Source organism: Bubalus kerabau, chromosome 4 (assembly GCF_029407905.1).
Source record: "Bubalus kerabau isolate K-KA32 ecotype Philippines breed swamp buffalo chromosome 4, PCC_UOA_SB_1v2, whole genome shotgun sequence".
NCBI lineage: Eukaryota > Metazoa > Chordata > Mammalia > Artiodactyla > Bovidae > Bubalus > Bubalus kerabau.
In genome coordinates, this window is record NC_073627.1 from 155,185,567 (window position 1) to 155,257,655 (window position 72,089).

Below are 72,089 nucleotides of genomic sequence, written 5' to 3' on the forward strand. Positions count from 1 at the left end.
AAGCAGAGCCAAGGAGTTGATGCCTTTCTGATCAGCCCTCAGCAATGTAATGGATGTTGGAGAATAAATATTATCTTTTCTACATCTGGAGTAGATCACTTTAAGCTTGTTCCATATTATCTCCCTGAAGTCTTCAACAAAACCGAGTCCTGGCCTCCTGCTTTTCTCCCATCCTTGTCTCATTTCCACTCTCCTACCAGGCCTAACTGGGATCAGCTTCCAAATAAACCACTTGCCCTGGAGTTCTTCTCTCCAAGTCTGTGTTGGAACCCAACTCAAAAAGCCAACTTTACCTAAAGATGGTAACCAACTTCTTATATGGCAGCATTAAATATCTTAAATTGCCGTGAATCATTTGATATTGATATCATACATGCATGTGTCCATGCTAAGTTGCTCCAGTGTGTCTGACTCTTTGTGACCCTTTGAACCATAGCCCACCAGACTCCTCTGTCTGTGGGATTCTCTGGGAATGAATACTGGAGTGGGTTGCCATTTCCTCCTCCAGGGGATCTTCCACACCAAGCAATTGAACCTGCCCCTCTTACGTCTCCTGCACTGGCAGGTAAGTTCTTTACCACTAGTGCCACCCAGGAAGCACTTAATGATATCAGGAACCACATTATTCATTATGCATTGAAGGGATCAATAATTAATGAAATTATCTCCCTTCTTTCCTAAAATATTCCTCCAGAAGTTTGCCAAATATCTAAAATTTATACTACTAAAATGTATTATTTTGGCATTAAAGAAATAGTTTTCAAATTACTGTAAGTAACACAGATCTTATAGAAGAAAGTAATACAACTTTGTAAAACAACTATACTCCAGTTTTTTTTTAAGTAACACTGATCTTATTTACTTAAGCAGAACCCCTATATATAATTAAGAGAAAAAATCAGGATTCTCTCCTGAAAAAGAATATGGCAGTTTCTGGATTTCATGCACTGGACTTTCATTCCCTTAATATCCTTCTAGAGAACCTGCAAACTCTAGTATATAAAGTCAGAAAGCTCTGAGTTTTGGAATTAAATACCCAAGAATTTTTTTTTCATGTCATGACATTTTTCATGTCACTTGTTAAACACAAAATTCCATAGAAAGAGAAGAGAACTTTGACTGCTGTGTTGATGGGATTTAACCAGGAGCTTTGTTCTTCCTCTGTAACAAATAATACTGCAGATTCATTAACCAGTTATAGATAAAAAAACAAACAACAAAAAAGTGACTCAGACTAGTAGTCTACTGCAATGCAGGAGAACCATGTTGGATCCCTAGGTCAAGAAGATTCCTTGGAAAAAGGAATGGCTACACAGTCCAGTATTCTTGCCTGGAGATTCCATGGACAGAGGAGCCTGGTGGGTTACAGTCCATGGGGTCGCAAAGAGTTGGACATGACTGGGTGACTAAGAGGCTTAGAAACATGCCCCAAATAACACAGGTGATAATGCAGGAGCTGAGATTTGTTTCTATTGTTTGTCATTTTGAAGTTCATATATTTATATAATTCACTACAAGAAAGCCAGCTATTAGTGAAACCATGGGAAAAACAAGCAGACTTACCTTTTTTATTAGAGTAATTGAGCAAATTACTCTATTCTGGAGAAATAACTCCAGAAAGAATAAAGGGATGGAACCAAAGCAAAAACAACACCTAGTTGAGGATGGGACAGGTGATAGAAGAAAGATTCAATGCTGTAAAGAGCTATATTGCATAGGAACCTGGAATGTTAGGTCCATCAATCAAGGCAAATTGGAAGTGGTCAAACAGGAGATGGCAAAAGGGAAGGTAGACACTCTAGGAATCAGCGAACTAAAATGGACTGGAATGGGTGAATTTAACTCAGATGACCATTATATCTACTACTGTGAGGATGAATCCCTTAGAAGAAATGGAGTAGCCATCATAGTCAACAAAAGAGTCCAAAATGCGGTACATGGATGCTATCTCAAAAACGAGAGAATGATATCTGTTTGTTTCCAAGGCAAACCATTCAATACCACAGTAATCCAAGTCTATGTCCCAACCAGTAATGCTGAAGTTGAACGGTTCTATGAAGACTAACAAGAACTGCTAGAACTAACACCCAAAAAAGATGTCCTTTTCATTATATGGGGACTAGAATGCAAAAGTAGGAAGTCAACAGACACCTGGGGTAACAGGCAAATTTGGCCTTGGAGTGCAGAATGAAGCAGGGCAAAGGCTAACAGAGTTCTTCCAAGAGAACGCACTGGTCATAGCAAACACCCTCTTCCAACAACACAAGAGAAGACTCTACACATGGACATCACCAGGTGGCCAACACGAAAATCAGATTGATTATATTCTTTGCAGCCAAAAATGGAGAAGCTCTATACAGTCAGCAAAAACAAGACTGGGAGTGGACTATGGCTCAGATCATGAACTTCTTATTGCCAAATTCAGACTTAAATTTAATAAAGTGGGGAAAACCACTAGCCCATTCAGTTCAGATGATCAGTCGTGCTACCCCATGAATTGCAGCACGCCAGGCCTCCCTGTCCATCACCAACTCCCAGAGTTCACCCAAACTCATGTCCATCGAGTCGGTGATGCCATCCAGCCATCTCATCCTCTGTCGTCCCCTTCTCCTCCTGCCACCAATCCCTCCCAGCATCAGAGTCTTTTCCAATGAGTCAACTGTTCCAATGAGTTGCCAACTGCATGAGGTGGCCAAAGTATTGGAGTTTCAGTTTTAGCATCTCTCCTTCCAAAGAACACCCAAGACTGATCTCCATTAGAATGGACTGGTTGGATCTCCTGGCAGTCCAGGGGACTCTCAAGAGTCTTCTCCAACACCACAGTTCAAAAGCATCAATTCTTCGGTGCTCGGCGTTCTTCACAGTCCAACTCTCACGTCCATACATGACTACTGGAAAAACCATAGCCTTGACTAGACGGACCTTTGTTGGCAAAGTAATGTCTTTGCTTCTGAATATGCTCTCTAGGTTGGTCATAACTTTCCTTCAAAGGAGTAAGTGTCCTTTAATTTCACGGCTACAATCACCATCTGCAGTGATTTTGGAGCCCAGAAAAATAAAGTCTGACACTGTTTCCATTGTTTCCCCATCTATTTCCCATGAAGTGATGGGACCAGATGCCATGATCTTTGTTTTCTGAATGTTGAGCTTTAAGCCATCTTTTACACTCTCCTCTTTCACTTTCATCAAGAGGCTTTTTAGTTCCTTTTCACTTTCTGCCATAAGGGTGGTGTCATCTGCATATCTGAGGTTATTGATATTTCTCCCGGCAATCTTGATTCCAGCTTGTGCTTCTTCCAGCCCAGCATTTCTCATGATGCCAGGCATCCCTGTCCATCACCAACTCCCAGAGTTCACTCAGACTCACGTCCATCGAGCCAGTGATGCCATCCAGCCATCTCATCCTCTGTCGTCCCCTTCTCCTCCTGCCCCCAATCCTTCCCAGCATCAGAGTCTTTTCCAATGAGTCAACTCTTCGCATGGGGTGGCCAAAGTACTGGAGTTTCAACTTTAGCATCATTCCTTCCAAAGAAATCCCAGGGCTGATCTCTTTCAGAATGGATTGATTGGATCTCCTTACAGTCCAAGGGACTCTCAAGAGTCTTCTCCAACACCACAGTTCAAAAGCATCAAATTCTTCGGCGCTCAGCCTTCTTCACAGTCCAACTCTCACATCCATACATGACCACAGGAAAAACCATAGCCTTGACTAGACAGACCTTTGTTGGCAAGGTAATGTCTCTGCTTTTGAATAGGCTATCTAGGTTGGTCATAACTTTCCTTCCAAGGAGTAAGCGTCTTTTAATTTCATGGCTGCTGCTTCTGTTAGGTCCTTACAATTTCTGTCCTTTATCGAGCCCATCTTTTCATGAAATGTTTCCTTGGTTGGTATCTCTAATTTTCTTGAAGAGATCTCTAGTCTTTTCCACAACTGGGTATTGTTTTTGCTTTGGCTCCATCCCTTCATTCTTTCTGGAGTTATTTCTCCACTGATCTCCAGTAGCATATTGAGCACCTACCGACCTGGGGAGTTCCTTTTTCAGTATCCTATCATTTTGCCTTTTCATACTGTTCATGGGGTTCTCAAGGCAAGGATACTGAAGTGGTTTGCCATTCCCTTCTCCAGTGGACCACATTCTGTCAGATCTCTCCACCATGACCCGCCGGTCTTGGGTGGGACCACACGGCATGGCTTAGTTTCATTGAGTTAGACAAGGCTGTGGTCCGTGTGATTAGATTCACTAGTTTTGTGTGATTATGGTTTGTGTGTCTGCCCTCTGATGCCTCTCACAACACATACCATCTTATTTGGGTCTCTTACCTTAGACGTGGGGTATCTCTTCACAGCTGCTCCAGCAAAGTGCAACCGCTGCTCCTTACCTTGGACAAGGGGTATCTCCTCAGGTATGATCTAAATAAAATCCCTTACCATTATACAGTGAAAGTGAGAAATAGATTTAAGGGATTAGATCTGATAGAGTGCCTGATGAACTATGGGTGGAGGGAGGTTTGTGACATTGTACAGGAGACAGGGATCAAGACCATCCCCAAGAAAAAGAAATGCAAAAATGCAAAATGGCTGTCTGAGGAGGCCTTACAAATAGCTGTGAAAAGAAGAGAAGGGAAAAGCAAAGGAGAAAAGGAAAGTTATACCCATTTGAATGCAAAGTCCCAAAGAATAGCAAGGAGAGATAAGAAAGCCTTCCTCAGAGATCAATGCAAAGAAATAGAGGAAAACAATAGAATGGGAATGACTAGAGATCTCTTCAAGAAAATTAGAGATATCAAGGGAACATTTCATGCAAAGATGGGCTCAACAAAGGACAGAAATGATATGGACCTAACAGAAGCAGAGGATATTAAGAAGAGGTGGCAAGTATACACAGAAGAACTGTACAAAAAGATCTTCATATCAAAGAAAATCATGAAGTTGTGATCACTCACACTCACCAAGAGCCAGACATCCTGGAATGTGAAGTCAGGTGGGCCTTAGGAAGCATCACTACGAACATAGCTAGTGGAGGCGATGGAATTCCAGTTGAGCTATTTCAAATCCTGAAAGATGATGCTGTGAAAGTGCTGCACTCAATATGCCAGTAAATTTGGAAAACTCAGCAGTGGCCACAGGACCGGAAAAGGTCAGTTTTCATTCCAATCTGAAGGAAGGGCAATGCCAAAGAATGCTCAAACTACCACTCAATTGCACTCATCTCACATGCTAGTAAAGTAATGCTCAAAATTCTCCAAGCCAGGCTTCAGCAATATGTAAACTGTAAACTTCCAGATGTTCAAGCTGGTTTTAGAAAAGGCAGAGGAACCAGAGATCAAATTGCCAACATCTGCTAGATGATCAAAAAAGCAAGAGAGTTCCAGAAAAAATCTACTTCTGCTTTATTGACTATGCCAAAGACTTTGCCTGTGTGGATCACAATAAACTGTGGAAAATTCTGAAAGAGATGGGAATACCAGACCACCTGACCTGCCTCTTGAGAAACCTGTATACAGGTCAGGAAGCAACAGTTAGAACTGGACATGGAACAACAGACTGGTTCCAAATAGGAAAAGGAGTATGTCAAGGCTGTATATTGTCACCTTGCTTATTTAAATTATATGCAGAGTACATTATGAGAAACGCTGGGCTGGAAGAAGCACAAGCTGGAATCAAGATTGCCGGGAGAAATATCAATAACCTCAGATATGCAGATGACAACACCCTTATGGCAGAAAGTGAAGAAGAACTAAAGAGCCTCTTGTTGAAAGTGAAAGTGGAGAGTGAAAAAGTTGGCTTAAAGCTCAACATTCAGAAAATGAAGAGCATGGCACTGGTCCCGTCACTTCATGGCAAATAGATGGGAAAATGATGGAAACAGTAGCTGACTGTTTTTCTGGGCTCCAAAATCACTGAAGATGGTGACTGCAGCCATGAAATTAAAGACACTTGCTCCTTGGAAGGAAAGTTATGACCAACCTAGACAGCATATTAAAAAACATAGGCATTACTTTGTCAACAAAGGTCCATCTAGTCAAGGCTATGGCTTTTCCAGTAGTCATGTATGGATGTGAGAGTTAAACTATAAAAAAAAAAGCTGAGCACAGAAGAATTGATGCTTTTGAACTGTGGTGTTGGAGAAGACTTCTGAGAGTCCCCTGGACTGCAAGGAGATCCAACCAGTCCATCCTAAAGGAGGTCAGTCCTGGGTGTTCATTGGAGGGACTGACATTGAATCTGAAACTCCAATACGTGGCCGCCCAATGTGGAGAGCTGACTCTTTTGAAAAGACCCTGATGCTGGGAAAGATTGAGGGCAGGAGGAGAAGGGAATGACAGAGGATGAAATGGTTGGATGGGCATCGCCAACACAATGGACATGGGTTTGGGTGGGCTCAGGGAATTGGTAATGGACAGGGAGGCCTCGTGTGCTGCAGTTCATGGGGTCGCAAAAAGTTGGACATGACTGAGTGACTGAACTGAACTGAACTGAACTGAGCAAAGATGGATCCAGAATGTTTCCACCAAGGATAATGCTCCATGAAGTGAGAGTATCCCTCCTTCTATTTCTACCTGTCTCATGCTAGAAAGATTTGAAAGGCAAGTAAGACAAATGAGAGCACAAAAAGTTACATTTTCATGTGTCTGCATTCACCTGGCCTATGTATACCCATTCTGTACACCTTATCTACACCAGTCACTTGATCCTTAACATACCTTTCCCTAGTTGCAGTGTTTTGAATGAAAAGGTAAGAAGCAACAGAAAAAGCAGAGAGAGAAGTGGAAACACTAATTGCTACAGTCCAAGAGGCACTGTTGGCTTGGATGTGAATGTGAAAATGGAGACAATGTGGAAGAATTGGGACATAATTTGGACAGAGAATTGAGAAGACATACTGATGAAATGGATGGTGATTGAGGCAAATGTAGAAAACACAGGTGATGTCAAGCTTCTGATTTAGTCCAGGAGGTGTATGATGATGTGGATGGGAAGGCCGAGATGAGAAGGTTGGGAAAAGAAAAGGTGAGAAGAGGTGAAAATCAGAGTTCTGTTTTTTTTTTTTTTTTTTTCCAGATGCCCCCAGCATGCAGGTCAAGACACCAGATAGTTGGCAGCAACTGCAGAGAAAGGAAGGTTAAGAGAGAGTTTGTTGTTAAGATGGATGATATCTCACCAGCAGAGGAAGGTAAATTGATAATGTGGGGGGGGTGGGGGGGAAGGAAGCAATTGCTTGAGAAAAGCCTCTCAGGAGAAGTTGAGGGTTAGAGCAGCCAAAAGACAAGTGAGTTGAGGGAGTTACTTGTAGGTAAAAAGGCAAGATCATGAGCCTAAAATGAGGAGGGGCAGGTGAAGGTGATGTCTGAGAACTCAGAAACCTAGAGGTATGGAAAGTCACTTCAAAAGCAGCAGAGCATTAACACTCAAGTAACTGGTTCTTCATCCTCTGGAATTTTAATGGTTGGATCTAACTTTAGAGTTGGGAAAAAAAACTGGATATGGGAATTTTGGAGAACTACAATTAGGGAAAAATTTGTATACAAATGAATATATGGCCATTAAATTGGAGCTCATATAATCCAGAGCATCACAGCTACATTTGACTGTATTCCAATTTCTACAAGCAGTTAGGATCTGGAGATGGTATACCTCAAGTTTATTATTTTGGCCCTTGTGGTAAATACAGCACTATGGTGATGGAACTGCTGGGACCTATTTTGCAAGATTTGTTTGATTTGTGTGACGGAACATTTTCTCTTAAAACGGTTCTCATGATAGCTATCTAACTGATTTCTCACATGCAATATGTCCATTCAAAGAACTTGATATACAGAGATGTAAAACCTTAGAACTGTTTAATAGGCTGTCTGGGAAACAAAACCCAGCAAGTTATTCATATTATAGATTTTGGTTTGGCAAAGGAATATATTGATCCAGAGACAAAGAAACACATACCATACAAAGAGCACAAGAGCCTTATAGGAACAACTAGATATATGAGCACAAACACACATTTAGGGAAAGAACAAAGTAGAAGAGATGACTTAGAAGCTTTAGGTCACATGTTCATGTATTTTCTGAGAGGCAGTCTTCCTTGGCAAGGTTTAAAAGCTGACATATTAAAAGAGAGATATCAGAAAATTGGAGATACAAAACGCGCCACACCAATAGAAGTGTAATGTGAAAATTTTCCAAAGAAATGGCAATGTATCTTTGTTATGTAAGAAGGCTAGATTTTTTTTGAAAAACCAGATTATGACTACCTAAGAAGCCTTTTCACTGACTTGTTTGATGAAAAAGGATATATGTTTGATTATGAATATGACTGGATTGGTAAATAGTTGCCTATTCTAGTGGGTCCATTCAGCAAGATCCTGCTCTGTATATCAATCAGAGGAGCACATCCACATGGAGATAAGATACAATCCAAAAATCAGGTTTGCTGTCCTCTTAGGTATGTAATGTCTTAATTTATTTCTGTATTATTTTTTCACTGCTTATAAATTTATTTTGTGTTTTATCATGCCCAGACAGTTTTATATGTGCATGCATTTGTGCACGTGTTTGCACACGTGTGTATACGTATACATATATATATATAGAATGATTGAAATACATATCCTTTTCTTCTATAAAAAAGACTGTATATAGACATATTAAGGATAAAAATGCACATATTTTCAATAGATAGGTTATTTTCCCTCATGTTCACATTAAATTTGTTTAATCTTAAATCCTGATTAGTGGTGTTAGTATAAGCTTTGAGAATATTGTTCTGTTAGAAGGGAAGTGTTTGGATACCCTGCTGGAATGAATTGTAATAGTAGTTGTCCTTTCTAACTGTAGTCTAGTTTAGTGTAATAAATTATTTACTGAGTTCTGTTATTTGAAAGCTACTGCTCTCCACATTGCAGAGATGCAGAAGTAAGGAAAAACATATAACCTGTGGGAAATGACTTTGTAATGAGTAGTTAAGAGCTTACTGAGCCTCTGGAATCAATCAGACCTGGATACGGCAGGTTACTCATTCATTCAAAACCTCAGTTCTCATCTATAAAATAGAAAGTAGTTAGTTCAGTTCAGTTCAGTCCCTCAGTCATGTCTGACTCTTTGCGACCCCATGAATCGCAGCACGCCAGGCCTGCCTGTCCATCACCAACTCCTGGAGTTCACTCAGACTTAAGTCCATCGAGTCAGTGATGCCCTCCAGCTATCTCATCCTCTATTGTCCCCTTCTCCTCCTGCCCCCAATTCCTCCCAGCATCAGAGTCTTTTCCAATGAGTCAACTCGTCACATGAGGTGGCCAAAGTACTGGAGTTTCAGCTTTAGCATCATTCCTTCCAAAGAAATCCCAGGGCTGATCTCCTTCAGAATGGACTGGGTGGATCTCCTTGCAGTCCAAGGGACTCTCAAGAGTCTTCTCCAACACCACAGTTCAAAAGCATCAGTTCTTCGGTGCTCAGCCTTCTTCACAGTCCAACTCTCACATCCATACATGACCACTGGAAAAACCATAGCCTTGACTAGACAAATCTTTGTTGGCAAAGTAATGTCTCTGCTTTTGAATAAGCTATCTACGTTGGTCATAACTTTCCTTTCAAGGAGTAAGTGTCTTTTCATTTCATGGCTGCAGTCACCATCTGCAGTGATTTTGGAGTCCAGAAAAATAAAGTCTAACACTGTTTCCACTGTTTCCCCATCTATTTCCCATGAAGTGATGTGATGGGACCGGATGCCATGATCTTCATTTTCTGAATGTTGAGCTTTAAGCCAACTTTTTCACTGTCCACTTTCACTTTCATCAAGAGGCTTTTGAGTTCCTCTTCACTTTCTGCCATAAGGGTGGTGTCATCTGCATATCTGAGGTTATTGATATTTCTCCCAGCAATCTTGATTCCAGCTTGTGCTTCTTCCAGCTCAGCATTTCTCATGATGTACTCTGCATATCAGTTAAATAAGCAGGGTGACAATACACAGCCTTGACGTACTCCTTTTCCTATTTGGAACCAGTCTGTTGTCCATGTCCAGTTCTAACTGTTGCTTACTGACCTGTATACAGATTTCTCAAGAGGCAGATCAGGAGGTCTGGTATTCCCATCTCTTTCAGAATTTTCCACAGTTTATTGTGATCCACACAGTCAAAGGCTTTGGCATAAGTCAATAAAGCAGAAATAGATGTTTTTATGAAGCTCTCTTGCTTTTTCGATGATCCAGTGGATGTTGGCAATTTGATCTCTGGTTCCTCTGCCTTTTCTAAAATGAGCTTGAACATCAGGAAGTTCATGGTTCAAGTATTGCTGAAGCCTGGCTTGGAGAATTTTGACAATAACTTTACTAGCATTAATTCCTAGCATATAGTAAGCTTTCATTAAGTCTCAACTCTTGTGGCTGGTGTTCCTGTTATCATTATTACAATAAATTCACAAGTAACTATATAACTGCAGAATAAACTCTACCATGGGAGATACATTAATAAAGTGCCATGAAGGATCATTGGAGTGTGTAGGATCTATAAAGATTTTATGCAAAGGTGGTTTTTGAGATGAGCATGAAGAAAGAATGGAATTTTTAAAGGCAGGCTAAAGAATAAGAGAATTTTGGAGGGAGTAAGCATTCAAAATATATAAAGCAAAAGTTTAAAAATGTAGAATATGTTTGAGGAGAAATAAGCAGTTGGTTTGGAGCAGAGAGCAGGTTCAAGATAAGATATAGAAGATTCATTGAAGAGTTTGTATTTCCTGGGTAAGATAAATTGGAAACTCTTGAATTTTTGAGTGACATTTTCACTCTCCTCTTTTTTGTATAAAGAAACCTTACTGAATCCATTTTTGAAACAGAATTTTTGCTGTCACCTTGAATTAAGCAGTATCTTTAGAGTTTTCGGTTATAACCCTTTTTGGAGAGGGGTAGTATGCTATCGTTTTTGTATCTCATCAGGGTTGAGGTGAGTGTTAAAAAAATAAAATCAAAGAAGAAACACAACTCACTAAAAATCATAGTCAAATAAAATGCTAAATTTATGAAGTATTTATAATACTATGCTTTAAAGTATAGATAATTTAAAAAAGATTAGTTTTATAATTTTGCCTTAGAAAAACTGGGCAGTAAAGGGTCTTATACACAAATTACTTCAAGTATAAATTAAAAGACATCGATAGCTTGAGTATTCTGATAAGATGCTGTATATTGAAAGAAATGGGAGAAGTGAAGACTTGAGGAATGTGTTTTATAAATCAGTTAATTTCTCAAATGTATGTGGAACAAGACCATGTTCTGTGAAGATCTCCATGTTCTGTGAAGATCTCCACTTGAGCTATTAGGTATTGTAATAAATGTAATAAATAAACTCTTCTTTTATTGTTGAATTAAGTTATTCTTAAAATAAATTTAAATATTTTAAAGTTTAAAAAATAAATAAATAAAAGCAGCAGAGCACATATACTAGGGTTTGCCAAAGAATGGCTCAGAGAACTCACTTGAAATTTGCAGTCAAGAATTTAAAAGTGGTTTGGTTTTTCTCACAAGCCCAGATTAATTGGATGAATGTCTGGAACAACTTGACCATCAACCAGTACACAGAAGAGTGGAGGAACTGAATTCAAGGTGTTATTCAGAAGTGATTGAAATGATGAATATTTTGGTAGGGTCTTGTGGATGATAAAGAAAGTGGAATTGAAACAAGAAGGAAGGGGGGCAGGACACAAGATTTAAAAGAATTACATACACATGTACCCCAGTGTTCATTGCAGCAGTATTTACAATAGCCAGGACATGGAAGCAACATTTTGTAGTTGTCTACCTACAAATGGGTTAATAAAGTACATATATACAGTGGAATATTACTCGGCCATAAAAAACAACGAACTTGAGTCAGCTGTAGTGAGATGGATGAAACTAGGTCCTGTTATACAGAGTGAAGTAAGTCAAAAAGAGAAAAACAAATATTGCATGTTAGCACATATATGTGGAATCTAGGAAAATGATATCAATGAACTTATTTTCAGGGGAGGAATGCAGGTGATGTAGTAGAGAATGGACTGTGGACACAGTTGGAGAAGGAGTTAGTGAGACAAACAGAGAAAATAGAATTGACATATATATACTACCACGTGTAAAATAAATAGCTGGTGAGAAATTGCTATATAACACAGGGAGCCAAGCCTGGCACTCTGTGATGACCTAGAAGGGTCGGATGAGGGGAGGAAGGAAGGCTCAAGAAGGAGGGGATATATGTATAGTTATGATTGATTCATGTTGCTGTACGGCATAAACCAACACAACATTGTAAAGTGATTTTCCCCGATTTAAAAAATAAAATAAAAAAGAATGACATAGCCTGAGGACACAACATAAACTGATTAGAACTAAATAGGTGCAAGATGGCAGACCAGCTGACTTCCACTAGACCTTTAGCCTTAGAATAAGCTCAACTTAGCACATCAACAAACTAAATGGCACACCCACCAGCGACATGACAGTTCTGAGGCCAAATATCAAGGATCAAAAAGTGGTCAGTGACCCAGTTCCTAGAAACTCCTACCTCTTCCCCCAAATTGCTGGAATAACCATTGTACTCATCAGTCTATGAATTTATCCAACTCATAAAAACTAACCACACCGTATTTTGAGGTTGCTCTCACCTTCTGAGATAGCCAACACTCTTACGTGTGGAGAGTGTTTCTCTCTAAATAAATCTGCTTACCTATCACTTTATCTCTCATTGAATTCTTTCTGCAATGGGACATCAAGAACCTGAGTTTCATTAAGTCCTGAAACCAAGTGTGTGATCTTAGTTAAAAGGCGATGGGTTCAAGTCCCAAACTGGGTTACATGGTTTCAGTAAGTCCATGCATCGCAAATCCAAATGAGACTTAAGAACTGCTAGTGGAGTTAATTAGGATGAGTGAGCTGGAAGACTAAGAATCAACAGAGTGAGAAGGGATTGCAGCTCTTCTCTAAGACATGGTGGCCTGATAGTGGGAGGTGTGATTCTGGGAAGGAGGTGGTGAGTGGGAGGAGAAGAGGCACTGTACCACTGCTGCATGAGCCAACAACCCGAGGCTGAGGCCACGAAGGATGGTGGCCAGGATATCATGAACAAAGAGGCACTGGGAGAGGGGCACTACTCCATCCATTCTTCTGGCCTTCCCATCCCACCTCCTCCTCCAGCCTTCTTATTACATGGTACTCAAAACTCTTTCCTTCTGAAACCATATCCTGATATCCTCATGAATGAAATCCTACCAAACCTTTGCCTCTCCCTGGATTTCCAGACTTTCTCATCAACTCCATCCCTCTGGATTTGCCATAAAATCACACATTCTCTCCTCCGGAAGTTCCCCAGTGACACTGACCTTCTCACTGCTCCCAAATGTGCCCTCTATTCTTCAACATTCTGAACTCAACCCATCTTTCTATTAGATGCAGAAGCCTAAAGAAGCATCTACTTCCACAGGCCTGCTTTTGAGATGAGTGGCCTCTGTGTTCTTTAATCTACGTTAGCAAAGTGCGCCTATTAGGTTGTGTATGAGCAAGATTACATAGATTTGCACACAGTTCACTTCTCCATGTTAGTTATGACCGCAGAAAGCACTCAGCACAGGTCCTATCTGATTTGTAGGTATAGATTTGAAAGATGTTAGCATTTCCAGACAATCAGTCCTGAAGAATTAACAAATCCAGGTACCCTGTGGCCTGGCATGGCCCCAGCTATATGAGAAGGCCGCACCAGTCAAGGGCCTTGATCATATGGGGGAGAGGGGTGCATCTCTTATATAGACCTCTAGAATTAAGTCAGAATGAGAGAACTAGGTCGTGAGTTGTTATATAATCACAAATAAAGAGAAATAGATGTCTAACCTGATGTAAATAGCAACTGATAACAAATATGTCAACTTTGATTTCCTGGGAAACGTTATACTTTTTGTATGCCATTTATTGTTTGCTCCAAAATGCACACTTAAAGACATTCTTAAAGGGAATTTTTTTGTGTAGTCTGAACAATGTAAAACTGAATATGTTCTATTTTTGAAGCCCTACACATAGCTGCAACAGGAAAAAGCTTTCAGATTAATCAGTAGGAGTCTTCCAGATTCGACAAGAAACTTGGTTGCTCTTTCTATGGACTGTTTTTTATAGTTCACAGCTTACTAGTTATGTGGGTTATAAGAATGGTGGTCCACACTCTGACAAACCACCACAATGCTGGCAGGAAGGATGCTCATGTCTCAAGTCCCTCTTCACCTATTGTAATGAGACAGTGATGGAGCTTTTCTCAGGGCATGGGGGCCAAACCCACTGAACTTGGTACATCCTCTTGTCCTTTCCTGCTCTGTGTCTGAGGTACTAGCTAGAATTATGCTGTTTATCAGAACTTAACCCTTGGTATTAACTTTGAGCACGCTCCATGAGATGGCCAGGGAAGCCTGGCCTGCTGGAGTTCATGGGGTCACAAAGAATCGGACATGACTTAGCGACTAAACAACAACCACCCTTGGTATCAACAACCCAAGGAATACTGAGAGCCCCCTCCTCACATTACTATGGAGTTCTCATTCATGTTGAACAGAGGAACCAATACCCCCTCCAAATGGCACAGTGTGATCAAACTCTGAACTTTATCTCTCTCCATCCAAGTAATGGGGAAAAAAAAAAAGGCAAAAGCAAGCATGCATAGCTTCATGGATCAGAAATGAGTCAGAAACACAGTCAGAAGTTTGGGGCCTGAGACTGAAAGCTGAGGTAGAAACAGACTGGTATTCTCTTGCACTCAGTACGTGTTGGAGGACTAGAGCCAGGCTTACTGCTTAACTCTGGGGCTGTGATGAGGGGCTGCTGAGGCTGGTGTAAAAGCCACACCTGGGTGAGTCAGCTACTTGGCAATCACATGCATCCTGCTGGGACCTGGACAAGCCAGGCTGCCTTAAGAATCTCATTTTATAAACTGATGATGTAACTCCAGGGAAGGAACCCCAAGCTATGCCTGTGGCAACTGTGGCCCATGTGAAGCCATGGACAGTGAAAGTAATAGCAAAACTGCTACAATAGCGATTTAACAGAAAAAACTAAGATTTGCTATTCAAGATGCATTTCCCAACTGAAGTTCCGAGCACAACAGAAATTAATACTAACAGAGGAAACAACTATTAGAGTGTTCACTCCTGACTAATGAAGTAGCACAAAATATTAAAATAGCTACTATGTTTATATCTTTGGAGAGCTAAAGTCAACACTTTAGTTTTTAGTCAACACTAAAAACCAAGTAATTAGAAGGAAAACACAGGAAACATGTGTACATTAAAAGAAACAAACAACAGTTTGAAATCTTAGAAATGACAGATGTGTTAGCTGCTCAATCATGTCCGACTCTTTGCAACCTCCTGGACTGTAGCCCGCCAGGCTCCTCTGTCCATGGAATTCTCCAGGCAAGAATGCTGGAGGGGTTGCCCTTTCCTTCTCCAGGGATCAAACCTGGGTCTCCTCCATTGCAGATGGCTTCTTTACTATCTGAGCCACCAAGGAAACCCAGTACAGATACTGACATTTTAAAAAGCTTTTGAAGGCTAGGACAGACATTACCCAACTCTCTTTTTTGGAAGAGAATGGAGTAAATCAGAAGATGAAACTGAATAGCTCCTATCTAGAACACAAGACAGAGAGAGAAACAATTGAAAATATTAATTCACGGTTGAAAGCTTGCTGATTATTTTCCAGATAGGAGGAAGAACTAAATAACAGAATCATTAGAAATTAGCCTATTCATACTGGGGTGAAACTGAATATCAAAGGTAAAAAGAAAGCTTAAAAAATTACCAGGGAAGACAGATCAACAGAAAGCTGATAAATAGATGATAGATTTTTAAATTAGTAGTAACAGGTACCCGAAGACAATGAAATAACTTTTGTCTTAAAATCACAACTTGAAATCTAGAATTCTGTGTGTTGAAGAGAAAGCATTAGTCAGAAAGGAAATCTTTGAATAGGAAAAAGGAAAATATATCAAGATAAGATATTTAAAATTGATAGCTAAAATACATAAATTCAGGAAAACCTAATCTTGGATAAAGGCCCCCACTGGCTTAGCAGATAAACAATCCCCCTGCAATGCAGGAGACACAGGTTCAATCCCTGGGTCAGGAAGATTCCCTGGAGGAGGAAATGGCAACCCACTCCATTATTCTTTCCTGGAAAATCCCATGGACAGAGGAGCCTAGCGAGCTATGGTCCAAAAAGTTGAAAGGAGTCAGACACGACTGAGCATGTACAAGTCCAATCTTGGAAAGGATGGAGAACACAAGAAAAGCTGGACAAAATTGGGAAGTAGCTTCCATTTCTTTAAGACCCACCCCCACCTAAGAACACAAGAACATCTGACAAATCTTCATTACCTCTTACTTAACTTTGATTTGATAATTGCCCCCCTCACCTTAGTGTAAAAGTATTATAATAGGCAACTCCACATCAAATGAACCAGACAATAACTGGGAATTAAACTGTAATCTGGAGACAGGTCCAGAAGGAAGTTTGAAAGGATTTCTTTTATAGACCCAGAAGTAAGTTACGTAATATATGTAGCAAAAGGGTTAGTTTGATTTTCAGTGCTTGCAAAAGGCAGATTGGCTCACCAACTTCATGTCTGGAAGAAAATCTCAGGGCTCAGGATTAGGAAAATCCAGTTTCCCTATTGTGAGGCTCTATGCAGGATTCAGGGCCTTTTCTGGTGGCTCAGATGCATTAAAGAATCCTCTTGCAATGCAGGAGACTTGGGTTCGATCCCTGGGTAGGAAAGATCTCTTGGAGAAGGGAATGGCTATCCACTCCAGTATTCTTGCCTAGAAAATCCCGTGAACAGAGGAGCCTGGTGGGCTAGTCCATGCAGTCACAAGGAGTTGGATATGACTGAGAAACTAAGCACACACATGCCCACACATGCAGAATTCAGAGAAATGCAAGCAGCTTATTTTAGGCATTTCTTTCAGGGATCACCCAGAAATGCAGTGGAGAGCATCAAATCTATACCCAGCTGAGTTATCATTCAATAATATTTTAAAAAATGCAAAGTAATTTACCATTCAGAACTATTTTCTTAAAATGGGGTGGGAAATATCTAGAGAGACAGAAGAAACACTAGTAAGCAAAACAACTGTAAAACTGCTTATAAAATCTAATGAGATTGTTACAATTAAGAAAAGTAATAGCTAGAATTTCTTCTTCTTAAAAAAGAAGTAAAATTAAAATATTATGCAGTAATAAGACACATGGGAACAGGAGATTTAGTGAACTTCCTGATGTTCAAGCTGGCTTTAGAAAAGGCAGAGGAGCCAGAGATCAAATTGCCAACATCCACTGGATCATGGAAAAAGCAAGAGAGTTCCAGAAAAACATCTACTTCTGCTTTATTGACTATGCCAAAGCCTTTGACTGTGTGGATCACAATAAACTGTGGAAAATTCTGAAAGAGATGGGAATACCAGACCACCTGACCTGCCTCTTGAGAAATCTGTATGCAGGTCAGGAAGCAACAGTTAGAACTGGACATGGAACAACAGACTGGTTCCAAATAGGAAAAGGAGTACATCAAGGCTGTATATTGTCACCCTGCTTATTTAACCTATATGCAGAGTACATCATGAGAAACACTGGACTGGAAGAAGCACAAGCTGGAATCAAGATTGCCGGGAGAAATATCAATAACCTCAGATATGCAGATGACACCACCCTTATGGCAGAAAATGAAGAAGAACTAAAAAGCCTCTTGATGAAAGTGAAAGTGGAGAGTAAAAAAGTTGGCTTAAAGCTCAATATTCAGAAAACGAAGATCATGGCATCCGGTCCCATCAATTCATGGGAAATAGATGGGGAAACAGTGGAAACAGTGTCAGACTTTATTTTTTTGGGCTCCAAAATCACTGAAGATGGTGACTGCAGCCATGAAATTAAAAGACATTTACTCCTTGAAAGGAAAGTTATGACCAACCTAGATAGCATATTAAAAAGCAGAGACATACTTTGCCAACAAAGGTCCGTCTAGTCAAGGCTATGGTTTTTCCTGTGGTCATGTATCGATGTGAGAGTTGGACTATGAAGAAGGCTGAGTGCCGAAGAATTGATGCTTTTGAACTGTGGTGTTGGAGAAGACTCTTGAGAGTCCCTTGGACTGCAAGGAGATCCAACCAGTCCATTCTGAAGGAGATCAGCCCTGAGATTTCTTTGGAAGGAATGATACTAAGACTGAAACTCCAGTATTTTGGTCACCTCATGCAAAGAGTTGACTCACTGGAAAAGATTCTGATGCTGGGAGGGATTGGGGGCAGGAGGAAAGGGGGATGACAGAGGATGAGATGGCTGGATGGCATCACTGACTCGATGGACGTGAGTTTGAGTGAACTCCGGGAGTTGGTGATGGACAGGGAGGCCTGGCATGCTGTGATTCATGGGGTCGCAAAGAATCAGACACAACTGAGCGATTGAACTGAACTGAAAAGCGGTTAAAGATTCTTATTTTGTTTAGAGAATCCACAATGTGAAGACCAGATTGTGAACTTAATAAAATCAATAATTATATGATGGTAATTTTTAAAAAGTTTTTCATTTGTGTGTGCTCAGTTGTGGCAGACTCTTTGTGACCCTATGGGCTGTAGCTTGCCAGGCTCCTCTGTCCGTGCAATTTTATGGGCAGGAATACTGGAGTGTGTTGCCATTTCCTCCTTTAGGGGATCTTCCCAACCCAGGGATCAAACCCATGTCACTTGCACCCACTGCACCACCTGGGAAATTTGATTTAAAAATAAATAAATAAGACTAATTGTGTTGAGTTTAATACAGGACAAGTTTTTCAATTTTATTTTTCTATAATCATGAGTTGATTAATGGAAAAGTAGCTGGAAGAATAGAAAGAGTATTGGGAACTTCAGGGATCCCTATTTATTAATTTATTTGAAGGGATATATTATGGGCTTCCCTCATAGCTTAGTTGGTAAAGAATCCACCTGTAATGCAGGAGATCCTGCTTCTATTCCTGAGTTGGAAAGATCCCCTGGAAAAGGGAAAGTCTACCCACTCCAGTATTCTGGCCTAGAAAAGTAGCTGGAAGAATAGCAAGAGTATTGGGGTCTTCAGGGATTCCTATTTATTAGTTTATTTGATAGAATATATTATAGCATATTTCTGTGCCCAAAGGTGGATGTGATCACAATTTTTTAAAGGTAAAAGAAGCAAGCTTAGAGACAGTAGGGAGGGGAGTTTTGGAGATTTGGGGAGCGGGAAAAATAAGTTGTCTCAGAAAGAGAGAGAAAAGACTGATGACAGATTCCTGGCAACCTGGCTAGACAGGTTGAAGAGTCCACCTGACTTTGGAGAGAACAAAGTGAAAATACTGCTAAATATCATGGTTGTGTGCTCTGCTCTGGTCATGTTCAACTGCTTGCGTTTTGCCACTAATTAAGCAGATTGTTTAACCACAGCTTAGGTTTCAAGAACAGGTATACTTCCCTGGTGGCTCAGAGGTTAAAGTGTCTGCCTGCAATGCGGGAGACCTGGGTTCGATCCCTGGGTTGGGAAGATCCCCTGGAGAAGGAAATGGCAACCCACTCCAGTATTCTTGCCTGGAGAATCCCATGGACGGAGGGGCCTGATGGGCTACAGTCCACGGGGTTGCAAAGAGTCGGACATGACTGAGCGACTTCACTTTCACTTTAGGTTTCAAGAACAGGTATACTATTGGGAGAAATGGACAAGAATAGTGAGGTTATCTACAAGGAATAATTATTGTGTGAGACGGGGATATTTAAACCAGGAAAGGAGGGAAGTGGGTACAAGATCAAGAAAATGGAGGTATGATATGATAGTTAATAGCTTGAAGGGCTCCATGGTTGAACTAGAGAAAATTGGTTGGGATACCAAGAGGTGGTGGTGAGGGAATAACATGCTCACAATTAAGACTTTGAAGGAAATGCTGTTGTTGACAATGATCAATTCTAGAATTTAACCCATGGGAGTGAGCTTCTGAGGTGACTTGATAGAAAAGAGCATCGGTAGGAAGGTGTAGGAATGAAGGGGAGCCTGGATGTAGGGTGCGTTGGTCCACATGAATATTGAAGTCACCAAATATGGTGACAGAACTGATGGAGAAAAAGCAGGAAGCCAGATATTAAACTTTTTCAGGAATAATAGGGAGCACGTTAGTTATGAACAGGAGATTTTACATAATGAGCTTCAAATTTGGGGCAAGTGGTTAGTGAAGAAGGAAGAATGGTACCCATGAAGTCATAATAAGGAACAATAAGACAGATTTTCCACTTCTAGTCTTGGGGGTAAAGGAGTGTGGAAAAAGTGGCTACACTTCAGATGGCCAAAGCTAAAACAATATCCTTAAGGAAAAAATCATTTTCAGTTAGAATGTTAAAGTAAGTGATTGACTGAGAGGAGAGAGATGTTGTTCTGACCACAGTCTCTATAGGGTGCAATTGGGAGACTTGGGGAAGCTGGAAAGACCTCTAAGGACCACAAGGTTGGATGTGGAGTGAGACCTGAGGCTACAGAACATTATGAAATCAATACTAATATTCTGTTAGGACTATGTGGGTCAGTAGTTCTAATGATGGTGTCTTTTGAGAAACTAGGCTACCTTGTACACAGTATCATCAGCAGAGGAGGTGTTTGGGTGAATAAGTGGAAACCAGAGTGGAGCCCATGTTGAGGAGGCAGAGGCAGGAAAGCATGTGGCAGTCATTCTAGACTCAGTTCTCAGCTAAAGGGACTGACAGAGGCCTGGAGGGTCACAAATGCCAGCACAGCTGACTTGGCAAGAATGATGAGCGCATGATAGATACAAAGCATGCAATTACCTGCTGTGTATATTCTTCAGAATCTAAGATAATAGAAAGTGTTAGGTCAAGAGTTTGATGTTTGTCATATAGAAATCTTACTTTCCCTTGGTAGACATAATCAGCCCTGAGGTCTTTAGCTTCACGTCTTCTCTAAGTTACGTCACTTAACTTATGAGTGGTATGACTGATGCCAAGTCTAAAAGTCACTTTTACTCCAGTGCCTTCACTTAAGCTATGGCCCCTTACCTCCTTTCAGTCACTGCTGGGAAATGATGGAAGGCCAGAATAATTGAGAGCCATAAGATAACCCTGGATGAGTCAATAGTCATGCAATACCTCAAGGCAATCTCTAGATGCCTTGAGGTATCTTGAATCTTGTTCAATTCATGGAATGATTGGATAGATTTTACCACGGGCTTCACACATCTACACTATGAGGAACCCATTTGTGGAATACTCTGGATTACTACTAATACCTCACTTCACATCTTAAACCTTTGATCTGAATACCCTGGCACAAGAAATCATGTATGCATTCATCAGTTCAATGCATCTCCATGCATGTCATTTTTCACTAGTAAGTCAAAAACTGTGACGTACATGGGGAATGTTTTCAAGGAGCTCAGAGTCAAGAAGGGGGACAAGTTATCCTATCATCTTTCTAGTGCTGCAAAGAAAGAACATCAGAGCCTTTGCAGTGACCTAGAATACAAGGCACTAACGATCTGAAGACTGCGTAGCTGGAGACAGCAAACCAATGTCAATTGTTCATTTAAAGGCCTATTTCCTCACTCTCAGTTGAATTGACTAACAGGAACTCTTTCCATATTTGTCCTTATCTTCTCTGTGCCCATTAAATATGTAAAAGTTCATTTAGAATGTGTGCTGTCTGAACTTGTATGCTGCTGAGAACACATCCAAACCTCTGGAACATTCCAGACACTTTTGCTGACCTGGCTAGAGAGCTCATATTCTCTAAACTATGTCATATGAAGCAAAACTTATGCTCAGTGATTTCATTTATCATTTTGCTCATTTCCTAGAGATTGTACATGCATATCAAATTAACAGAGATGCTTAAGATTTGCTGAATTCCTCCTTCTTTCAGTTGATTTTTTTTTTTTTTTTCAAAAAGACAGAACATGTGTGAGCCTTTTTATTCTTAGCTCTCCAAATCACTGTCTTACAGCTTTTGCATTTTCCTGTCTAATCCTTTCACTGGATTTAGGAAGGTGTCATTTATTTGGTTGAAATGCTAATAATTACCTTGCATGATGCAGATTTCATGATTTGTTAAAAATTTCTCTTTGACCTGTCAACAGCTGTCTACATCTTTTGACATCAGCTGCAGCGCATGGTGCACAATGAATATGTATATAGAATTATTTCTCTTTCTCTGCTCCCCTCTTGTTTTCTCTCTAACATATACATGCATGCATGTATGCGTCAAAGCTAACATAAGCATGGACATATTTTTGTGATAGATAATTACGCCAGAAATTGCACAAGTCTCTTTGAAACTAGGAACAAAGGAAACAATTGAGAGAGTGTCAGAGAAAGGATATTGACCATTTGCATATGATATGGTCTAGGAAGGAAAGTGGAGAAGGCAATGGCAACCCACTCCAGTACTCTTGCCTGGAAAATCCCATAGATGGAGGAGACTGGTAGGCTGCAGTCCATGAGGTCGTAAAGAGTTGGACACGACTGAATGACTTCACTTTCACTTTTCACTTTCATGCATTGGAGGAGGAAATGGCACCCCACACCAGTGTTCTTGCCTGGAGAATCCCAGGGATGGGGGAGCCTGGTGGGCTGCCGTCTATGGGGTCGCACAGAGTCGGACATGACTGAAGTGACTTAGCAGCAGCAGCAGCAGCAGGAAGAAAAGAGATAACACCATCAAACAAGAAAGTGTAAATGTTTTTAACACATCTGCGTTGGGGTAATCAATGCAGGATTTGGGGAAATCAATGCAGAAGAGTGGGTTGTTGTTGTTTAGTCGCTAAGTCCTGTCTGACTCTTTGAGACCCCATGGACTGTAGCCCACTAGGCTCCTCTATCCATGGGATTTTCCCAAGCAAGAATACTGGAGTGGGTTACCATTTTCTTCTCCAGGGGATCTTCCCAAGCCAGGAATCAAACCCTTATTTCCTGAATTGAAGGCAGATTCTTTTCCACTGACCCACCAAGGAAGCCTTAGAAGAGTGAGTGCCCCGGGGTTAACAGCTGTAGCCTGAGGAAACAATAGGAGGGGTTAGTTAGCAGCACCTGCTATCCAGAGGGCGGTTGTTAGGAGAAGGCTGCTTGACAGGGCTTGTACTAGCAGGAGTGGGGCACGGCAAGCCTGCAGTTGAGGCAGCCATAAAGACTCGGGGGCTCCTCATCCTGCCACCCTCTGATGACACATGACAGGGAGTAGGGGGCAAGGGAGCCTCCTAGTACTCAGAGAGAAAGAAAAGGATCCACAGTGACGGGGTGATGCCAAGCACACTTCCTCTGCTCAGGGATGGTGTTCTATTATAAAAGTTAGTTAGTTATTAATACTATATTACCCTGATCTGACTCCAAGAAGATTATGATGTACTTGGTGCATTCAGATGGAACAACAACATGCCAGGTTACGGTCACCTGCAGGAGCAAGTTTACAAAAGAGAATTCCTGCCTCTCTCCACTATACTCAGGGAATCAGATCTGCTAGTAATGCAAGCCATTCCAATAGCATGAAACCTCTAATAGCCAAACACATTAGTCTTTTGGTCTCACATTTAGTACATGCAAACTCAGGATAGAAATAATAGATGTTCCCAGCACAGTGCTGTCTTATTTCCAGGTGGATTACTTAGTACAAAGACATACCATCTGGCTACTCATACACACACTCACTCAAGGTCCCATCACTTAAGTTATTTCCATGGTTACTGAAAATAAGACCCAGGGCACTAGAAACTCTACAATAGCTAGAAAAATACTGAGTATATATTGAAACTCTGTTTCATCTTAAAAAAAAAAAAAAAAAAAAAAAAAACAGATTCCTGAAAGTAACCTCCCCTGTGTTTAAAAATTAGTTCAAAGCCTGAGAAGACCCTAAAAGTGATTTTTCTTTTTGTACCTAAGAAGTTTGCACTCCCTAGCAAGAAATTTGCATTAGGTTGGCAATGTGTTAAGGGATGATAGGAAGGTTATTTGTTTGTTCGTTGTTTTACTTTTCTGCCATAAATGCATTCATTTTGAAGACATGCCAAATCTCACTTTGAATCAAAACAGCCAAGACTGAATCAAAACAAACTGAAGCCAAAAATGTTATGGTTGGATCCAGTCCTGGGATCAGAGTGAAAAAATAAAGAACCTTCATTTAAGGTAATCTACCCCCCTACCAGAGAATGGGAGCGGGGATGAAAACCTCAGAAGGGTCCTTCTGGCTAATGAGTCTAGATGAGCAATTTTCAAAGTAGGTTCCATCTATTAATAGTCATGCCAACAGAAGTTACATAAGAAAAGGGAACCATAACCAGACAGGTTTGAGAAATGTAACATTCCATGATATTAAAATTAATTACTTTAATTGAGAACTGTGTGAATCTCCAAGAGAATGACATGGTACACATAAAATTATTCAAATTCATTTGACAATGGAGTCCTTTTCTTTAATTTTTTAAATAAAACCTTTAAGAAGGAAAAATTTCCCTGAAATACATTTTGAAAAATAACTATAATCTGATTTTTCTCAGATCCCCAATATGTGTGTTAAAAGACTGCTTTTCAGAGATAACCAAGATATAGAAACCAAAACTGTTTGTAGAGCTAAAGATAATGCAATCAGAATCAACTTCTCAGAATGGCTGATACATAAGCATTTTGAAAGATGTCATTTCCTATTGTAGGATTTTTTTCACTTAAAGAAGACCCTTTAACACTTCTCATTAAGTCAGTTTACTATTGATAAACTTTGAACTTTTTTAGTTTTTGCTTGTCTGAGTATCTTTATCTCTCAGAAGATACACTCCAGGTTACAGTCACCTGCAGAAGCAAATTTATAAGAGAATTCTTGCCTCTCTCTACTATACTAAAAGAATATAGTATAGTAGAATTATTAAGAATTATTAGAATTGAAGAATCTCCTTCAATTCTAAATAATAACCTTGCTGAGTAGAATATACTGTGTTGTAGGTTTTTCTTTCAGTACATTAAATATATTATGTCATTTCCTTCTAGCCTGTTTTTAGGAGTTTCTCTTTAATTTCTGCCATTTTAATTATGATATGTCTTGCTGTGGGTCTCTTTGGGGTCATCCTGTTTGGAAATCTCTGTGCTTTCTGTACCTTGATATATGTTTCCTTCCTAAAATTTGGGCAGTTTTCACCTGTAATTTTATCATATAAATCTTCTTCTGGAAGGGCTATAATGCCAATATTAGATAAGCTAGATATTATCCAAAAGATCCCCTGAAACTGTTTTTATTTTTTAATTTATTTTTCTTCTTGCTGTTCTAAGTGGATGATTTCTAATTGTCTGTCCCCAGATTGTTTCTGTATTCTTCTGTAGTACCTAATCTGCTGATAATTCCCTCTAGGTGTTTTTCTTTTTTTAATTTCAGTTATTGTATTGTTCATCTCTGACTGGTTCTTTTTTATATTTCTAGTTCTCCATTAATATTTTCACTGTGTTCATCCGCTCTGTTTCCCAATTCAGTTAGCATTCGTCTTACTATTGCTTTGAACTCTCCATCAGGTAGGTTATCTCTTTTTCATTTTTTATTTTTTAAGGGTCCTTTCCTTTTTCTTTCCTTTGAAACATATTCTCGCTTATTTTCTCATTTAGTGTAACTTCCTCTGTCTTTATGAAATTGGGTGAAGCAGTTACCTGTCCTAATCTTGAATGCATGTCTTTGTATGAGAGCGTCCCCATGCAGTGCAGATGCACCCAGGGACTTTGGTGGGAGAGTTGAATCTGAAGTGAGCACAGGCTACGTCTTCCCCTGAGAAGTGCAGGCAGTCACCACCTTGATGAGAGGTAGGGCTGGAGTTGAAGGGGCAAGAGACAGAGTCAGTTTCATTCTGGGGCTTTTCCTAGGTTCAGTGACTATCACTGCTCTGCCAGGGAAAGGGTCAGGACCCAGCGGGCTGAAGAGAAGCCCTTAGGGAGTTGGATTTCTCCCATGTATGTGATGACGGTTTCTCCCTTGTTGAAGTCGTAGTAGGGATCTGAGGGCTAGGGCCTGCACTTCTGTTTTAGTTTTATTTATTCCCCCTTTGTGCATGCCTTGGTTAGAGTCTGGGTCAGTGCTGCATGCTAAGCTGGCCCTGCCCCTTCCCAACTCTGCAAAGGGACATTCCTGCTGGCAATGACTACTTCAGCCTCCACCCTAGTGGAAGAGCAGCACTGGAGCAAGATGGGCTGAGAAGGGGCCCAGTGCAAGCCTAGGGGCGTGCAGGGCCAGTCCTGGCAAGCCAGCCAGGGCCCCAGGCAGTTTCCAATCAGCTGCCTCTGTGTTGTAACCAGGAGTAAGCAAGACTGTGCACACGCTTCTCGAGTCTGGAGTCTCCTTTGTATCATCCTTCAGTAAACCCCACTGATTTTCAAACTGGCTACAGTGGTTTGTCTTCTTGGCGTTGGACCTCAAGCCTGAGGTTCTTAGTATGTGGTTTGAACCTCTGACTCCCCAAGGAGGATCAAGTCTGGGATATCCCCTTCTTCTTCTATGCGCCCGCTAGTGGTGCAGGCCCCAATCAAATTGCTTCTCCTCCCCTCCTAACAGACTCCATGTGGATCTTTCTTTATAGTCCTGATAGTAGAAAACTTGTTTTGCTAGTTCCCAGGTCAACATCAGTGACAGTCCTTCTATATGCAGTTGTAGTTTTGATGTGTTCTCGAGAAGAGGTAAGCCCCAAATCCTCCTACTCTGCCATCTGGATTGCAAATTTTTTGAATGAATTAAAATATTGACAGCAAAACAGCTTCATTCTAAAACAAATCTGCATCAACAGCAGAGTTATCAGAAAATGCCTTGTACACATAGGCAGTCCTGTGTGCCTCCGGGTATTGAATTCCCCGTATTCATCAAGCTCTCCTCAGATGTAGCTGAGAGCCTATCACACCCAGATGAAGAACCCTCAGACCACTTCAGCATGTGGGAAACCCACACTCACTCAGAGCCCTGCCCCTACCTACCAAACCATGCTTTGTCTGATATCTCTTCAATCCTGTCCTCTCTTCCCCAACCCTCCCTATCATGGGACTTGCAGTCACTGCATCATGTGCGTCCCAGTCTCAAGTCTTCCTAAACCAATGGTGCATCCAGTCACAAAGAGTAAGCTAAGAACAGTCAGTTTAGTCGCTGAGTCATGTCTGACTCTTTGCGACCCCGGGGCACGCCAGTCTTCCCTGTCCATCACCAATTCCCAGAACTTACTCAAATTCATGTCCATAGAGTTGGTGATGTCATCCAACCATCTCATCCTCTGTCATCCCCTTCTCCTCCCGCCTTCAGTCTTTCCCAGCATCAGGATCTTTTCCAATGAGTCACTTGTTCTCATCAGGTGTCCAAAGTTCTAGAGTTTCAGCTTCAATATCAGTTCTTCCTAAGAATATTCAGGACTGATTTCCATTAGGATTGACTGGTTGGATCTCCTTGCAGTCCAAGGAATTCTCAAGAGTCTTCTCCTACATCACAGTTCAAAATCATCAATTCTTCAGATCTCAGATTTCTTTACAGTCGAACTCTCACATCCATACATGACTACTGGAAAATCCATAGCTTTGAGTAGACAGACCTTTGTTGGCAAAGTAATGTCTCTGCTTTTTAATATGCTGTCTAGTTCGGTCATAGCTTTTCTTCTATGGAGTAAGCGTCTTTTAATTTCATGGCTGCACTTACCATCTGCAGTGATTTTGGAGCCCCAAAATATAAAGTCTCTCACTGTTTCCATTGCTTCCCCATCTATTTGCCATGAAGTGATGGGACTGGATGCCATGATCTTTGTTTTCTGAATGTTGAGTTTTAAGCCAACTTTTTCACTCTCCTCTTTCACTTTCATCTAGAGGCTCTTTAGTTCTTCTTCACTTTCTGCCATAAGGGTGATGTCATCTGCGTATCTGAGGTTATTGATATTTCTCCCAGCAATCTTGATTCAAGCTTGTGCTTCATCCAGCCTGGCATTTCGTATGATGTACTCTGCATGTAAGTTAAATAAGCAAGGTGACAATTTACAGCTTTGACATACTCCCTTCCTGATTTGGAACCAGTCTGTTGTTCCATTTCCTGTTCTAACTGTTATATCTTGACCTGTGTACAGATTTCTCAGGAGGCAGGTAAGGTGGTCTGGTATTCCCATCTCTTGACCAATTTTCCTCAGCTTGTTGTGATCCATATAGTCAAAGGCTTTGACGTAGTCAATAAAGCAGAAGTAGATGTTTTTCTGGAACTCTCTTGCTTTTTTGATGATTCAGCAGATATTGGCAATTTGATCTCTGTTTCCTCTGCCTTTTCTAAATCCAGCTTGAGCATCTGGAAGTTCATGGTTCACATACTACTGAAGCCTGGCTTAGAGATTTTTGAGCTTTACTTTACACGTGTGTGTAATGAGTTCAATTGTGTGGTAGTTTGAGCTTTCTTTGACATTGACTTTTTTTGGAATTGGAATGAAAACTGTCCTTTTCCAGTCCTGTGGCCACTGCTGAGTTTTCCAAATTTTCTGGCATATTGAATGCAAGCAAGCTAAGGACATTGCATTGTATTTTTAATTTTAGAAAAATAGAGGATATAGAGAATGTTAATTTTCATTGTTTATAAAAATCTGAGGATTAGTAGGTAAAGACATGTGATGAAAATATCTTTAGAACATTCTTTCCTGAAGCCTCAGTGACTTTCACCCTTGGAAGGCCTGCAAGGAAATTTCCTTTATAGGCCTGCAAATGCCCCTCCTTCCCTGCAGCACTGGAATTGACCAGCTACTGGTAATGGACAAGGGGCTTTAAAATCTTATAACATATGGGCAGCAGATGATAAGACTGTGGAATGCTTTGCTAGGAACTCTGATTTCACTTGAAATTATGTTTGCCTGTTCTTTGTATTTCTGTAAAGACATCTCTCAGGGTCCTGAATGAGGCTGGGGCTCTTCTTGGAGGCTCTTAATCCAGTTCGATGAGAGTCAGCTCAGGGCCTGCACAGTGGGCATTGAAGACCCTCACCTTTTGACAAGTGCTATAACAAAGGATGTGGCATGTTCATATCATTTAGTAATGCAATTGTAAGGAATAAAAGGACAATATAATAATAAAAGTTAGCATTATAAATATAAAAATAAATACAAAATTAAAAATTATATAACTTCATTTCTATCTCTTGCTGTCTGAATATGTATTTTGTTATAATAAAAATAATCAGAGTAAGGTACTCAGAGAGAATATGAAACATTTTGGCAGATCTCAAGACAGAAGTGAATTTCTGCAATCTGTAAAAATAATGGATTTTCAGATTTGGAGATTTGGTCATTTTTCTAGAATTTATATACCCCATACTTTATGTGCCAGGCTTTATTGGGTGCAAAGAAAAGAATTAGACAAAGGTTGGCCCTCATTCACTGTCCAATCTAAGAAGAGAGAAGGATGTAAATATGAAATCACAACACATTATTAAGTAGGGGCATATAGAAAATGTGGTGAGAATACAGCACAAAATGAAGGAGTGAGAAATTCAGCATTGAGTGATGGGTAAGACTTCCTGAAAATGTGATCTTTGAGATACAGCAGAAAGAGTCCCTAGCATTTCATAAGGCTGAGGGAAGGCAGATGCACCTCCGAGAGTGCAGAGAATATAGGTCACGGGGTGAGAAATGATGGAGAAAAGGGAAGGAAAGCAACTGAAGAAAAGGTATATAATAAAACCAGCTACCCACAGAGCAGCTGGAATGAATTCTGCAGGGATGCTGGAAATGATGAGGAAGACACACCTTGAAATGAGGGAGCCAGGGTATTTGTACAGTCCTGGGCTACACGCTGCTGGAATGTGTCGTGGAACCTGGGCTACCAGTTGAAGGGTAGAAAAGTCTTTGGCTTGGCTTTGGAGAATTCCTGCAGCCTGAAACAGAAAGGAGGCCCCAAATATTTTGGCAGTGTGAAATCAGGTTCTGCTACAAAGGGCTGTTGGAGGAACAGTTCCAAAGACTTCATCAGATGATCCAGATGAAAGAGTTAACTAGTGAGAATGTGGAAAAAGAGAAGGAGGTGATGACAAAAAGTCTAACTGAAGTGAATAGTGTTCGTATAGCCAGAGACTCCAGAGAAAGAAGCAAGTTTAAAGAAATGAAAAGATGAGTGACGTTTTGGACTTTTGTGACTATGCTAAAACTGAATGGTTATGTCTAGTAAGCAATTTGAATGATGAAATGGTAGCTGAGATCTTAAGTTTGTACAAAGTCACAGAGCCCAAAATGAGAAGAGAAGAAGAAAGTCAAAAACATTCACACTGGTATTTCTATTGTCAAACAAAATTCTGTATAGTAGCTCTGTGGCTGAACAGAGATAGACACATATTAAGCAGAGAAATCGTGGCTCACTGGTAAAGAATCTGTGTGCAATGCGGGAGACCTGGGTTCGATCCCTGAGTTGGGAAGATCCCCTGGAAAAGGGAAAGATTACCCATTACAGTATTCTGGCTTGGAGAATTCCATAGATTGGGTAGTCCATGGGGTCCCAAAGAGTCAGACAAGACTGAGCAACTTTCAATTTCACTTTCAAGCAGAGAAAAAAAAAAATAACAACATTGAGCAGCAAGACATAGAGCATCACTCTACATCATGGAGATGTTTGTGGGACTGACAGGAAATGAAGCTGTTCTGATTTCAAGAGGAAGAGAAGACTGAAGAACTCTACTTTTAAATTTGTTTTCTGGGAGATTCATGTTATGTTGCTAATCAACAGTCCTGCTTTGACAGTTTTCATTTCCTATAAATATAAATCCCAAAAAGAATGTCCAGTGTTTCCTGACTCAAATCCAGAAGGAGCAGGTGTGTTCTCTGGGTGAGTCATGCCATTAGCAGCCAAGACTGGGACATGGCTGCAGAGTCCTTTAAGGGAATAAAAACAAGCTCAGAGGAGGGCCAGGCTTCTGAAATCACAGTAATTTGCAATTTGGGGATTCTGATAGGCGTGGTTCTCATTTTTCATTCCTGTTGAAAGCAATAGCATCATCTGATATTCCAAGGAAAATTTCTACATTAATAGATGAATATGATTTTCATCCATTTATCTGTTGATAGATATAAACTGTTTCCATGATTGACTATGAATTAAAAAAAAGATGAGATATAGACGATGAAAAATTACTCTGTCTTAAAAAGGAAAGAAATTCTACCACATGTGTTGACACGAATGAACCTAGAGGAACTTGTGCTAAGTGAGATAAGCCACACACAGGATGAGTATTTTATGATTCCACTTATGTGAGAAGCAGAGTAGCATAGTGGTTGCCAGGGAATGGAGGAGGGGGAATGGGGTGTTACTGTTCGATGGATATAAAATATCAGTTATGCAAGATGAATGAGCCCTAGCCATCCACTGTGCAACACTGTGCGTGTGGTTAACAATACTGTACCATGCCCTTAAACATCTATTAAATGGGTAGATCTTATTTTAGTTTTTTAATTATAAATTTATTTATTTTAATTGGAGGCTAATTACTTTACAATATTGTATTGGTTGTGCCATACATCAACATGAATCCACCATGGGTATACACATGTTCCCCATCCTGAATCCCCCTCCCACCTCCCTCCCCATCCCATCCCTCTGGGTCATCCCAGTGCACCAGCCCCAAGCATCCTGTATTATCCATCAAACCTGGACTGGCGATTAGTTTCATATATGATATTATACATGTTTCAATACCGTTCTCCCAAATCATCCCACTCTCGCCCTCTCCCACAGAGTCCAAAAGACTGTTCTATATATCTGTGTCTCTTTTGCTGTCTTACATACAGGGTTATCGTTACCATCTTTCTAAATTCCATATATATGTGTTAGTATACTGTATTGGTGTTTTTCTTTCTGGCTTACTTCACTCTGTATAATAGGCTCCAGTTTCATCCACCTCATTAAAACTGATTCAAATGTATTCTTTTTAATGGCTGAGTGATACTCCATTGTGTATATGTACCACAGCTTTCTTATCCATTCATCTGCTGATGGACATCTAGGTTGCTTCCATGTCCTGGCTATTATAAACAGTGCTGTGATGAACATTGGGGTACATGTGTCTCTTTCAGTTCTGGTTTCCTCGGTGTGTATGCCCAGCAGTGGGATTGCTGGGTCATAAGGCAGTTCTATTTCCAGTTTTTTAAGGAATCTCCACACTGTTCTCTATAGTGGCTGTACTACTTTGCATTCCAACCAACAGTGTAAGAGGGTTCCCTTTTCTCCACATCCTCTCCAGCATTTATTGCTTGTAGACTTTTGGATAGCAGCCATTCCGACTGGTGTGAAATGGTACCTCATTGTGGTTTTGATTTGCATTTCTCTGATAATGAGTGATGTTGAGCATCTTTTCATGTGTTTGTTAGCCATCTGTATGTCTTCTTTGGAGAAATGTCTGTTTAGTTCTTTGGCCCATTTTTTGATTGGGTCGTTTATTTTTCTGGAATTGAGCTGCAGGAGTTGCTTGTATATTTTTGAGATTAGTCCTTTGTAAGTTGCCTCATTTGCTATTATTTTCTCCCATTCTGGAGGCTGTCTTTTCACCTCGCTTATAGTTTCCTTTGTTGTGCAGAAGTTTTTAATTCTAAGACCAGAAACTATAAAACTCCTAGAGGAGAACATAGGCAAAACACTCTCCAACATAAATCACAGCAGGATCCTCTATGACCCACCTCCCAGAATATTGGAAATAAAAGCAAAAATACTTTAGTTGTTTTTACCATAATCAAATAAAATAAATAGATGAATCAGTAGATCAATCTTAAAACTCTTCTTATTTTCTTTAAATTCACAAGATACACGTGCACTGAGATGATGTCCTTACCAGTTTCCTAAGTCAAAATACCTACTTTACCCAAACTATCTCAAAGGAAGCTCCTTCATAAAGAAGTAACACATACATATATTAAGAACACTTCACTTCATTCTAAATAAACACATTGACAACTAAATTAGTTATCATAATGATGAAACTACATGTAATATCACGTTTTATTTGAAGATCTCTTTCTCAAAACAGTGATGCAAGAGGGTCAAAATATTGAATACATTTGGAGATAATCGTAGTTTCTGGTGCTATGTTCCATGTTCATCAATCTTGTAAATCCCAAAGTCTTGTTTCGACAATTAAAACAGAGGTGCTACAGTGGAAGACCTAGAAATGTAAGGAGGAATTTTGTATTCCTTTCTCAAATTATTTTTTTCATTAATGAAAACATACTCATAAAACAGGAAAATAGGCTGTACATCCTAATTTAGGAGACTGTTAAAGTTATATCCTGTAATTTTAATACATTAAATCTGACTAAAATGTTAAATAAAATATGAGAACTTTTTAAAACTACCACTAAAACTCAACTTGGAGAAGGCAATGGCACCCCACTCCAGTACTCTTGCCTGGAAAATCCCATGGACGGAGGAGCCTGGTGGGCTGCAGTCCATGGGGTTGCTAGGAGTCGGACACGACTGAGCGACTTCACTTTCACTTTTCACTTTCATGCATTGGAGAAGGAAATGGCAACCCACCCCAGTGTTCTTGCCTGGAGAATCCCAAGGATGGGGGAGCCTGGTGGGCTGCCTGTCTATGGGGTCACACAGAGTCGGACACGACTGAAGCAACTTAACAGCAGCAGCAGCAGCAGCAAAACTCAACTTAGAGGCAACACCACAGTAAGGAGCTATGCTGGATGAAACACTGAGTCATGTTTGTGGGAAGTACAAATGTGGTTTCATGTTCAGAGGATCGTATTAGTCATCGTGATGACTAATCTCTCCTGCTTCCTAACTCTCTCCTACTTTCTAAATAATTTTTCTTCCCCTGTCCCTCGGCCCTGCCTTTCCCACAGGGCCCCTGGCAACAGGAACATGACAGGTGAGGCTACTGGGCTGATGGCCCCTGAGCAGCAGCTGTTCTTGCCTCAAAGAGAAGGAGGCCATAGGTTGCATCAGGATGGATGAGTGCAAGTCACTCTAAAACAACAGATGATGTCACTGGAGACATAATAAGATGACAGCAGCTTTCAGGGGATGATATGACAGACAGTTTTCCCTGTCCACATGTCCCTGTTATACATCAGAAAGCAAGCTTGTTCATCCAGATGGACTCAGCATATAGAAAATGATAATCATTCATTCCAACTATTCCTAGCTCTTTTTACTGTGTGACTGCGGCTTTCACTCATTCTTTTTCTTCTATGTGCATGTCACTCTAAGAGAATTTCTGAGACTAGTTGAACTTTAATGAAGATCTAAGAAAGCTGTATTAGATATAAATATAATTATTAGGGAATAATGTGCATCATAATGTATCATTTATGGTAATAAAACTGTTCATGAAAAGCTGCAAACTAAATGGCTATATGACTTTTGTTGGGAAATTGTTCTATTGCTCAGAAAATATTCATTCCCTTTGTCACACTCCCAACCTGCCCCTGGAAGATGGATATTCTTGTCCCATGAGTAATGGAATGACTTGCTTTGGTTTATTGGGATGAGAGTGTGAGAGTAGAGGTAGATAGTCCTGGCTGTGCAAAGACATAAACACACGTGCTTGTTTTGGCTCATTCTTGTGTTCCTGCTGTCTGTCCCACATAGTGGTTCTTCCTTCAGTGTGAAAATGCACAAGAATCAGATATCTGTCTACCTGCAGCCTGTAGGGGAACTGGCACAGCCTACCTGCAAACTCAGGAGTGAGAAGTAAAGAAATGCTGCCTGCTTTAAGTCACTGAAAAAATGAGTTTTTGTTGCCACAGCAAAAGCTTATACACTTGCCTGTTTGCACAATGACCTATAATATAATTTCAGAGTGTACCTTGTGTTTGACTAATCCTCCATTGACAGTTATCAGCTAGTTATTGCCACAATAATGCTGCATGACAAACAACCACCAAATTTCAGAAGCATTCAAAATTTTAGATATCTCTGGCATTTGTGTATTGACTTGGGCTTGACTGGGTGAATCAGCTGGGGTAGCTCTGTACTATGTGTCTGACATCCAGCTCCTGAACCAGGAGTTTATCCCATGTGTGAGGGCCCAACTGTGCAACCATTCTTCAAGCCTCTACTCCATCATGAGTACTAAATCCCAAGTCACATGACCAAACTGATAACAATATAACAGGGAGCTTTCTTTGAAGTATAGAGAAAACACTGAATATTTCTAAAATTAATCTAATTTACCACCCTTGTTAGCCCTAATATTTTAAGAAAGGTGTTTGCTTTTTCTTTTACATTCTGCTTTCCTTTTCCATATTTGAGTCAAAGGAAATATAATACAAAGACATATTCGTAACCAGCATACAGTGCCCTCAAGAGACTTCTGCCGTTGAGCACTTATCTGTAATGACCTGTAAGCTAATTAACTGATCATTCCCATGTTATCTATTTAGTATTGATCAAGCAGAGTGAAACATATTGAACAGCAAACTTGGGACTATGACATGAATCCCTGTTGTCTGATATGGTGCCATAAGTCACACTTGGCTACTGAGCATTTGAAATGCATCTAGTCTAAAATCAGAAGCTTTGTTAGTGTAAAATACACATCAGACTTTGATGACTTCCTGTAAAAGTATAAAACATATCATTGGCAATTTCTATATTGATTATATATTAGAATAAAAGTATTGGATATACTGGGTTGAATAAAGGAGAGTATTAAAATTAATCTCAGAAATAAAGGTGTTTCTGATGAAGTCTCTTTCCTTGGCTTGCAGAAATCTGCTTTCCTGCTGTGCTTTCACATGGCCCCTTATCTGCATAGACATATAGAGAAATCTCTGGTGTCTCTTCTCACAGACACCAGTCCTGTCAGACAGAGCCCCACTCTTAAGACCTCATTTAAACTTAATTATCTCCTTAAAGGCTCTGTCTCCAAATGCAGTCACATTAGACATTTTAATTGGTTGGGAGGGGTGAGGGACACAGTTCAGTCTATCACAGGAGGTCAACAAAGATTGCACTCTTGGGAAAAGACATGGAAACATGACTTAAGGACTGAGATTGTGGTGGATCACTAATGTTCTTTCTAATCTAGTTTGAAATGATATCAGGGTGTGTTATTGTAACTAGTACTATTAAAGAAAAAGTTACATGAAAGGAATTATATTTCATAGTTATAATGATATAAATTTAAGGGATAAAGTGTCAATCCATCTTCTTTATGGAAGAATTCAGTAGCACATTCATAAAGTTGTGAAATTTTAAAATATTAGGGATGGAAGGAACTCTGAGGTCATCTGGTAAAAAAGTAGCCAGATTCATAAGGCTCCCTGGTAGCCCCTCAAACTTCTCTTGTTCCCTCTGAAAATGGAACCATAATTCCTTGTATTCATATTGAGGTGTAGTGAAAATTAATGAGGATATACAAATTGACCAAGAAAAGAGTTATAAGCAAAAGTCCAGAAAATGTGCCACTAATTTGAGGGGGAAAAAAACAGAATTGATCAGAGATAGCTAAAGAAAATGATATTTCAAAAACGATGTCCACATTTTTGAGTTGTTTAAATGAAAGGTGAAGTTAACTGTCATTGTTAAAAGTTGACTAAAATCCCCCAAACAGAAAAATCTAATAGTACCTAGAAAAAAACCTCAAAGTACATGGTTCTCAAACTCCAAATTTAAGCAAATATTCATATCTCCACCCTTCATAGTCTGACACATTAACCATGTGTAAATATTTCTAGACATTATGCTCGTGTTACCTGTAGACTTCACATAGGAGGCAAAGAGTTGCAAAATACATCTCTACAATGTTCTTGATCTGTAAGTCTTCAAAGCAGCAACCCTAGCCTAGAAAAGAAAAGGAAAGATCACAAGTAACCCATCTTCAAATTGTCACTCTAATCCCTTCTCTGAGCCTTAGATTAAAGGATGCTGCTGTCTGGATGGTCAATGGCTTCCAATAATGGATGAAGTCATCAAGAAGCTTAAATTGGAACTTAGCTTCACTATTCCCCTTGGGGGAAAGAGAAATAGTTGCTTATCAGATATGCCATCAAGAATAAGAATGGATCCTGCTTATACATAAAATACCAATAACCTTTCTGATAATATTATGAGGCCTTGGTATTCTGCAGTAGTGAAAGTCGCTCAGTTTTGTCCAACTCTTTGGGACCACATGAACTGTAGTCCATGGAGTTCTCAAGGCCAGAATACTAGACTGGGTAGCCTTTCCCTTCTCCAGGGAATCTTCTCAACCCAGACATCGCACCAGGGTTTCCTGCATTGCAGGTGGATTCTTTACCAACTAAGCTATCAGGGAAGCTCTGCAGTACTGAAAACTTCAGTGTCAATTTGCAGTAGATGTAGAGCTTTGCTCCAGAGTCAGTGACAAAAATTGGAGGCTGGCAAATTGCAGGTCATGGCCCAAATTCATTGCAGCCTGTTTGAGCATGGTCTGTGAGCTAAGAATGATTTTTGAATTTTTAAATAAATTTTAAAAAATACTAAAAGAAAAAGAATATTTCATAACACATAAAAAATGCAGGAAAGCCAAATTGCAGTCTCCTTAAAGATTTGTTGGAATACATATGGATAACGGTCATTTGTTACGGGTCAACTGTGGCTTCCTCTGGGATACAAAGGCAGGGCTGAATGGTTTCAACAGTACAGCTCTCAAAGCTGACAATAGGTGTCTGGCCCTTTCCAGAAAGAAAGGTAGCTGCCACTTGAGGCAGACCGTGTTCCTCTACCCTGGCTGGACAATATGACCATTCTGAGAGTCTTTAAAAGAATCATGCTCAGGTTTTCCAGAAAGAACTTTATTGACACAAATTGGTAAGGGTTTCCAAACTGATTGGTCTGGAAGCCTGAGCCCGATTGTTTCATAAGCTCTCAGAGGGTTCTACCTCATCATGAATTTGCAGCTTCGAGTTGCCCATTCTTCTCCCTGACCTCTGGTCCTAAACCTCCCATGACTTTTGGCATCATGTCTGGTTTGGATTATTACTACAAGAATGTCTTCTCAGAAACGACACACCACACATGTTCACACACATGTATGTGTATACACACAATGTACAGGTTTCTCTCACATGCACACATGTGCACATGCACATTCACAAACAAATACATACACGTGCACACGCATACGTATGATTTTCAGAGCTCTAAAGAGTGGGAAATTGATTTTACTAAATCAAGGAGGTAGATTCCTTATCCAAATAACACATGTACCCTTTCCCTAACTGGAACCCCTCTAGCCCTTGATTTGGAAAAATAAGCACTTGCTCTTGGATGCAGAGATCGTTGGTAAATTAAGATCTCAGGGGGGTTTCATTCTTCCATCTGCTTCTTCCAAGCTGAGCCTCTGGGTGGCAGCAGAAACTCACAGTTGAATATCTGATTAAATGCGTATCTGTGCTGTCTGGGTATGTATGTGATGCATGCGCATCTGTGTGTAGGGTGTATGTGTCTTGTGTCTGCGTTTTTCTATGTGTGATTATACGTGTCTGTGTAGTGTGTGTCTCTGTGATATGTGTATTTTTTGTCTGTATGTGTGTACCTGTATATGTAAGGTATGTATGTGTGGGGTGTGTGTGTGTGTGTGTGTGTGTGTGTGTCTGGTGTGTGGGCATTTATATGTGTAAGTGTATGTATTTGTACAGTATGTGTGTGGTTTGTGTATATTTTCTATCTGTATGTGTGTATGTGAGGTATGTATATGTATGTGTGTATGCATATGTGTGAGGTATGTATGTATGTATGTATGTGTGTATATGTGCATGTGAGGTGTGTGTGTGTTTGTCTATGTGAGGTATGTATGTGCATGAATGTGTGTGTGATGTGTGTGAAGCATTTATGTGTGTATGTATCTGTACATGTATATTGTGTATATATGTATGTGAGGTATGTATGTGTATGGGTGTATATGTGAGGTATGTGCGTGTGTGTGAGGTGTGTGTGCATATGTATGTATGTGAATGTGTGTATATGTGTATGTGACATATATGTTTGTGTATGTTAAGTGTGTATAAATGTGTGTGACTTGTGTGTGTGAAGTGTGTGTGTGTATTGTGTATATATGTATTGAGGTATGTATGTGTGTGTGTGTATGTTTATGTGAGGTATGTGTTTGTGTGAGGTGTGTGTGCATGTGTGCACGTGTGTGTAGATATTGCTTGTATGTGTGTATGTATGTATATGTGTTTGTGAAGTATATACGTGTGTGTGTGAAGTGCGTGTGTGTGTGTGTGTGTCTGCATGTGCATGAAGCACAACTGCTTTAGCTGGCCAGCTGCCCCAGAGACGCCTCTCCAAAGAAGACTGTTTTGGGGAAGACGGGCCTCTGCTGCTCACAGAGGAGGAGGGATAACCACGGAGACAGTCCTATTCACTTGCTGACCAGGACCAAGCAGCAGGGAGACAACTGCGCACCTGGAGACCCCAGCACCACCTCCACCCACCCCAGTCGTGGACTCAAGTGCTGTCACTGGGTCACAGATGTGGAGCAGGTGCCTCCTGGAACAGCACCTTCTTTCTGTATGAACTCTCCTCCATTGTCTGTTTTGCTCCACTAGGTTCCTTTGCCTTTGCCATCTGTCCTGGCCAAGGGACACTGTGTCCTGCCTTTTAAATCTATTTGTACAGATTCCCACTGACCGAGTAAGGGAGGGGACCACACACTCACAGCAGCCTACCTCAGGTGTGGTGGGTGAAAGTGCCTCGTTCTTTCCAGTCTCTTTGCACAGCTGTCCTCAGCCTGGACACCCTCTCTACTAGTAGCCAGGGTTACCATGACTTCACTGACCTTCCTCTGAAGTAATGAGGAGAACTCTGGCCCTATCTTTGCCTGGGACATGTAATAAGAAGGTGATGGGAGGGGAAATTGATATTTAATTCTTCCTGATTAAAATACTTTTGCAGACACAAAATGAGTTTGCAGACACAAAAGCCTGGAAACAAAGGAAGGATATGGTTGCACACAGATCTCTAGTGAAAGGGTCTGGTGCCTTCCCCAAAAGACCTGACCTACTGCTTACCAGTCTCTCTAAGCCCAAGTTTCCTCATCTGTAAAATGGGACATGTTGCCTCCCCTAACATTACCAGCTCAGGAGATTACATGAGACAGTATGTCCAGGAAGGCTTTTATAAACTAAAGCCACAAATACAGCTTCTGGATCCAATATCAATAACACCATTTCCATATGGACGGTGACTGGACGTCTCAGAACTTCAGCTCAGGTGCCTCACCCTGGCTGACTCCTGGCTCTTGTCCTTGCCCTTCATGAGCTACCTAGGAGCTGGGTCTGCACTCCATAAGCCCTGGGTCTTTCTGTTGATTGTGTCAACGAGGACGAGGTGAAATACAGAGCAAATGTGAAGGCTCCCAGCCCCGCCAGCCCCCGTGTGGCCATCCTGTGGGCTGGTGGGGCTGGAGCCCTGGAATTGCAGCTCTGGCAGAACCAGGTGTCATCTCTGAACTGCACTCTGATGGGAACACAGAGAAACTTGCCCCGGGGTGGCCTCAGCATCCGTCTTGCTGCCTTTGTTTATTTGGGTGCCTGGGAGACGAGCGCCCTGCTCACTCACCCACATTCTGGGCCAGGGCCACTGTACCCACACATTGCCCTTTTACCTCGGAACAGGCCTTCTGATGCCAGTGTTCCTTCCATTGTGAAAGATGCCAGCTTCTCAGCCCTGTGGATGCAGCTTTCTTCACTCCCTAGCCAGGACTAGAGACAAAGCTGGAAATAGGGGCCCCACTATGGCTCTGACCTGCCCCATGCTGCTCGCAGGGAACACGACCTTGGTCCTTATCCATTTGTGTCATGTTCATAGTCTCTACATATCCAGTTTCCTTTTCCCCAGGCTCAGTCTGTAGGTGAGATCTTCCAGTTTGGACACATCTACAGGCACTGAAGAATTCTTAAGAGACTCTAGATATTGCTTTTAGTGGAAAAGGAGCTTGGTCTCCCAGGAAAGCTGCTCCTGACATTTCATCCCCTCCCCTGCCCTGAGGCTGCCTATATTCAGGTCAGCATGCTGGTTCTCTTTAAGACACACACCTGTCTACAGACCCTGCCCTCACTCCACTTCTCTGTCCTGATCAGGAGCCAGACAGAGGCAGGCCTGCCACAGCTCTAAGCTCAGAGAAAGTGCTAGAGTCAGACATTCTGCAAAAGCAGCAGGTAGTGTTCACTGCAGAGATCTGCGTCTCCTTCAAGGTGACTCTTGAAGGAGAAAACTATTGAGCAAAGTCAGATCTATTTTCTCCACTCGTTTAGAGGAAAGTTATTGTCAGAAAGGCACTGTGCCTGCAGGATTTAGGAGTAAAGGTTTATATAAAGTGAGATATAAGGGTTTTCAATAGCTCTGAGATGTCTTGTTCTGTGCGTGTGCGCACACACGCATATTTGTGTTGGTCCAAAGGCACACAGGGCAGCTTACAAATGATCTGTGCTCTTTCTCAGACAAATCAGGACAATATTGTTAGACTATTAAACAGAAAAAACCTGTGTCCTTTCCTCCTGTTGATTTTTTTTTCTGCCTGTTCAAATAGTAATAGTCTGTTAGCAATAATAGTGTTCATGTCACTTAGTTCCAGCAAACCAACCAAAGCAAAGATGGCCAAGATGTTCCCCAAACTCACAGCTTCTGTGTGCTCACCAGCACTCTCCAGGGATGCTGCTGAATGCCCTCTGGATCAGCAAGAGTTCAGAACCCAGGGCTTCTCGTGTCACAGAGCACAGAGGGAGCTGCATGTATCCAAATGTACTCAGAAGACACGGGCAGATTGGGCTTGATTTGAAGGTACTTCGGTTCAGTGTTTGACACTAAAAGAGAACACTGACCTTGCCCGGGGAGTAGTCCTCACTGTAATTAATAATTACCATAAAAACAGGTATAAGTGCAAAATTTCCCAAGCATTGACTAAGACCAGGAGAGCCTTTGTGCACAGACATCTCTGTGAGCACCCACAGGTAGTGGCTTGGAGGCGGAAGAGAAGGACCTCTGGGGTTCTTGTAGCACCTGTCAGGCTTGTATTGGCCACAGAGAGCGGCGGCCAAGAGAAGACATTCCCGGCTGCTGGCTTAGTGATTTGTAAATAATGAGCTCCTGGTGGGAGGCCTGTGCGTTTCGGAGCATATGTTCTGACAGATGGGATGGACATCAGCAGGTTTGTGGGTACACTCTGGGGACCTGCCAATCACCAGCATCCAGCTCTTGGGAGGGAACCAGCCTCCGGAAAAGGATAGAGGTATTAGATAGCAACTTCAAACACATTTCAGTGCAGGCTAACCTTGACCACAGCGATCTTTCTATACAAACCCCCTTCCCCTGGAGTGCAGCGAGCCCCAGATAGACTTCAGATCAGTCTAGGGATGCTTCATATGGGGAACATTAACTACATCTACGGTTCTCCAAGTGGGATCCCTGGACTAGCAGCAGCTGAAATCTGGATGGATATTTTTGGAGGGAATAGAAAAAGAAAGGAAGGGACTCTGATATAATTTTGACTTCACTCCTTAAATTTGGTTTCAGATTGAAAAGCGGAAATTCCAGGCAATGAGCCCCTGAGAGTGGGTTTATTTTACACACTCTATCAGGAGCAAGATTCAGTGCCTTAGTTCAGAGCCCGTTCCTACCAGACTCCAGGAAGAGTAGATTCTGCAGAGAAATATAGGACTAAGGCCCACCCAGTCTTGAATCTAGGACTATTCCATTTGAAACAATAGGAACAACCTGCAGTCCTTTGGACCCTACCTTTTAAAAAGTGAAGCAAAACAAAAACCAAACCAAAGAAGCTACTGAAGAAGCTCTGGCCAAACCCTTGGATCAGCAGTGATCAAGGATCATCCATCAGTGATGCTCCCAGCTGAGACGTGGAGAGGTTGCTACTCAAAGACTGCACAGCATTCTTGGGTCCAGACATGGAAGAGTGACTACTGCCAGCAGAGACCTGGTGCAGACCCAGTGCCAGGGAGCTCCTACCACCCCCAGCAGGGCAGGTGTCCACTCCTGCCAGCAAAGCTGAAAGAGTGGAACAAGAATGGTCTTTTATTAGGCAAAGAATTTTTCCAAGTCACTTACGCTGACTGAGCTTTCAGTTTTTTCATTAGCAAAATGGATCTATTAATATCTTCCTCAAAAACGTTTTGTAGGTGTTAAATGAGACGTGCCCGGCATCTATCATCTGGTACATGTTTATGCAGTGGTTTGGAAATCTGAGTTGCCACCCATTAGAGGGAAGGACAATCAATTGAGTAAGTCATGATTCTAAACGATTTATTGGGGACTTGAACTTAAATCTTTTCAAAGTCATACTTGATATTAATCTTTTTTTGTATTTTTCTTTATCAAACATAGTAAACTTTTTCACTAAACTTTTCTTTCAGTTGTATCTATCATACACATGAAGTACAATGTGAAACATATTTCTCTTTTTTCAGTTCCTCTTATATTTATTGATGAGTAAGATGGTAAGTATTGTGCATATATGCACTGATACATTTTCTTTTGATTTAGAATGCAGGAATTTTTTATTGTTGTTCTATTAGAATTTTTTAAAATATTTTAAATAACAACAATAAAATAATATTTTTTTTTAAAAAGGTAAAAATCTTTCTTACTCAGAATTGTAAACCCAAAATTGGAAAGCACTGTATTAGCTAATCAATAGATATTAGTCGCTTTCCTTTTCCTCCTTTGTCACTTTATCCATCCCTCAGAAAAGCAAGGTACCCACCTTCAATCATCTGAGTATCTGAAGGGGTTCTGCATCCAATTTTGATGTGTGTGTGTGTATGTGTGAAGGTAGAGGGGGGTCTTCTGTACCGCCAAGCACCTCCATCCTGACACTGTCTCCCTGGAGATGGCATCAGGTCACACAGGTGAAAGGCTAAGTCCTGCAAGACTTGCTCACCACCTCCACACTTCAGATGCCAGTCCCCAAGCCCAAGTTGTCACCTGAGCTTTGGGGCAGTGGATCAGAGGTTCCAATGACCTGCTCCTTGGGCTGGATTAATTTGCTGGAGCAGTTCATAGAACTCAACCATTTTACTTACTAGACTGTCAGTTTGTTAAGAAAAGGGTATAACTTGGGAACAGCCAGATGGAAGAGAAGCACAGGACAAGGCATGGGGGAAGGGCATGGAACTTCTACACCCTCTGTGCTCGTCATTCTCCCCACACCTCCACGTGTTCACCAACCCAGAAGCTTTCTGAACCCCATCCTTTTGACTCTTCTATGGAGGCTTCATTGGCTAGGCATGACTGATAAATCATTGACTATTGGTGATTGGTTCAGCCTCTATAATATTCCTCTCAGCCTTTCTAGAGATCCAGGATGGGAGTGAAAGTTCCCACCCTCTAATTCCATGGTTGGGTCTCCAAGCAACCAGCAGGCAAAGTTAGGTGCTTTCCAAAAGTCACCTCATTAACATAACAAAAGACACCTTGATCCTTTTTATTGTGAGAAAATTCTAAGTTTTAGGAGCTCTGTGCCAGAAAGTACCAAATGTATATATAAATCATACAGGAGGGGCTGATTTTTTTTAAACCGGGGTATAACAGCTTTACAGTGTTGTGTTAGTTTCTGCTGTATATATATTTTTAATTATAAATCAGAATATCACAATATCAACATTACTGATTACCACAGTTGAAGCAGAGGAAGAGGCTACAGACCACTACTTCAGCATGTGGTGTAACCTGTGTAGGGGGTTCTGTCATACCACAAACACCTCCATCCTGACACTATCTCCCTGGAGATAGCATCAGGTCACACAGATGAAGGGCTCAGTCCTTCAAGACTTGCCCATCACCTCTGCACTTCAGATTCCAGTCCCCAAGTCCAGGTTGTCACCTGAGCTTCGGGAGACAAAGCTCTCTGGAAGGGAAATCCTGATGCAGCAGGATTTCCCTGCACCCAGAAAGCCCTAGAAGAGCCAATGGGATGCCAGGGATACTGGAGGGCCAAATCGGAGTCTGATGGCAGCTTGTGAATAAAGAACATAGCACTCTCCTTGCTGACTCTTCTTGCCCTGAAGGTACTTAGAGAAGACAAAACTCAGAGAGCATCAGGAGGTAGGGGAGAGTGTGTGTGTAAACAGAGAGAGACAGAAGCATGCAGCCATGTAGGTAGCATGGGGGAAGTTCCCAGCCAGAGCTACTCCTGCCCGAGTGCTTGAAGAAAAAACAAATCTGAGTGACCTGATGCCTGGCTGCCGGCTGGGGCCAAGCTCACCCACCCTGCCCAGCTGGGCCGCTGTGGTGAAACACATGTATGGAGACACAGGCTCAGCCAGTGCAGGACAGTAACAGTCGCTCCGCTGAACGATGAATGACCTGACTCCTCAGGGAGCACAGCCGCATAGGTTTACAATGTGGCTTCTGTAGGCAGACATCCTGCGTGGACACCCTCCCTGGAAACACAGCTCTCCACGATCTCTCCTCTTTTCAATTCAAACACCCCTCTGCTCTCTCATTGAGTTTCTGAGCAGAAGAGCTCAGAGAATCAGGACAGCAAGAGTGTTGCCAGCTCACCTTCTGCTAGTCCACGGTACAATTTCCCAAGCCTCTTTCCCAAGAGCTGGAAGGTTCTGGCCTGAGATTCTGGGAGGGAGGCCTGCCATCTGCAAACTCCAGAACACTGCCAGATTTCCTTCCCCCTGGTGCCCTGCTGAGAGGCAAGACAGTGGTGGGATGTGAACAGCTGGCAAGGTGGCCTCTGAGTGAAGAGGCATTCTGACCTCTGACCTCAGGTCAAGCCGAAGTTTAGGACCAAGCACTCTCCTGAGGGAGGTGTTGAAACCCCTGCTCAGAAGTTCCTCCCTGCTCTCTTCAGGGTGTGTGGGGGCCACTTTCATAGGCTCTGCCTCACCCCTTCTAGTTGCCACCAAAACCTAGGAGATGCAAGAGGTCTCAGCAGATAGGGACAATGCATGTCTTGTTTCCTTTTCAATATTATTTTTCTTTTTTGGCTATTTGGAATTCAACAGAAATATCTTGCTGTTCATCTAAAGATGAGGTCTTACCCAATAGGTAAGGTAAAGACTCAAAGATCTCTACCAAGGTATTCTGATAAACTCTTTTAGGGGAAAACAAAACACCAAACTGTGATAGGTTTACATTAAGCATTTTTTAAAAATTATCTTACTGAATTAGATTCATATTTTTTAACCAGCGCTTTCCCTTTTCTCACCCCCATCAAATGCATGCTGGATAAATTGGCAGCAAATTGACTTAGGCTTTGGGTTGGAAAATAAAGCTGGAAGGAAACCTTGCTTTTAGCTCTGTGGGTAGCATGCTGATATTATTCTACTTCTAGAAATCAATTGTCAAAGTACCTTCAGCTTTCACTTCCAACTCTAACATTTTCAGAAACATGAATTTTTTTGAGTGACATTCAAAATCTTTTCATTGTGCATTCACCCATCCAACAAATATGCAGGAGTGCCTTTGTCCATTGGAATGACAGCCAGCCTCTCTTCTTTGCAATGTGATGAAGGCTGTAGCACGTGGGCTTACGCAACTTTGGCTGCACAACCAAACTGTTCAGAAAGTCACTTAATCTCAGTGTTCATGAACTCGCACTGTTGAATATTTACCCAACAAAATTGAAAGCAGGAACCCTATAGGTTTTTGTACACTCATGTTCACAGCCGTATTATTCACAATAAACAAAAGGTAGAAATACATGTCAACAAATAAATGGAAAAACAAATGATTATATATACACACACAGTGAAATATTATTCAGCCTTAAACAAGAATGAAATTCTGACACATGATATAACATGGATGAAACTTGAAGATGTTATGCAGAGTGAAATGAAGCAATCACAAAAACACAAACATGTATGATTCTACTCACAGGAGGTACCTGGCTTGAGTAGTCAGTCATAGAGACAGAAAGCAGAATAGTGGTTGTCAGGTGCTGGAGAAGAGGGGAATGAGTTCTTGAATGGGTATAAAATTTCAGTTTTTCAAGATGAAAAAGTTCTGAGGATGGCTAGTGAGAGTTGCACAACAATGTGATTTTATCTAATGCGACTGAACTGTCCACTTTGGTTAAAACAGTAAATTTTATGTATATTTTACCAAAAATAAATAAATTATCAATGTTTAGACACTGTATCATGAATCAGAATAGTATTCATGGAAGCAGGTCCCAGGCATCAGACTCCAATGTGCAGCCCAGACTGAGCTGGTGCTTTAGATGATTTCAATGCCAGGGCTGTCAACAGATTTCTCTAAGGCATCCATAGATTGGCCTATGCTCATTTGAAGAAGCTGATGTGCTGAAAACATGGAAAGGAGACACATTCTGATCACTTGTCGAGATTACAGAAGTATCGAGATTCTCTTTGGGGCCCACTTATATTAAACACATCTGAATTCATATGGATATCCAAGCTCAGTTACTAGCCCTCACTTCACTTAATGTGCTGATAGAACCTGTGCACAAGAATTCTGCTAGGTGCAGGGCCACAACAGTGAATGAAGCTTCTACCCAATCAGGGAGATGGACACATTTAATAAATATTCAAAATTTGTATAGTGTATCTGAATGTGGTAACTGCTAACAGAGCAAAGCAAAAGAAGATTAAGAAGATGGGAATGGAGTTGTAATAATGGGGGTTACCGTTTTTAAAAGTATCTGTCTGAGTGGATACCATCAAAAAGAAAAACATAAAAAGATAAAGACAAACAAAAATACATAAGGACTCTATTCTAGTTGGAGGAATTTTTTTCTTACAGAAATAGCAGGTAGCAATTTTTGAGCTATTTTTTAAAATTGAAGTATAGTTGATGAGAAATATTATATAACGTACAGGTGTACAACATAGTGATCCACAATTTTTACAGGCTATATTTCACTCTTAGTTATTGTAAAATATTGGCTATATTCCTTGTATTTTACAAAATATACTTTTACCTCATTTTATACATAATGTCATCCCACTCCAGTACTTTTGCCTGGAAAATCCCATGGGCAGAGGAGCCTGGTAGGCTGCAGTCCATGCGGTCGCTAAGAGTCGGACACGACTTCATTTTCACTTTCACTTTTCACTTTCATGCATTGGAGAAGGAAATGGCAACCCACTCCAGTGTTCTTGCCTGGAGATTCCCAGGGACGGGGGAGACTGGTGAGCTGCCGTCTATGGGGTCGCACAGAGTCGGACGCGACTGAAGCGACTTAGCAGCAGTAGTAGCCACAGCATACATAGTGGTATATGTATAAAATATACACGTACATCTATGCGTTTCCCCCAGCTCCTCAAACTAGTTGGAGGTCTAGCTTGTTTTATATTTATCTGTGAGTCTAATTATTTTTCATTATATTCACTAGTTTTACTTTTTAGGTTCCACATCTAAGTGGTATCATACAGCATTTGTCTTTCGCTTTCTGATTTATTTCACTTGGCATAATGCCTTTCAAGTCTATCCACATTGTTGCAAATGGCAAAATGTCATTCTTTTTTTGACTGAGTAATATCCACTGCGTGTGTGTATGCATATCACTTCTTCCTTATCCATTCATCTGTTGATACACATATGTGTGTGTGTGTGTGTGTGTGTGTGTGTATAAATGAAAAATTAAATTAAAAATGGGCAGAAGACCTGAATAGACATTTTTCCAAAGAGGACATCAGATGGCTAACAGGCAAGTGAAAAGATGTTCAACATCACTAGTAATCAGGGAAATGCAGATAAAAACCACAATGAGACATCATCTCGCACCTATAAGAATGGCTACCATCAAACACACACACACACACACACACACACACACACACACACACAAATAACAAGTGCTGGTAAGGATATGGAGAAAAAGGAACCCTCGTGCACTATCAGTGGGAATCAAGTTGGTGAAGTCAGTGTGGAAAGAGAGTACAAAGATTTTTCTAAAAGCTAAAAATGGAACTACCATATGACCTAATTTCACTCCTGGGTATATATATCTGAAAAAATGAAAGCAGAAAATCAAAAAGATACATGTATTCCAATGTATACAGTGGAATAGTGCTCAACCATAAAAAGGAAATTTCAAAACTACTTTACTTATGTATACTAGGACTGAACAAATATGAATTCGGGGAGAATGCCATAAAGGTGACGTGTCTGTGTCATCTCATCATATCAAGGGGTGCATCATTTCACTATCACATGTCACCTGTGGTATCCACCTTGATCATCTGATTAAGATGGTGTCAGCCAGTGCTCTCAATTGTAATATCACTACCTTGCATTTTCTTTGTGTGCTTAATTACTCAGTCATGTCTGACTCTTTGTGACTCCATGGACTGTAGCCCACCATGGACTCCATGGACTCCTCTGTCCATGGGGATTCTCCAGGCAAGAACACTAGAGTAGGTTGCCATGCCCTTCTCCAGGTGATCTTCCCAGCCCAGGGATGGAACCCAGGTCTCCCACATTGCAGGCAGATTCTTTACTTGGAAATGTTTGGGAGTAGATATTTGAGACTTTTTAGATATACACTGTAGATAATGAGACCCAAGTTTCTCACCGACAGAGAAAGAAATTAAAAATAAGCAATGGAGAGGATACTATAGAGAGGATACAATGGAGAGGAATTAACCCTATCCTTCTGGATTATACTGAGAGATATCAACTGCTTATTTTAACACATACACTATTTAATAGATACAAAAATGAATATACATAAATGTTTGTATATGTATATACATAGGTTAATATAGATAAGGGCTAGGTTAATATAGATAAGGGCTTCCCTGGTGGCTCAGATGGCAAAGAATCCTCCTGCAATCTGGAGACCTGGGTTCGATCCCTGGGTTGGGAAGATCCCCTGGAGAAGGGTATGGCATCCCACTCCAGTATTCTTACCTGGAGTATCCCCATGGGCAGACGAGCAAAGTCCATGGGGTTGCAAAGAGTCAGACATGACTGAGCGACTAAGCATAGCACAATATAAATAAATAAACATTTTTATATTTCTGCCTGCTGAGAGTCCCTCGGACTGCAAGGAGATCCAACCAGTCCATTCTAAAGGAGATCAACCCTGGGATTTCTTTGGAAGGAATGATGCTAAAGTTGAAACTCCAGTACTTTGGCCACCTCATGTGAAGAGCTGACTCATTGGAAAAGACTTTGATGCTGGGAGGGACTGGGGGCAAGAGGAGAAGGGGACGACAGAGGATGAAATGGCTGGATGGCATCACTGACTTGATGGACATGAGTCTGAGTGAACTCCGGGAGCTGGTAATGGACAGGGAGGCCTGGCGTGCTACAATTCATGGGGTTGCAGAGAGTCGGACACGACTGAGCGACTGATCTAATCTGATAATGGAGAGCCCTGGCAGATACCGCCTTAGCCAAGTGGCCAATGTGGACACCACAGGTGACAAGTCATGATGATATCATGTTCTGTTTGATATGATGAGACGATACACACACATCACCTCTACGGCATTCTCTTCAAATTCATAACTTCTGTGTAATCATGCTACTGCTACTGCTAAGTCGCTTCAGTCGTGTCCAACTCTGTGTGCCCCCATAGACAGCAGCCCATCAGGCTCCACCATCCCTGGGATTCTCCAGGCAAGAACACTGGAGTGGGTTGCCATTTCCTTCTCCAATGCATGAAAGTGAAAAGTGAAAGTGAAGTCGCTTAGCCGTGTCCAACTCTTAGAGACCGCATGGACTGCAGCTTACCAGGCTCCTCCATCCATGGGATTTTCTAGGCAAGAGTACTGGAGTGGGGTGCCATTAAGAAAACACCAAACAAGCCCAATTTGAGGGAAATTCTGCAAAATTCTTGACTAGCATTCTTCAAAAAGTGTCAAGATCTTAAAAAACACTGAGAGAATGTCACAGAAGGGAGGAGGCTTAAAGACACACGACACCTAATGCAACATGGTAGCCTGCATGGAATCCTGGTAGAAAGAAAGGCTGCTAGAAATCTGGTGAAATCTGAAGTCTATGGTTCAGTTAATAGTACTGCATTGTGTGTCTGGGCTTCCCTGGTGGCTCAATGGTAAAGAACCCACCTGACTATGTAGGAGACACAGGTTCAGTCTCTAGGCTGGGGAGCTCCTCTAGAGAAGGAAATGGCAACCAACTCCAGTAATCTCACCTGGAAAATCCCACGGACACAGCAGCCTGACTGGCTAAAGTCCATGGGGTTGCAAAGAGTTTGACACAACTGAGTGACAAAACAACAACAACATTGTGTGTCTATAACTATATCCATGATAAATACACTATGGTTTTGTGAGATGCTCACTTTAGAGGAAGCTGGTTGAAGAAATTCATGGTATTAGTTTTGCAACTGTTATATAAATTTAAAATTAAGTCAAAATAAAAAAATTAAATTAAAAAAAAAAAGGTGTCACTGGCCTTTTAGACCTTCAGATGCCAAAGTTTAACAGTGGTCCAGACTTTCCAAATGTGAAAATACAAAGGCTTGATACTGGATGGTCTACAGTGAGGCCAGGCCAGCCTGACCACACCTTGGTGGTTCTTATGGACAAAGGCTGACCACTGTCCTTATAGTGAGAGTGAAAGAAATGGAGGTTGAGGAAGATTTCTTTCATGTCTCAAAGCTGAATTTCGGCTGGATCATGGCTTTTTCCACTAGTGCATTTCAACTGGAAAAGAGTCAGCTCAGACTGGAGCCACCTGCTAAACATGAGTTAATTACAGATGAGAACCAGCTGGTTCTAGACCCTTGAAACTGTCGCTGTGGTTTTCAATTTGGTCTTGGTGTCTTAATTTTCATTTGTCCCTGAGTCAGTCTTTGCACACCAGTCAGAAAGGTCTTTTACAAAGTAAAGAGCACACCAAGATGCACACTGTCCGCTGGTAGAGAGACGCCCTCACTCAAGACAGAAAACAGAACAGCAACTGAGAACTGCTATTCTGCTTCAGTGTGGTCAGCATAATCAGTGTTAAGGTTGACCATCAATTTATCTATATAAATTTTATGTACAAACGACATTGCAGAATGACCTGTGGGGGAAAGGAGAGAAGCTAGGGTTGGGGGCAGGGGAAGAATGGCTTCTGTGACCTTTAAAGAGACACACTGATGATTCTAGAATTTGGCAAGTTTTCCTCTTTTTTCTTCCCTCCAAAGAGATTGGTAATGTATGTGTGGTTGTGTGTGTGTGTGTAGTATGACACAGACATTAACATCAGTACCTACAATGGAAAGAATCCAGAATCAGTAAGTAGCCAAGGAATCTGGTTCTAGTCCTAACTTTACTACAAACTGTGTCTGAATAAACACCTGAACCTCTCTGCTCTCGTGTGTACATGCTGTCGCTGCAGTTGTGTCCAACTCTGTGAGACCTTATGGACCATAGCCCACCAGGCTCTTCTGTCCTCTCCAGGCAAGAATACTGGAGCGGGTTGCCATGCCCCACTCCAAAGGATCTGCCTGACCCAGTGATTGAACTCGCATCTTTTACATCTCCTGCATTGGCAGGTGGACTCTTTACCACTAGCGCCTGGGAAGCCCTCTCTGCTCTCATCTCCTCACATATTAACCATGGAATTTGAACAATAGTAATGTCTAGGGCTTTTATCCTGTTAGCTCAGGTACAATCTCAGGAAGATTGACCTAACTCTGTAATGTTACAAGTAGAACATTGTCAAGTATTATGGAGCCTGTCTAGCACCATTCTACCTGAATTAGCTCATACACAAATGCAAAATGGAGAAGAGATTACTTTCAAGTGTTCTCTCCAAGTAAAATTTCTCAGTAAGCCCTAGATAAAAGTCAACCAAATGTCTGTATGTTTCCAAATGATGTCAACAGCCATCCATTTCATAAAATTGAAATCTGTGTTTTGAACCACTAGTAGGTCAGGTTATTGCTGTCTGACACTTGCAAGACTAACTTCACTATGAGCAATGTCAAGCCTCTGGTTTCAAAGGATGTGGTTCTAAACCAAAATGATCACCCATGCTCTCCTTTCTTTTCTAAGACAAGAGACAATCCTCCAATTATAGCAGACCACAATAAGAAGATCTGTAACTAATTCAGGTGAAAATTAATTAGGTACCTCTTCCCAGGATAGGCAATAAAAGCCTTACTCTCTGGTAACCAACCCCTTCCCTGAAGACTTGAGGGGGATAAGCCCCCGAAGGCATGTCCTGCTGAGTTGTACTGCCACACAATGCTACAAGGGCTGGAAGGACTTCAGTGGGATCAACAGATGTGAAGTACAGGAGTCCAGCTTGAACCACATAGCAGGGCCCAGCCTGGCTATTAGCTGAAAAGTGCTCTATGCAAAGCAGCAGGGCAACTCAACTGAAATCGGTACAAATTCAAAAGATACTCTCTTAGTGACCTGGTTTACCCTCCTCACAATGTGAATTTTTGTTACCAAGGGTCTCAAGGGTATTCTTGGACATTGAACATTGCTCAGTCAGCAAAACCACATTTTGACAAATTTAAGGAGAAGCAAACCAAAACCATTTATGGCTGTAATTGCTCATAAAATGCAGATGCATTGAAAAGCTTAAGAGGGAAAATATCTGGGCAAAGTAAACTTGGAGTCAGTAAACACAACACATGCAAAATCTACTTGAGATTTTGAGAACAAAGCTTCTAGGATCAGATGACCCAGCTCTGTTTTTAAATCTCATATCTCAGCCTCAGACAGCCAATGGCAGTGTGAGACCCATACAAGGCACTATATATTGCCCATCTAATGAAATAAGCCCCAGACCCAGGCTGCCAAGTGGGCAGCAAGACCCTCCAGAAGCACTGTACACAGAGCTCTTCCAAATATGCCAGCAACAGATTTTTACAGTCCAGCATACCTATAAAATATCTGTGCCGGTTGCATTTCTATTGGCTTATGGCCTTTCTAATCAGGGTAGATAGATAGATAGATGATATTATATCTATATATAGAGATAGAGGTATCAATCTACATATATAAATTGGACAGAACCCAGTGATTTTTAGCCTGAAATCAAAATTGGGTAGTAAAGGTGAATACCTGGATTTGGAGCTAAACCTCCAAAGACATCTCTTTTGAAAAATTGGTGGCCATCTTAAACACTGTCCATTGTTTCTTAACTCCTGAATTTGTAATTTCAAATTCATTTATTGGAGCTTGCTTTCCTTTATCAATATTCTAACCATTCTGAAAATAGAATTTGGAGGACATTTTCCCTCCTAATTTGGAGGGCAATATCCTTCAAGACATATTTTATCAATTTTTCACTCAGAGTAATTAAACCAAGAAATCACAGTCCTTCATCTGTTTAATCCTAGTTAACAACAAATGCACAGATTCATTTTAGAATGATGTTTCAAACTATGTAGTGGAGAAAACTTGAACGCATCGTCATTAGCAACCTCAATGTTTACTCTTGACAGATTTCATGCCCTCTTTAACTTTTCAGATTAAACTGTATGGTGGTCTAAGTTTGCAAATAATTTGATTGTTTTGTTAATGTTTTCTTGCAACAAGAACAAACAGATATACAAAAATGATGTTCAATATATAATAGTAGTTTGAAAACTATTCTAAAAGTAAGTTAAGTGCAGCTCAACTGTATTTGATATAAACAGTGTCCTCACCATTTGCTCTGTAATTTGAATTGCCCTCTGTTAGCATCTGTCTGCAATGAGGTAGCTTATGGAGACTATAAACCAACAGGATTGTATTTAAGATCATCACAATCTCTTCACAGCAACACATTATTTTCTATTCTTCTTAGTAAATCTCATGTATTTATTCTACTGTATGGACTAAAATTATTTTTATTCAGGGATTCCCCATCTCCCTGACACAGAAACTTAACAAGAGATTAAGGTTCTGACTTAAATTGCAGTTGACCCTAATGATCAGCATATGAAAACGTGTGCTAAAATCCAATGCTCAGGTTGATGCCAACAGTTTTATCTCCCTTTACATATCCCACCTCCCACCATTCTCCTCCCTCTACTTTCTAATAAATATTTCTTATAGCACAAGAAGTAGTTTAATACTTGCCTCTTCTCAGAACATTTTCATGGTTCTTGTACCACCTTATTCTGTTAAGACTAAGACTTAATGGACATGTGCTCATATATTATCTGGGCTTCCCAGGTGGTGCCAGTGGTAAAGAACTCACCTCCCAGTGCAGGAGACACAATAGACTTGGGGCTCAATCCCTGGGTTAAGAAGATCTCCTGGAGGAGGGCACGGCAATCCACTCCAGTATTCTTGCTTGGATAATCCCATGGACAGAGGAGTCTAGTGGGCTAGAGTCCATAGGGTCGCAAAGAGTTAGACATGACTGAAGCAACTTAGCACACACACATATAGGATCTAGTGCTTACCTCTGTGCCAATGCTCACATGATTTTGTAATTGACAAATTGTCTATCTGCCCGCTAATTTCAGTGGAAGTTTAAAACTAGGCCATTTCCTGGAAATTAATGTATATGAATAGTTCAATTTCTTTGAACAGTAGACCAAAAGCCTTTCGAAGGCAGCCCTCTTCTCTGCTTTCCTTGTTGCCATATATCCTGACACTTGATAGACATTTAATATGTTTTTGTCCAGTGAATTAGTTAAGTTTCAATTTAGTGGAAGGAAAATATATACTTAGCAACTGATGCTGGCATAATCATACAAATCCCTGGGGAAAAAAGCTGTTTCTCTAAAGCAGACACAGGCAAACCACAGCCCACTGCCTGCTTTTGCAAGCCCACCAGCTAAGAATGGCTTTTACATTTTCAAAATGTTTTGCTCAAAACAAGACTACCATTCCATGAGATGTGAAAATTATGTGAATTCACATTTCAGTGTTCACAAATGAGATTTTTATTGGAAAAGCAGCCATGTTTATTCTGGCATGTACTGCCAATGGCTGCCTTCACCTTACAACTATAAACTGAACTAGAGACTAGCTATATGACTAGCTACGTGTTCTCCTCGCTTAGGATTCTATTGCACTACAAACTGCAAGATTACCATTGTAATTCTATGGTTTTCCCAATACTACTTGTACTTGCTGCACAGCAAGATTTTATTTATTCAATTTCACTTTACTTCATCACATCAATCAAGAGAGGGGTCAAAAAGTGAGCACTGAATATCTAGCTTTCAAGGCACAGTGGAGAGTAGATTATTTATCTTCACATTAGATGGCAAAGCATGTCTTCATTATGCAATGACACTATCAGTTCAGTTCAGTCACTCAGTCGTGTCCGACTCTTTGCGACCCCTTGAATCGCAGCATGCCAGGCCTCCCTGTCCATCACCAACTCCCGGAGTTCACTCAGACTCATGTCCATCAAGTCAGTGATGCCATCCAGCCATCTCATCCTCTGTCGTCCCCTTCTCATCTTGCCCCCAATCCCTCCCAGCATCAGAGTCTTTTCCAATGAGTCAACTCGTCACATGAGGTGGCCAAAATACTGGAGCTTCAGCTTTAGCATCATTACCTCCAAAGAAATCCCAGGGCTGATATCCTTCAGAATGGACTGGGTGGATCTCCTTGCAGTCCAAGGGACTCTCAAGGGTCTTCTCCAACACCACAGTTCAAAAGCATCAATTCTTCGGTGCTCAGCTTTCTTGACAGTCCAACTCTCACATCCATACATGACCACAGGAAAAACCATAGCCTTGACTAGACGGACCTTTGTTGGCAAAGTAATGTCTCTGCTTTTGAATATGCTATCTAGGTTGGTCATAACTTTCCTTCCAAGGAGTAAGTGTCTTTTAATTTCATGGCTGCAATCACCATCTCCAGTGATTTTGGAGCCCAAAAAAATAAAGTCTGACACTGTTTCCACTGTTTCTCCATCTATTTCCCATGAACTGGCGGGACCGGATGCCATGATCTTCGTTTTCTGAATGTTGAGCTTTAAGCCAACTTTTTCACTCTCCTCTTTCACTTTCATCAAGAGGCTTTTTAGTTCCTCTTCACTTTCTGCCATAAGGGTGGTGTCATCTGCATATCTGAGGTTATTGATATTTCTCCCGGCAATCTTGATTCCAGCTTCTGCTTCTTTCAGCCCACAGTTTCTCATGATGTACTCTGCATATAAGTTAAATAAGCAGGGTGACAATACATATCCTTGATGGACTCCTTTTCCTATTTGGAACCAGTCTGTTGTTTCACGTCCACTTCTAACTGTTGCTTCCTGACCTGCATACAGATTTCTCAAGAGGCAGGTCAGGTGGTCTAGTATTCCCATCTCTTTCAGAATTTTCCACAGTTTATTGTGATCCACACAGTCAAAGGCTTTGGCATAGTCAATAAAGCAGAAACAGATGTTTTTCTGGAAGTCTCTTCCTTTTTTGATGATCCACCGGATGTTGGCTATTTGATCTCTGGTTCCTCTGCCTTTTCTAAAACCACCTTGAACATCAGGAAGTTCACGGTTCATGTATTGCTGAAGTCTGGCTTGGAGAATTTTGAGCATTACTTTACTAGAATGTGAGATGAGTGCAATTGTGTGGTAGTTTGAGCATTCTTTGGCATTGCCTTTCTTTGGGATTGGAATGAAAACTGACCTTTTCCAGTCCTGTGGTCACTGCTGAGTTTTCCAAATTTGCTGGCATATTGAGTGCAGCACTTTCACAGCATCTTCTTTCAGGATTTGAAATAGCTCAACTGGAATTCTATCACCTCCACTAGCTTTGTTCATAGTGATGCTTTCTAAGGCCCACTTGACTTCACATTCCAGGATGTCTGGCTCTAGGTGAGTGGTCACACCATCGTGATTATCTGGGTTGTGAAGATCTTTTTTGTACAGTTCTTCTGTGTATTCTTGCCATCTCTTCTTAATATCTTCTGCTTCTGTTAGGTCCATACCATTTCTGTCCTTTATTGAGCCCATCTTTGCATGAAATGTTCCCTTGGTATGTCTAATTTTCTTGAAGAGATCTCTAGTCTTTCCCATTCTGTTGTTTTCCTCTATTTCTTTGCATTGATCACTAAGGAAGGCTTTCTTATCTCATCTTGGTATTCTTTGGAACTCTGCATTCAGATGTTTATATCTTTCCTTTTCTCCTTTGCTTTTTGCTTCTCTTCTTTTCACAGCTATTTGTATGGCCTCCTGTGCTAAAGAGTACAATACACATTGGCATTGCCAGACTAAGCATTCATTACTAGAGTCTCAACTTCAGGCAGAAATATTAGAAAATTTGAAATGGAATACCTAATCACAACAGAATTTTCCACAAATTTTGTATCTCTGTATCTATCTATTTGGGCTTCTCAGGTGGCACTAGTGGTAAAGAACCTGCCTCCCAGTGCAGGAGATGCAGGAGACTTGGGTTTGATCTCTGGGTTGGAAAGATCCCCTGGAGGAGGGCATGGCAACCCACTCTAGTATTCTTGCCTGGAGAATCTCATGGACAGAGAAGCATGGCAGGATACAGTCCATAGGGTTGCAAAGAGTCGGATACAACTGAAGTGACTTAGCTTGCGCACATCTATCTATCTATCTATCTCTATCTATTTATATCTGTCAGGAGATAGACATGGCTACAACCAAAATAAGTTTCCAAGTGGTTCACTTGCTAACTAAGCAAACAAAACCATTTACTGATGCTTAGTTATATATATATATATATATTGCAGCAGTTGAAGAAATATGTCCAGAGAAAATAAACTTCTTTAAGGTTATTCATTTTTTATCAAGAATGCTTGTTTGAAGAGATGAGGACATTGGGAGGAACCTCAGTAGTCGATTTAAAAGCACAATTATTTTACACAGTTATAAAAGGCAAAATTATAATTCATTAGATAATTGTATAAGTTATCTTTAGGGCTTCCCTGGTAGCTCAACTGGTAAAAACCCACCTGCAATGCAGGAGACCCCAGTTAGATTCCTGGATTAGGAAGATCCCTTGGAGAAGGGAGCGGCTACCCACTCCAGTAATCTTGGGTTTCCCTTTGGCTCAGATGGTAAAGAATCCACCTGCAAGGTGGGAGACCTGGGTTTGATCCCTGGGTTGGGAAGATCTCCTGGAGGAGGGCATGGCAACCCACTCCAGTATTCTTGCCTGGAGAATTCCCATGGACAAAGGAGCTTAATGGGCTATAGTTCATGGGGTCGCAAAGACACAACTGAGTGAATAAACACAGAAGTTATCTTTATCACTTTGGGAATGGGAAAGTGTTTTAAACAAAGCTAAAGTATAACAAATCCATAAAGGGAAAAGTTTAACATTTCTACTTCATTAAATTAAAATTTAGATCATTTAAAAGATATAATCTCATAATTAAAGAATCCAAATTGAAATTGCACCTCTCAGATGGGCAAAAATCCAAAAATGTTTATCTCAACAAGATGGCAAGATAAGAAGGAATATATCTTCTCTTTCACTACTGATGAGGAAGTAAATTGTTCTAGCCAACTCACTTTGTAAAGTGAATTTCACAATATATATAAATAACTCACAGCATTTCCATTTCTGTGATTTTAGCCCTTGGTAATATGTATAAAAATTATCTACTTTACATTTTTTACAGTAGTAGAAATGTTAAACAACCTGGACATCCATCCTGAGGGGACTCATCAAATGAATTAGAATACACACACAATATGAAAAATAAGTGCGATTATAAAAGTTTGTTAAGTACTTGATGAACAAAAATAAGTAGAGTTATATATAACCCTTTCTTTTCTCTCTCTCAGTTAAGTGAATAAAAAACAAGGTGAGGAAACATTCATGTAGTATGTCCACAACTGGAAAAAAAGCACAAGAAATAAATACTATAGCCACATTGTTTTTATGTGTATTAAAATATCTGGAAAAATACAAGAGAAACTGAGAGTGATTACCCTTTTTCTTTTTAATTTCTTTGAAGGTCTCCTGTCTAGCTGAGCAGTGGTTGGAAGTAAAATTTTAATTGTTTAATTTGAGTCTTTGAATTATGTGACTAGATTGCCAGTTTAAAAAAATATAGAATTTAAAAAAAATCTAAGCCTTTAAGTTCAAAACTATAGTGATCTCTAAGGTACATTAATAAAATTGGGAATATAAATCACTTTAAGTGATGTTCCTGGCAATACATATAAATGACAAATTATTGTTACTCAGAATGTATACTGTGCTTAGTCACTCAGTTGTGTCCAACTCTTTGCAGCCCCATGGACTGTAGCCTGCCAGGCTCCTCTGTCCATGGAGATTCTCCAGGTAAGAATACTGGAGTAGGTTGCCATGCCCTTCTCCCCTGGATCCCAGTCCAGGGATCGAACCCAGGTCTCCCACCTTGCAGGTAGATTCTTTATCATTTGAGCCACCAGGGAAGCCCAAGAATACTGGAATGGGTAGGCTACCCCTTCTCCAGGTGATCTTCCTGACTCAGGAATTGAACTGGGATCTTCTGCATTGCAGGTGGATTCTTTACCAGCTAAGCTACCTAACTGCAAATTAATTATTAGAAAAAGACTAAGTTGCACTGCAGAAATGGGCAAAAGACTTGAGCATCATTATATATTAGACTCTCATTATTAGAGGAAGCTGGAAGTGTCAAAATTTCTAAATAACCTTAATCCCATTAAAAATCTGAAACATGAAAATCAACATCAAAAAGAGATTAAAATTTCCCACCCATCCAATTGGAAGCAAGTTCAGCGTCTGATAAAATCAAGTGTCGGTTAAGGATATGAAGCTACAGGAGCTCTTACATAACTGCTGTTGAGAGTCAAATTGGTGCAACCACCATACTTTGGGAAACAAATTCCACTTCTCAATATACCCTTGAGAAATGTGTGTGGCAGAATATATGAAAACAATGTTTATAGAGCATAGCTTACAATGGCAAGACACTGGATGCAGCTGAATTTTCAACAAGGGCAGAATGGATAAATGAATTGAGGTATTTGTATTTAGTGGATTTCTATTCAGCAGTAAAAATAAATGAAAAACATTTACAAGCAGCAACACAGATGAATTTCACAAATACAATGTTTAGTATTTGTCATATGAAGTATGTAGTATGAAAGTGAATCATATTACTGTAGGATTGCATTTAGGTAAAACTTTAAACATTCAAAAGTAAACATGGAATGTTCCTCAGTCATAAAAAAAATGAAATAATGTCATTTGCAGCAACATGGATAGACCTAGAGATTATCATACTAAGTGAAATAAGTCACAGACAGACAAATATCATATGGTATCACTTAGATATGAAATCTAAAAAATGATACCAATTAACTTATCTACAAAGCAGAAATAGACTCACAGTTATAGAAAATAAACTTATGGTTACCAAAGGCATAAGGTAGCGGCTGCTGCTGCTGCTAAGTCGCTTCAGTCGTGCCCAACTCTGTGCGACCCCATAGACGGCATCTCACCAGGCTCCCCCGTCCCTGGGATTCTCCAGGCAAGAACACTGGAGTGGGTTGCCATTTCCTTCTCCAATGCATGAAAGTGAAAAGTGAAAGTGAACTTGCTCAGTCGTGTCCGACTCTTAGCGACTCCATGGACTGCAGCCTATGGGGCTCCTCCATCCATGGGATTTTCCAGGCAAGAGTACCGGAGTGGGGTGCCAGGAGGGACAAATTCCGAGTCTGAGATTAACAAATACACCCTACTATATATAAGATAGATAAACAATAAAGACCTACTGTATAGCACAGGGAACTAGATTCAATGTCTCATAATAATCTATAATGGGAATCTGATAAAGATATATATGTATAACTAAATCACTTAGCTGTACACCTGAAACTAGCAAAACATTGTAAATCAGCTATATTTCAATTGAAAAAAAAATAAATGAAACACTATGGGTTTTAGGAATACATACATGTATGTGTCCAGTCACTCAGTCATATCCAACTCTACTTCCTCATGGACTGTAGCCCACCAGGCTCCTCTGTCCATGAAATTTTCCAGGCAGGAATACTGGAGTGGGTTGTCACTTCCTATTCCAGAGGATCTACCCAACCCAAGGATCAAACTCACATCTCCCACATCTCCTGTATCGGCAGGCAGATTCATTACCACTGAGCCACCTGGGAAGCTCTAAGTGTACAGTAAATACATAAAAATCAAAAGAAATGAAAAACAAAAAATAATTAGGATAGTGGTTAGCTTTGAGGAGAGAGGAAATGAGAAGAAACATGCTTAGGAAGGGGTGGATTAGAGTAATACAGGCAGGATCCCAAAAAGTAATTGCAGTTAAGGCAATGGCACCCCATTCCAGTACTCTTGCCTGGAAAATCCATGGACAGAGGAGCCTGGTAGGCTGCAGTCCATGGGGTTGCTAAGAGTCGGATACAACTGAGCGACTTCACTTTCACTTTTCACTTTCATGCATTGGAGAAGGAAATGGCAACCCACTCCAGTGTTCTTGCCTGGAGAATCCCAGGGACGGGGGAGCCTGGTAGGCTGCTGTCTATGGGGTCACACAGAGTAGGACACGACTGAAGCGACTTAGCAGCAGCAGCAGTAGCAGCTGTCTTAAACTGATTGATGGGTACAAGTTGTAGATTGTACTATTACTCTTTATGCATTAAACAACTGTTATAAATATTTATATTTAAGCCATTATTTATTAAAATCACTGAATTTTCAGTTGCCTAATCTAGCCCTGATTTCAAGAATATCAAAGATACCAAAGGAACATTTCATGCAAAGATGGGCTCAATAAAGGACAGAAATGGTATGGACCTAACAGAAGCAGAAGATATTAAGAAGAGATGGCAAGAATACACAGAAGAACTGTACAAAAAAGATCTTCACAATCCAGATAATCACGATGGTGTGATCACTCACCTAGAGCCAGACATCCTGGAATGTGAAGTCAAGTGGGCCTTAGAAAGCATCACTATGAACAAAGCTAGTGGAGGTGATAGAATTCCAGTTGAGCTATTTCAAATCCTGAAAGAAGATGCTGTGAAAGTGCTGCACTCAATATGCCAGCAAATTTGGAAAACTCAGCAGTGACCACAGGACTGGAAAAGGTCAGTTTTCATTCCAATCCCAAAGAAAGGCAATGCCAAAGAATGCTCAAACTACCCCACAATTGCACTCATTTCACATTCTAGTAAAGTAATGCCTAAAATTCTCCAAGCCAGGCTTCAGCAATACATGAACCGTGAACTTCCTGATGTTCAAGGTGGTTTTAGAAAAGGCAGAGGAACCAGAGATCAAATAGCCAACATCCGCTGGATCATGGTAAAAGCAAGAGAGTTCCAGAAAAGCATCTATTTCTGCTTTATTGACTATGCCAAAGCCTTTGACTGTGTGGATCACAATAAACTGTGGAAAATTCTGAAAGAGATGAGAATACCAGACCACCTGATCTGCCTCTTGAGAAATTTGCATATAGGTCAGGAAGCAACAGTTAGAACTGAACATGGAACAACAGACTGGTTCCAAATAGGAAAAGGAGTTTGTCAAGGCTGTATATTGTCACCCTGTTTATTTAACTTATATGCAGAGTACATCATGAGAAACGCTGGACTGGAAGAAACACAAGCTGGAATCAAGATTGCCGGGAGAAATATCAATAACCACAGATATGCAGATGACACCACCCTTATGGCAGAAAGTGAAGAGGGACTCAAAAGCCTCTTGATGAAAGTGAAAGACGAGAGTGAAAAAGTTGGCTTAAAGCTCAACATTCAGAAAACGAAGATCATGGCATCCGGTCCCATCAGTTCATGGGAAATAGATGGGGAAACAGTGTCAGACTTTATTTTTCTGGGCTCCAAAATCACTGCAGATAGTGACTGCAGCCATGAAATTGGAAGACGCTTACTCCTTGGAAGGAAAGTTATGACCAACCTAGATAGCATATTCAAAAGCAGAGACATTGCTTTGCCAACAAAGGTCCGTCTAGTCAAGGCTATGGTTTTTCCTGTGGTCATGTATGGATGTGAGAGTTGGATCATAAAGAAGGCTGAGTGCCGAAGAATTGATGTTTTTGAACTGTGGTGTTGGAGAAGACTCTTGAGAGTCCCTTGGACTGCAAGGAGATCCACCCAGTCCATTCTAAAGGAGATCAGTCCTGGGATTTCTTTTGAAGGAATGATGCTAAAGCTGAAACTCCAGTACTTTGGCCACCTCATGCGAAGAGTTGACTCATTGGAAAAGACTCTGATGCTGGGAGGGATTGGGGGCAAGAGGAGAAGGCGACAACAGAGGATGAGATGGCTGGATGGCTTCACTGACTCGATGGACATGAGTCTGAGTGAACTCCGGGCATTGGTGATGGACAGGGAGGCCTGGCGTGCTGCAATACTTGGGGTCGCAAAGAGTCGGACATGACTGAGCGACTGATCTGATCTCTGAATCTAGCCCTTTGGAATAAAACTCATTTTTCTATGGAGAATTATTATTTTAATATAGCATCATATTCTATAGTTTTTTATTTAATGTACAATTCTGGAACCAGTATTCAAAACTAAAATATGATCTTTACTTTTTCTATTTCAGTATTATCTTGGTTTTAAGATTATTCTTGACTTCACAAGAAACCAACTGAAGAGTTTTCAATACTTTTATAGTCTGAAACTGCTTAGGTAACCAGGCATTATTTGCTTTTTGTTTGTTTTCTTTCTTTCTTTCTTTTAAATTTGTCTATTTTAAACATTCTTTTGTTCTAAAATGTAAGTAGGAGCAACGAGATAGTCAAGTAATTTAGGAATCTTTTAATTCTGTTTTTAAAATGCAAGCATTTTAAATCACTTGTCTCCCTGATTATATAAATCAATTTGCTTTTGAAAAAGAATCAGGGCATGGCATCAAACTTTAAGGCCATTTAAGTATTCCATTGTTACTTAACAGACTTAGACAAGTAATTCATGTGGAACTTTCCCAGCTATCCTCTGGAAAGAACTCAGCTCACAATTAGGGCACTCTTCACATAGTGAATTACAGAGTAGCTTAGTTCACTTATTGAATGATCCTAGGTAATGTGAGAGAATACCTTGGTATAATGGGTTGCATGATGATTCGCAAAGTGGTGGATCTGCATTTGGAGCCCTGTAATCCAAGTTACTGGTAAAAGGGTCTTGGAAAATGTGTTGAAATTAGTGATCTTGAGAGGAGAAGATCATACTAGTTACTGAGGTGGATCTTAAATTCAATTAAAAGTGTCCTTATAAAAAAACAGAAGTACAGAAGACATAGACATAGACACACAGAACTGAAGGTGATGTGAAGACAAGGGTAGTAATTAGAATGATGTGGCCGCAAGCCATAGAAGCCAGAAACCAATAGAAGCTGAAAAGGGCAAGGAACCAAAATCTTCCCTGGAAACTCTAGGGAGAAAAAGGATCTGCTGACTCTTTGATTTATTATGTGACTTCCAGGACTGTGGGAGAATAAAATTCTATTATTTTAAGACACTCAGTTTGTGGTAATTTATTACAAGAGCCACAGGAGACTAATAAAGATTTCTTTATGATGAAGTGAGTTGCTCTGTAACTACTACTTAAAAATGTGGAAGTGATTTTGGATTTGGGCAATAGACAGTGACCAGATTAATTTTGAGCTATATGCTAAAAAAAAAAAAAAAGTCTAGATTTTTCTTGAAAAGACTGTTAGTAGAAGAAAGGGTACTAATACTCTGCAAGTGAGGGCTCAGGAGAAAGTGAGGAACACAATAGAGAACGCTTCTATCATCTCAAAAAATGTATATGTTGTCAAGAACTGAATGCTGGCAAAAACATGAACACTAAACTTGCTTTGATGAAGACTTATAAGGAAGAACATGCTTTTGGAAACTGGAGGAAAGGTAATCCTTATATTCAGTGCAGAATATAATAGAATATAGATATAGAATTCATAATATAATATAGAATTATATTATAATTCTAATATATATTATTATCTAATAATAGAATTTAGCTGAGTTATGTCCTGCTATTGGGTAGAAAGCAGAACTTTTAAGCAATAAACTTGAATGTTTAGCTGAAGATAATTTTTCAAATAAAGTGTTGAAGGTGTGATCTGGTTTTTAATTTCTCTTTATAGTAAAATGCAAGAAGAAAGTAATACTTGAGGGAAAAAAATGTTGGGAGAAAAGGAGTCAAAATAGGAACACTTGAAAAAATTTCAATAGATGCTAATACTAGGAGATTTACTGTTAAGAAAGTATACTCTGGAAAGAAGTCCAAGGGTATACATGGACAATGTTTCACTGAAAGAATTCTGTGTGTCTTGTGGATCCACTTGGCCATCTCAGCAAAGTGAGGAATTGATGTGAGCCTCCATGACATACACAGGAGATCCATAAGGCTTTTTGACAATGTTATATCAGCAGAAAAAACTGCCAGCTTGCAATGAAGGAGACAGAAAGAGCGTAAAATGAGGGAAGGCTGTTGAATCTCTGAAATTCTACTGGTAGAAAATGAACTGATAGAGTTACTCAGCTGCAAACATGTGCTAGTCTTCAAGAAAAGGAAGATGACTCTGAGAACAGAGTCTTAGGCCCAGAGGATGGAGCTTTGGGAACATACAACAGATTATCAAGCAATAGAGTGTTATTAGTCCCAGCATTAAAAACTAATGGGATTTTCCCTTATGCCTTTGGATGTTACTTGGGACTGCAGACTTAGTTCTGCTTTCCATTTTCTCTTTTGGAATAAGAATATCTATAAAATTTTATACTATGATTGCCTCATCATTGTATTTTGTTTTCTAGTTTAACAGGTTAACAGATGGAGATAAATTTTGCCCCAGCCAGAGCCAAACCCATTTGTGATTTACATGATTAGATGATGAGATTTGGGACTATTGAGCTAATAATATTTAGATAAGATTTTAGACTTAAGAGTTGTTACTTTGGGCAATATTCTGATGAGGTGCATATATTTTGCATGCTGGACAGACATTAATTTGGGGTGGCCAATGGGCAACCTATAGAGTTGAATGGTAGCCCTCAAAAAGATATTGCCTGAAACCTGTACATGTTGGCTTATTTGGAGGGCAGGTTTTTGCAGATGTAATTAAGTTAAGAATCTTGATATGAGAACAGCATCCTCAATTAAACAGGTAGGCCCTAATTTCAATAACAAGCGTCCTTATGGATACACACCGATGAGAAGGCAAAATGAAGGAGGAGGCAGAAATTGGAGTGGTGTGGCCCCAAGCTATGAAATCTGATGAATATCAGAAGCTGGAAGAGTAAGAAACAGAATTTTCCCTAGAACTTCTGGAGGAAGCATAGCTCTGCCAACATTTTGACTTAAGACTTATAACTTACAGAGTTGTGAGAGAATACATCTGTGTTGTTTTAAGTCTCCAAGGTTGTAGTAATTTTTATGGAAACTCCAAGGAACTGAGATGTTTGGAAATGCCATCAAGCCTCAGATAAGAGATCCATGGATTGTTAAGGCATTGACCCTGGGGAGAAATCAGCACACAGCAGCCTCTCTAATGCAGTAAACCTGGGTTTCCCAGCTACCAGTAAACAGTTAGAGAAGTATTTCCAGTGCATAATAAAAACTTCTTCATTTAACTAGTAGCTTAATTAGCTTGCCCTCAAGCATATTCAAGAAGTGAACTAAAATTTAGTTGTAGGTACTAAGAAGTAGGAAAAATTAAAATTCACCATATTGGACTAATTTTTTCTTTAATAATTTGAATATTAATTTATGTGCATCTATATATTAGATAAAATACTTTGGCAGTTTATCTTTTGGTACCAGAACCTATAATCAATTTTTTTCTTTGTTTAATTAAATGAAAAATAAAGATAAACTCTCTTTGTAAACTTCTAAAAGATTGTTTCTTTTATTTTTTAGCCTTAAGAAAGCTGAAATAATTTGCTGTGGGGAATCAAAATCTTTAGAAATTGTTAGCTTTCATCTGCAGAGACACAGAGACAACCCTATGGCTTACTATCCCGAAAGTAGATGATTATTTATCCTCTCCCAAAATTGTAGGTCATAACTTGTTAGTGAATGATGGGTTTAAATGAGGCTGTTATAGAAGAGACACAGACATTGTACATTAGTAAATACTCAAGAAAATAACAGTAACACAGCAATAATAGTTAAAATGTTCTGGGCTGTTACACAGCTAAGCATTTCACAGTGGAGTGAAAAGTGGTTGACTGTGGTTTCTTGAGGCTTACCGCTCTCCGCTCTATGTCACAGCCATCTCCGTCTTGCAAGTCTTGAGCTTGATGGGACTGACCCAGACAGCGTCTGGCTTTCTTTTATCTTCATTATCTGACAGTACTGTTTGCCTGAAGGTGAAAAAAGAAAGTGAGTGCACAGGCAAAGATAAAACATAACATCTGAAGAGGATGAAAATATGGATGAAACAGACAAACTGATCATTTTACATACAATGCGATGCTCAAAATCACCCTCTACAATTGGTACTATTATAATCGTCATTGTGAGTAAGGCATTTTATATTTAATCCCTTCTTGGTCTACAGCTTATGTTAGCACCCCTCAGCGCTGATATCCAGGACAAGGGTCTTCTTAAAGCAGCAGCTTTTGTGCACGTACCGGATTCACTGCTATAGTGGAGGGGAAGTCCCACTTTCTCCTTGAGTCACCCCAGCAATTATATACAAAGCAGCAGAATCCACAAAACCCGAAGAAGAATGCACCCCACTCCCACCTTGTAAAAGAAGATATTTGTAGCAATGTTTTAGATCTTGATTTGTGGTGGGCAATAAATTTTAATCACAGAACATTAAGAAAGAAATTTGCTGTCTATTAAGAAACAAAATAGCTCTTCCTTTCAAGTAGGAAAATTAGGCCTGCTACTTCCATTAAGGGTAGGATCTTGGTGTTTTATTGGCTTTTAGAGTCTCTTGCAGTTCTAATTCCACCATTTTATCATTCACAGTGACTTCTATAAAGTTGAAGGTTATCACAGGAAAGTCTTTGTGACAAGCCTCTAAACCAGCCTGCCTGTGGACTACCCCCCTATAGAAGGAAACACCCAAACTGAAAAGAAACTGTGGGGATTCCCAGAGGTGATAGGATCTGCTTGTGTGGAGCTTCTGATGTTGGCCCAAAGGTGAGGCAGCCAGGCTCTGTGTGAGGAGCATAAAGTAGAAAGGGAGCTGAGGGCTTTTCCCCTTTTGCTCTGCATTGCTGCTGTCTTGAGACATTGTACCTCTGTTCCAGAGAAATTTTCCTGTTTGAGAGGAGTTTCAGGAGAAAAAAGAGTGGATGGGCCAGAGAAGAGCTGAAAGAGATACTGACTGCAACGTTTCCAGAAATGATGTAGAGCAGTGAGTCCTGGTGTGAGGGTGCTTTAGGAATGCCTTATCCTGTACATTTGCTTGTATTTTCTTTTTATTTGTATGAGCATGCTATTACACAAAAACTCTACATGTTGAAAGAGGTCTAAATAAAAGATTTCTACTAACTGATTTAAAATAAATGTTGTCAAAAGCACAATGGCACCCTGCAAATTTTATCCTTTCTTTGTAATTGTTAAAACAATGGTGCATCCTTCAATCAATGATAACTTATATTTTATTAAAACTAACTTCTCTATTTGAAGTATGTATATGTATGTAAAACCTACAATAATTTGGGTTCAGTTCAGTTCAGTCAATCAGTCGTGCCCGACTCTTTGCGACCCCATGAACCACAGCAACCCAAGCCTCCCTGTCCATCACCAACTCCTGGAGTTCACCAAAACTCATGTCCATTGAGTCGGTGACGCCATCCAACCATCTCGTCTTCTGTTGTCCCTTTCTCCTCCTGCCCTCAATCTTTCCAAATATCAGGGTCTTTTCAAATGAGTCAGCTTATCTCAACAGGGGGCCAAAGTATTGGAGTTTCGGCTTCAACATCAATCCTTCCAATGAACACCCAGGACTGATCTCCTTTAGGATGAACTGGTTGAATCTCCTTGCAGTCCATGGGACACTCAAGAATCTTCTCCAACACCACAGTTCAAAAGCATCAATTCTTTGGCGCTCAGCTTTCTTTAAGTCCAACTCTCACATCCAAACATGACTACTGGAAAAGCCATAGCCTTGACTAGATGGACCTTTGATGACAAAGTAATGTCTCTGCTTTTTAATATGCTGTCTAGGTCTAGTCAAGGCTATGGTTTTTTCCAGTGGTCATGTATGGATGTGAGAGTTGGACTATAAAGAAAGCTGAACGCTGAAGAATTGATGCTTTTGAACTGTGGTGTTGCAGAAGACTCTTGAGAATCCCTTGGACAGCAAGGAGATCCAACCAGTCCATCCTGAAGGAGATCAGTCCTGGGTGTTCCTTGGAAGGACTGATGCTGAAGCTGAAACTCCAATACTTTGGCCACCTGATGCAAAAAGCTGACTCATTGGAAAAGACCCTGATGCTGGGAAAGATTGAGGGCAGGAGGAGGAGGGGACGACAGAGGATGAGATGGCTGGATGGCATCACTGACTCAATGGACATGGGTTTGGGTGGACTCCGGGAGTTGGTGATGGACAGGGAGGCCTGGCGTGCTGCGGTTCATGGGGTCGCAAACAGTCGGACACAACTGAGTGACTGCACTGAACTGAAGTAGGTTGATCATAACTTTCCTTCCAAGGAGTAAGCATCTTTTAATTTCATGGCTGCAATCACCATCTGCAGTGATTTTGGAGCCCAAAAAGATAAAGTCAGCCTCTATTTCTCTATCTATTTGCCATGAAGTGATGGGACTGGATGCCATGATCTTAGTTTTCTGAATATTGAGCTTTAAGCCAACATTTTCACTCTCCTCTTTCACTTTCATCAAGAGACTTTTTAGTTCTTCTTCACTTTCTGCCATAAGGGTGGTGTCATCTGCATATCTGAGTAGAATATTCAATTTTTTGCCAGCAAGTTTGAAAATTCAAATGGAATGGACTTTTTTCCAAGTATGTTTGCTAAGTCACATCAGTCGTGTCCGACTCTGTGCGACCCCATAGACGGCAGCCCACAAGGCTCCCATTCCTGGGATTCTCCAGGCAAGAATATGGAGTGGGTTGCCATTTCCTTCTCCAGTGCATGAAAATGAAAAGTGAAAGTGAAGTTGCTCATTTGTGTCTGACTCTTGGCGACCCCATGGACTGCAGCCCACCAGGCTCCTCTGTCCATGGGATTTCCCAGGCAAGAGTACTGGAGTGGGTTGAGTTGACAAAATTAACTGCAGAAGTTATGGAAAATCAGAGAAGGCTCTTAAAATAGAAACTATAAAAGAAGAAAACAAAGCCATGCAAAAGTTTTACTTTTTAAAAAAGAACCCAGCCCAGATGATTTTTTTTGAATATATACAATTTATTTAATAAATTAATGTCATTCAAAATACAGTGCCAGAACATTATGCAGTTGAACATGCTAGTAATGTTTGTCATGAAGCACCTGTGCTCATGTTAGATTGGCGGCGGCCCGCTACTGCTAGTGGTTCCTGGGATTAATGCCAGAGCAGCACTAGTTATCTGCTCTTCTGCACCGCTAGTGCAGAGAATTCCTGAACAGTTCACCTTTTTAATCCTACCCCCCACACACAACAGGTTAAAAAAAACACACCCTGACAGCTAACAAATATCTATACACAATCACTCTACAGTAATGCTTATTAAATTAAGATGTAATGACCTGGTTAACCCACTCTAAATTTTTTTTTTATTTTATTTTATTTTTAAACATTACATAACTGTATTAGTTTTGCCAAATATCAAAATGAATCCGCCACAGGTATACATGTGTTAAAAGATGGAGAAATACAACAGCAGCAGGTAGTTATATGCATGAGCCAATGTTAATGTCATACAGAAAGTGGAGGCATTTACTGATTAAAGCTCCACACAGACCCGCACAATGAGGGACTAGCAATTCTTATTGCAAGCCCAGCAACTTAAGTCCACACCTGGTAAATGACCAGCTGATTGGAAGACCTGTATTCTAGATAGACAAGTATAAGTTAGTGAAGAGAGTACATGCACCTAATAGTATATAGTTAGACTGATCCTGCAGTCATACTTTCCCTGTGCAATACCATAAAATGGAAGATCTTCCTCAACTATAGGATTCAGACAACGTTTCTATGCCAACATGGACACTAGTGTTAAGTGCAGCTCAGTTAACTACACTAAAAAAACTATATTCCAGGACTTCAAAACAGAAGCACGGGAATGAAATACATTTACCAAAATAACCTCAGCACAATTTGCGATATACCACACTAGGAACAGGAAACTACTTTAATAAGTGAACTTTTGGAACTGTACATACAC

At 40.6% G+C, this 72,089-nt stretch overlaps 1 protein-coding gene and 1 pseudogene across 1 annotated transcript in view; one reads left to right on the forward strand and one right to left on the reverse strand.

Annotated features, from left to right (window-relative positions):
* Positions 1-6,988: 6,988 nt before the first annotated feature.
* On the forward strand, positions 6,989-40,684 carry LOC129651007 (casein kinase I-like; annotated as a pseudogene).
* Positions 40,685-72,030: 31,346 nt separating this feature from the next.
* LOC129650530 (kelch repeat and BTB domain-containing protein 2-like) overlaps positions 72,031-72,089 on the reverse strand; it is a 2,718-nt gene continuing 2,659 nt past the window's right edge. Inside the window, exon 1 of the mRNA XM_055579132.1 lies at positions 72,031-72,089. This exon is cut by the window's right edge and continues 2,659 nt beyond it. The gene's annotated coding sequence lies outside the window, so the exon portion shown is untranslated.